The following is a 72,089-nucleotide window of genomic DNA, read 5'->3' on the forward strand; positions in this document are numbered from 1 at the left end:
TCGGAGAGAGGGCTGTTATACTCTGAAAATGATGCTGAGTTCCTACTATAATGGTGTGTTCTTGTGCTGAAGATTCAGACTTGACAGCCACACTTCCTGGGTCTAAAGTGCCTGGATGGGTGTGACATTTTTTGGCAGTATGGAAGCATTTTGGTGCCAATATGGCAAGCCAAACATGCCTAAATCTGCATAAGTTTTTCCTCTCACACTACCCCTGCACATTCAGTGCACGTGGGTAGTTCTGATTCGGGGTGGAGCTGCGCTTAGTGACTGACCGTGATTAGTCACAGCGCTGGCCCTCGGTCAGACGATGTCCACACTGGTGGTCCAGAAGCGCCTCAAAACCAGCCCACTCGGAGTTCGTTTCCCCCCAGCAAAAGGAAGGGAAACGACCCTGAGAGGAGAGACCCAGAGTATGTGACGTCTGCTCTTCGGGAGTGCGTGTCATCACCACTCCTTCCCCCGGGGGAGGGCCGGGTGGAGAATTTCGTTTCTGTTCCGCCGCTGGTCATCCAGTCAGCGGCACCCAAAGTTTGAGCAGTCCACTTCCTCTGAGTCACTCACGGGCCCCAGCGCTCAGATGACAGTGAGGGCTACGGCCTTGTCACTCTCGTCTCTCGCTGCAGCGGTCTGCAGCTGGGCCCGGAGGCGCAGAGACCAGGACACGAGGAGTCAGGGCCTCGTTCCTCGTCTCTCCCCCTCCCCTCGCCACCGGGCAGCCCGCAGCAGAATGCCCACAGGCCTTCTCTGCCGTCTGCCCACAGGTGGAAGCAGGTTGGTGTTCAAGTTCCACGCCCAGACCCCGCTCTCGGTCGCTACAACGCCACCAGAGCCGGGTCCCTGCCTTCCACCTCGCTGCCCCTCCGCGGGTACGTTGGTGGTTCGGGTAGGCTCGTTGGGACAGTCTCTAGAAGCCTGGCTAGCGCTTCCGAGTCCGTCCCGATGGCTCATCCGCACCATCCGGTTCGGCTATGCAATTCAGTTTGCACGCCAGCCTCCCAAGTTCAGAGGCATCCACTTCACCTGTGTGCGGTCAGTGGATGCCCCTGTCTTGCGGAAAGAGATTGATGTCCTTCTGGCGAAGGACGCGATCGAGCCAGTCCCTCCTGCCGAGATGAGGTCCGGGTTTTACAGCCCCTACTTCATTGTACCAAAGAAAGGCGGTGGGTTACGGCCAATCCTGGACCTGCGAGTTTTGAATCGGGCCCTGCACAAACTCCCGTTCAAAATGCTCACGCAGAAGCGCATTTTCGAATGCATCCGTCCCCAGGATTGGTTTGCAGCGATCGACCTGAAGGACGCGTACTTTCACGTCTCGATTTTTCCTCGACACAGACCGTTTCTACGGTTTGCGTTTCTAGGGTCGAGCGTATCAGTACAAAGTCCTTCCCTTCGGGCTGGCCCTGTCGGCCCGGCCCTGTCGGCCCGGCCCTGTCGGCCCGTGTCTTCACGAAAGTCGCGGAGGCGGCCATTGTTCCCATGAGAGAACAAGGCGTTCGCATTCTCAACTATCTCGACGATTGGCTCATTCTAGCTCACTCGCAAGATGTTGTGCGATCACAGGGACATGGTGCTTCGGCACCTCAGCCGGTTGGGGCTTCAGGGGATCCCATGCAGAGAATCTCTTATCTCGGTATGGAACTGGACTCGGTCGCCCGGACTGCGCGCCTCACGGAGGAACGCGTCCAGTCAGTGCTCACCTGCCTCAGGTCCTTTCGAGGCAGGACAGCGGTTCCACTGAAACAATTTCAGAGGGTCCTGGGGCATATGGCAGCCGCATCAACGCCGCTCGGCCTGTTACATATGAGACCGCTTCAGCGCTGGCTTCACGATCGAGTCCCGAGGTGGGCGTGGCAGAGCGGCACGTCAAAGTAACCCCGCACTGTCGCCAAACCTTCTCCCCATGGCCGGATCCTGCGTTTCTTCGGCCCAAAGTGCCCTTAGTCCAGGTTTCCAGGCATGCTGTGGTTTTCACAGATGCCTCTGCCATGGGGTGGGGGGCCACGTACAAAGGGCATGCAGTCTCGGGTCTGTGGACGGGGCCCCAGCTGCATTGGCACATCAACTGCCTAGAGTTGCAAGCAGTACGCCTAGCCTTGTGTCGCCTCAAGGGGTTTCTCAGACACAAGCACGTACTGATCCGTACGGACAGCACTGCGACCGTTGCGTACATCAACCATCAAAGTGGTCTACGCTCCTGTCGTATGTCGCGACTCGCCTCCCACCTCCTCCTATGGAGTCAGAAGCATCTGAGGTCGCTTCGTGCCATTCATGTTCCAGGGGAGCTCAACCGTGTGGCAGACGAGCTTTCACGGCTGCCTCCCCTGCCAGGAGAATGGCGACTCCATCCCCAGATGGTCCAGCTGATTTGGAGTGTCTTCGGACGACACATCGGAGTTCCCAGGACGAAAGGGAACGTCTCGGTTACGTATGTAACCCTCGTTCCCTGAGTTCAGGGAACGGAGACGTGTCGTCCCTTCGCCATGTTGCTGTACCTTCGCGGAGGACTGGACACCGTTCGGCTCCTCAGCGAAAAGCACTATGCATGCGTTGCTTCCGCCTTTTTATACCCGCGCTGGTAGGCGGGCTGCGGAATGCAAATCCTGCATGCCAATTTTCATTGGCTCGTTTTAATTCACTCGTAGGCAATTGGTCTCCCTAGCGAGATCCCAATTCGTCAGGGAACTCCCCCGATGACACGTTTTCTTTTGTGGCTCGCGCAGACCGCACCGTCTTTACTCGGACGCGCGCTTCAATACATTGCTGAGAATCTCTATTCGTTCTGGTGAAACCAAAATATAATGCACACAAACGTGCCCCTGCTTGATATACAACCACTGATGAGCATAATCGGTTAAAAAAAATAAAAAAAAACTGTACGAATGCGGATTAGAACCCAAAACCTCTGACACGCTTGACGAAAGTTCAAGCTCAGCTGCCAGTGTCGTGGTGGACATGGTAAGTCTAGTATTTTAATGCCAACTGCAAATCTTGCATATCAAGTATGAAGTATATGAAGTATATTTATATGAGGCTATACTATGTGTGTTAAATATTTCTGCTCAGTGTCAGATATTTCTCTGTTTTAAAGTAAAATTCATAATATGAGAAGACAAATTTTTTATCTTAACTTAGCCTAAGTGTTTTAGGCTACATCAGTAGTCTATTAAACGGCGCAATTTTTCATTTAATCAGAAATCAGAAAATCTTTAAAGATTTAAGTTAATAATATTGTGGCCAGTTTGGACAAGGACACAGACACGGACACACACACACACACACACACACACACACACACAGGTATTATTTTTTTGATAAAGTGTGTGCGGTTTCGTTTTCTTAAGTACCGGTTCAAGAACCGTTTAAGAACCGGAACCGTATAAAAAATTTCGTTTCATTCATTTCCTCGCCACGGCCAAACCGTTCGAGATATCAAAAATCCGTCCTCAATTTAGCATCCTCAATGTCTTGACTTCATGCTGACCGAGTTTAGTCGCGATCGGATTAATTCTCTAGGAGGAGTATTTCAAATTCCAGAGGATGCGTTTTTCAAACAACCCATAATAGCTGACTTCCTGTTAGGCGGAGCTAATAACATAGAGTGCGGAAGTTGTTCGGCCCGATGAGATCTATATGTGTACAGAGTTTCATATAATTTCATGCAAGCGTGTTTGATATATGGACCAAGTTTTCGGACCCCATTCAAGGGGGTGCTGTTGAGCCCCCCTGACACTCCCGGGTACCAGCTTCAGCCCGGCTCTGATGGCTGCGGGTTCTGACCTGTGTGCAAAGTTTCAAGAGTTTGAGCATATTAAGGGCCCCAAAAGTGCCCGAAAGTCCAAAAAAAAAAAAAAAAAAAAATCCTTACGAAAACAATAGGGCCTTCACCCTTTCAGGGCTTGGGCCCTAATAATAATAATCCTACCGAAAACTAGTATATTTTTATATAGATTCAATAGACCTACCTGATTTTGAACACAAGAGGGCAGTATAGCCCTATGTATGACTTGACTTTTATGGGACTAAATAGTACTATTACTATTTTTAAACTTATTAATAATTCTTGAATAAAAAAAATAAAAAGAATGAAATGGGTTTAGTTGTGATATTTGTATACTTTTATATAGAAATAAATGGTGTATAATTACGTTTTTAGAAGATATGAGGCTTTTAGTGTTTCCTTTTTGGACATTACTTTAATCCCTCACTATAGCAAAACTGTTTGACATAATTAATATCCGTTCACAATTTAGCATATTTAATGTATTTTCATAGTGTTGAAAAAATTTGGTGGGAATAAAATTAACCATTTAGGAGGAGTAGCTAAAAACTCAGAGTCTGAAATATCCAAAAAATCCACATTCAAACCAAAATATCTGACTTCCTGTTGGTTGGAGCTAATGACTGTAAATTAGAAAGTTGTCCGGCTCGATGAGAACAATATACTTACTGAGTTTTGTAACTGTAGGTAAAATTAACCCCCCCACTTTTGTCAAAAGCATTTTGAAAGTGACAGTTGGTGGCGCTATAACTTTGACTCACAATAGTTGCATCCATCTGATCGGCCTCTTACCACGAACACACTGCTGAAGTTTCATCAAGATCAGTTAATGTATGCAGAAGCTTATAACACTTTGTGTTTCTCTTTTCTTGCCATAAATTCGTTTCCTCGCCACGGCCAAACCGTTCAAGATATCAAAAATCCATCCGCAATATAGCATCCTCAATGTCTTGACTTCATGCACACCGAGTTTGGTGGGGATTGGATGAAGTCTATAGGAGGAGTATTTCAAATTACACAGCAAGCGTTTTCCAAACAACCCATAATAGCCGACTTCCTGTTGGGCTGGCGTAAAACTTGGCCGAGGGTAAGTTGTTCGGCCCGATGAGATCTATATGTGTTCCGAGTTTCATATTAATTCATGCAAGCGTGTTTGATATATGGACCAAATTTTCAGACCCCGTTCAAGGGGGCGCTGTTGAGCCTCCCTGCCACGCCCGGGTACCAGCTTCAGCCCGGCCCTGATGGCCATGGGTTCTGACCTGTGTGCAAAGTTTCAAGAGTTTTGAGCACGATAAGGGCCCCAAAAGCCCCTGAAACCTTGAAAAACAAACATTAAATGGAATAGACAAATCCCCCAGATCAGTCAATCTATGCAGAAGTTATAACACACTTCCTGTTTCTCTTTTCTCGCCATAAATTCGTTTCCTCACCACGGCCAAAACGTTCGAGATATCAAAAATCTGTCCACAATTTATCATCCTCAATGTCTTGACTTCATGCTGACCGAGTTTGGTGGTGATCGGATGAATTCTCTAGGAGGAGTATTTCAAATTCCAGAGGATGCGTTTTTTAAACAACCCATAATAGCTTACTTCCTGTTGGGCGGAGCTAATACCATAGAGTGCGGAATTTGTTCAGGGCTTGGGCCCTAATAATCGTACCGAAAACAATAGGGCCTTTGCCCTTTCAGGGCTTGGGCCCTAATAATAATAATAATAACAAGCAGCCATTATCGGGGCCAAGCAGGAAAAGAAAATAAGACATGCCTACATGGCTGAAAGTGTCAGACCAACTGCAACAATGAGCAATTAAAGGCATTTAAAGAGGACTTTGGCAAAATGGCTGAAAAATCATATAAACTATAATAAAAAATATGATTTAATTGATTATCACTTTTGACCAATAGGTGGTGCAGTCACAAAACTGATGTGATGTGGTGTGTGACAATGACACATACAAAGTTTGATGTCAATATGTCAAGGCATTGCAGAGATAAAGCCTGAATAGTCCTTTTGGCATCATGCCTCAAATTTGCTGCTGCGCTATATGAAAACGGTTTCGTCTATCGACACGAAATTCATAACTTTTAGTCGGCACCGTCTGGAGATGATACGATTCTATTTTGGTGAAAATTGGATGAACGGTGTAGGAGGAGTTCGAAAAAGTAGGTTTTGAATGAAAATCAAGATGGCGGACAGGAAGTTCGGCCAAATAAGGAAAATTTGGTATCTATGTTCTCGGCTTCACCCAAGGAATCTATTAAGACCAAAGACATTACAATAGGCCAATTTATTCAAAAGTTATTAGCAGTTTTGAAAATTTTGTTATAACTTTTGACCAACATGTGGCGCTGTCTCGAACTATTTTGGGTACCTTCAGGGGATGGTGCTGATGGCACATTCTGAGTTGCGTATTATTACACCAATGCATTTGTTAAGTATAGCATTTTATTTAAAAAACTATTGAAGTCAATGGGAATTTCATGTTTTGTTCTATTATAGCGCCACCAAGAGGCTCAGTCCCACCATTTTTTTTATGTTTCCTGAGAATGAGCCCATACATATGTGTGTCGATTTTGGTGAAAATATCTCAATTTGCTTCGGAGTTATAGACATTTATATGAAAAAACATGTAAAAAATTACTGACACATGACTTTGATTGGATTTTACTACCCCTTACTATCAATATTTTCGCATTTGGGCATTGGCGTATAGCTATTGACCAATGTTTCCAAACTTCTGACGGTGGTTTCGTCTCGATCGGACTAGCGGTTTCGAAGATATCGGCAAATGTTTTTTAAGCGCTGTGTTGAGTGCTGCACAGACTCAGTAATTCACACGTTCAATCTTTCTCTCACACACAATCACTCACACTCTTTCTTTGGCTCCAATAACTGGATATTAATGGCCTCCGTTTGGTCTTAAATTATGCTTTGGAATGTAGTTCTACACACTTTTAGATGGGTAAAAGAGATACACACAAGCAATAAATATATTTGTCAGTGAAGTTTTTCATTTAAATAAAAGATTATATAAACTACCATCTGCTGCTCTTCCAATGAAAAGACCCAATTTTAGCACTAAAACTGCCAGATTAACATTTCAGGTAGGCCTACCACATGTCATTCATGCAAGTAACAGCTCTGTTTTACACATATTACAACAATTCAGATACCACCATAAAAAGCAGTGTGAAATTTGTAAGAAAATACCCTAAACTATTATTTAATGTAACTAGCAACATGAAAACCTACAACATACAGAACATAGTGACTGACTCAAACTCGTGGACCACATACGTTCTACAGAGCTACTTTGTACATGGTCAAATTGTTATGACTTTGTCCACATATATAGCATTGAAAAAGAACAGTTAAATTAAATCAGTTTATTTGTTAAACTTTCCCAACATATGCTGCTTTGTATTTTGTTCAGGCTTACACATGATTATATAACATTTTGGTGCAAATATGCAGAATAGTAAACCAAAGCTTGAAGCTAAAATGGCAAATATCTCCACGGCTACAGTAAATTTTCCAGGAGAACTGACATAAGATGGGATAAATGTAATCCATACAGCACAGAATATAAGCATACTGAATGTGATGAATTTGGCTTCATTGAATTTATCAGGCAGCTTCCGAGCCAAAAAAGCCATCATGAAGCACAAGACAGCCAGTAGACCAATATAACCCAGAGCAGCTGAGAAACCTATAGTAGAACCCAGACTGCACTCAAGAATGATCTTTTCTTTGTAATATTTCATATTTTTGTTGGGAAATGGAGGAGATACTGTTAGCCATAGCACAGAGATAAGAACCTGTATAAGTGTAAAGGCAAGAACACTGAGTAGTTGTTGTGCAGGCCCAAACCATTTCATGACATTACTTCCTGGAAGTGTAGCCCTGAAAGCCATTAACACCACCATTGTTTTCCCCAGAACACAGGAGATACAGAGGACAAAGGTGATCCCAAACGCTGTGTGTCGCAACATACAGGACCACTCCGTGGGCCGACCAATGAAAGTAAGTGAACAGAGAAAACACAGAATCAATGAGAAGAGCAGGAGGAAGCTTAGCTCTGAGTTGTTGGCTTTTACTATGGGGGTGTCCTTCTTGCTGTAAAACAGGATGGCCACCAGTATAGTCAATCCAACTCCAAATAGTGAGAAAAAGACTAGCGCTATACCCATAACTTCTGTGAATGACAGAAATTCAACAGCCTTTAACACACATTTATTTTTCTCAGCGTTAGACCAATATTCCCCTGGACACTGCTTGCAGTTATTTGAATCTGGAAAGAAAATTGTGATGTTACAAACAAAAGGAGAATAATTTTATTTATGAACTCTTTGCTAATACTTCTCTTGCAGTACTGCATGCCAATACTGCAAGAGAAGGGAAAAACAAAGAAACTGGTCTGTGTACCTTCAAATAATTTGTTTTCGTATTCTTTTTCGTATAACCGTTTATTTATCACATATCTGACCCTTCTCGTTTTTTCATATTTTTATTTTCATCACACTTTGTTCTAATCCGCCAAATGGAAAAACACTAAAGCCAAAATGGATAAACAGCTTGAATATTCGATCTCTACATGGTTCCGCTGATTGGTCAACCAAAGATCAAGCCGTGTTGTCATAAGTTCTTATCTCCGCACAACAGAATAATTGTTACACTTACTGTTCAGAGACAAGAAGGTTGAGGATCCAAATACAGTATTTAATTAAAGTGTTTTCCACAATCGTAATCCAAATCCAGACAAGGGTCATACACAAACAAACAATAACAGTTAAAGATAGTGATGGTAATTTCGAAACACTGCTTCATGAAGCTTTGAAACCTTTACAAATCTTTTGTTCCAAATCAATGGTTCGGAGCGTGTATCAAACGCCTCGGTTACGACTGTAACCTCGGTTCCCTGAAGAGGGAACGAGCGTTGCGTCGAGAATGACGCTATGGGGAACGCTTTGCGTGATGACGTCTTGAAGCACATGTAAAATCAGTCCAATGGTGTGGCGGAACGTCAGAGGCGGGTGACGTCACGTACCAGGAAGCTATAAAAGCCGGCCCGAAACAGAAAACGAAAGCTTCGTAAAAGTCTGAAGTCGAGCTGACAGGCATGAAGGAGATATGGCAAGGCGACGCAACGCTCGTTCCCTCTTCAGGGAACCGAGGTTACAGTCGTAACCGAGGCGTTCCCTTTCAAGGGAACTCCCGTTGCGTCGAGAATGACGCTATGGGGAACGTCTATACCAACGCCTCCATAGCTACGAATGTCTGTCCTGTGTGTAATCTGGAGAGCAGCACTAGGAAGACAAAACATGAGACCCTGGAGCAGAGTCTAGATCCAGAGAGTAAAACCTGACGAAAATGTGCGGTGAGGACCAGCCTGCCGCATCACAGACGTCCTGTAAAGAAACTCCTGAAATAAGGGCCTTAGAGGCCGCCATACTCCTCGTCGAGTGCGACCGGACAGCCAAAGGAGAAGGCTGCCCAGCCGCCTCATAAGCAAGTGAGATAGCCTCGACCACCCACTTGCTCATCCTTTGCTTAGACACTGGACCTCCTTTGTTAGGGGACCCAAAGCACACAAATAATTGATCACTTTTTCGCCACAGGGCAGCTCTGTGGACATATGCGTCTAACGCCCGCACAGGGCAAAGCAAATTATTAGCCTCCTGGTCCGCATTTTGAAAGGGAGGAGGACAGAAGGCCTGCAGAACAATAGGTCTGACCACATTAGTGGGGACCTTGGGGATATAGCCCGGTCTCGGATGAAGAAATGCTTTGATCATACCCGGAGCAAACTCCAAGCATGACGGAGCAACCGACAACGCTTGGAGATCCCCTATTCTCTTGAGAGAGGAAATAGCAAGAAGGAAAAGAGCTTTCAGCGTTAAAAACTTCTCAGGAACCTCCTCAATTGGCTCAAAGGGGGCCAGGGACAAGCCTTGTAACGCAATGGACAAGTCCCATGGTGGCACCCTAGAGCGAACTGCAGGCCTCAGCCTCCAAGTGCCACGAAGGAAACGAGATATCAAAGGGTCTTTCCCCACAGACATTCCACCCAAAGGAATGTGGTAAGCACCTATGGCCGCCACATAAACCTTTAAAGTGGACGGGGTTAGACCTGCTGTGAACCGGTCCTGCAGGAACTCCAGCACTGTACCAACTGGGCAGTTAACTGGGTCCAACCGACGGTCACTACACCAAGAAGTGAAGACTGTCCACTTCAGGGCATAAAGTTTCCTCGTGGAGGGAGCTCTGGACTGTAGAATGGTCTCAACAACCTCAGTTGAGAGACCTGACTCTATGAGCTGGGCCCCTTCAGAGGCCAAGCCCACAGGTTCCACAGTTCTGGGCGGGGGTGAAATATTGAGCCCCCTGCCTGGGACAGAAGGTCTCTCCTGACGGGTAACTCCAGAGGATGCCCGTCGAGGAGGGAGACCAGATCGGGAAACCATACTCTGCCCGGCCAACGCGGGACTATAAGAAGCAGGCAAACCCGGTCCCTGCGAACTCTCTCCAGAACTCCCGGGAGCAGAGCAACTGGGGGAAAGGCGTACAGACGTAGCCTCGGCCACGTCTGAACCATAGCATCCAGTCCAAGAGGAGCTGGATGCGTGAGGGAGAACCAAAGTGGACAGTGAGACGTCTCTCGAGACGCAAACAGATCCACTTGTGCTTGGCCGAACTCCCTCCATATAAGCTCCACCACCTCGGGGTGGAGCCTCCATTCCCCGGGCCTCGGCCCCTGCCTCGACAGAGTGTCTGCTCCTATATTCTGGACCCCGGGGATGTAAGCTGCCCTGAGTGACAGTAACTTCCCCTGGGACCACAAGAGGATATGGCGTGCCAAGTTGGATAACGGGCGCGAGCGCAAACCCCCTTGGTGGTTGATATAGGCGACTACCGACGTGTTGTCCGTATGTACTAGCACATGGTGTCCCCTGAGATCTGTGATAAAGCTCCTCAGAGCCCGGAAGACAGCTAACATCTCTAGGCGATTGATATGCCAGGAACGATGATGGTCTTCCCACAGACCTTGAGCTGAGCGACCCTCCAGGATCGCTCCCCAACCCGTGAGGGAAGCATCCGTCGTTAGCAGTTTGCGACGACAAGGAGCTCCCAACACTGGGCCCTGGGACAGGAACCAAGGTTTCTTCCACATAACCAGGGCACGTAAGCATCGCCGCGTGACCCTGATTGTGCGAAATGGGTTGCCCCTCGGGGAAAACCCCCTGGTCCTGAGCCACCACTGCAGGGGCCTCATGTGCAGCAGTCCAAAAGGTATCACGTTGGAAGCTGCTGCCATGAGACCCAACAGTCTCTGGAACTGTTTGACAGTGAGTAGCTGGCCTAGCTTTACACTTTTCACAGCTGCAAGGATGGACTCTATACGTGGCGGTGACAGGCGCGCCTGCATCGACACTGAATCCCAAACCACGCCTAAGAAAGTGGTCCTCTGGAGTGGAGAAAGCACACTCTTCTTGGCGTTCAGCCGTAACCCCAACTCTTTCATATGGGCGAGAACAACATCTCGATGTTGAACCGCCATCTGATGCGACTGAGCTAAAATCAACCAATCGTCGATGTAGTTCAGGATGCGAATACCCTGGAGGCGCAGCGGCGCCAGAGCTGCATCCATGCATTTGGTGAAAGTGCGGGGTGATAAAGCTAGGCCGAATGGAAGAACTCGATATTGGTATGCTTTGCCCCCGAAAGCAAACCTCAGGAACTTCCAATGACACGGACGGATGGAAATATGGAAATACGCGTCCTTGAGATCTATCGTGACAAACCAGTCCTCGGATCTGATCTGTGGCACGATTTGTCTCAATGTTAACATTTTGAACTTGAGCTGCATGACTGTATCGTTCAGAACTCGAAGATCTAAAATGGGACGCAATCCTCCGTCCTTTTTTGGAACAATGAAATACCGACTGTAAAACCCGGTTTCCCTGTTGGAGGGAGGTACATATTCTATGGCCCCTTTCTCTAACAGAGTGTTTACTTCCTGTTCCATAACCAGAACCTGCTCGGGGGCCACCACTGTGGGTAGGACCCCCATAAACCGCGGTGGGCGTTTCTTGAATTGTATCTGATACCCTTTTTCCACGGTCTGCAGGACCCAACGAGAAACATTCGACAGTAGCTTCCACGCTGTCAAAGATTCTACTAGAGGTACCAGCCTCTCGAGACTGGTTTCTGGATTTTGTTGTTGTTGAGTAGTCAATTCGTCGCCCTGTAACGGCGCACCGGCAGGGAACGACCGAACAGACTGCTCTAACACCCTCCTCAGAGGGGGCGGGCATCCCAAGGCCACTACGTTTCCGGGTGGTCCTTGAGATATGTGCTCGCCGGAGACCGCTGCGCCCTGTAACACCGGAGGCGGCAGGGTTGGCAGAACGGTCCCCTGAGGGTACCGAAGAGAGGCGGGCACCGTAGAAAGAGGTGTTGACCGCTCTGCTTCGGGGGGGACTACCCTCATTTGTCCTGAGCCCTCGGACATCAGGACTTTTTCCCAGCAGCCTTCTTGGCGGTAATAACGGTCCGCAGATCCGTTCTACCCCTCGAGGGCTGCTGGGTTTGAGAGCGCCCTCCGTGTCCCCGAGATTTTTGTGGGGGAGCACGAGAGGACACACTCTGTTTTTGAGTGGCACGATGGCTAGCGCTCTTTTTAGAGGAGTGAGGCTGCTCCCGCTCAGCAGCCTCATAGAATGAACGGCGGGGGAGAAGTTTTTGGAGTGCAACTGCCTGTTTAGAGGCCTCTTGTGATTTAGCTATCGCACTGTTCACAACATCACCAAATAGACCATCAGTGGAGACCGGAGCATCTAAGAGAACATGTTTTTCTTTTTCTTTTATGTCGCTCAGATTGAGCCACAGATGCCTCTCAGTGGCCACCAGGGCTGCCATAGACCGCCCGATTGATTTAGCGGTCTCCTTGGTGGCCCTGAGAGACAGATCCGTGGCTCTGCGTAGTTCAGCCACTGTGTCTGGACCAATACCCCCGCCCTCCTCTAAATCCCCCAATAATTCAGCCTGATAGGCCTGCATAATAGACATCGTATGCAGACACGCTGCAGCTTGACCAGCGGCTGCATATGATTTATGAACCAGCGATGAAGTAAATTTTACTGGTTTAGAGGGAAGAGAGGGAGCCTTCAAGGAAGATGCCGTCGCTGGAGAGAGATAACTCGCGAGCGTCTCTTCCACCTTCGGCATCTCCCCATAACCATAATCTTTATAATTGTGAATGGAAGAGTAGTGAGAAGTTTGTGTTGTGTAAACTCTGTAAGACATAGGTTTCCCCCACGATCTCGACACCTCGGTGTGGAGATCGGGGAAAAACGGAAGGCTTCTTCTCTGAGGCTGTGCACGAGATGGCAGGAAGCGTTCGTCGAGCTTACTTTTCGAGCGAACGTCCTGCCTATCCTCTGGCCACTCAATAGATAGTCTGTGAACTGCTCTCGTGACAACATCGAGCAATTCCTCAAAAGCGTGAGACTGAGGTGGCGAATCCTCAGACTCAGCTTCAACACTAACAACGTCCAACTCCTCAGAGCTGGACAATTGCAGTATTGGTGCGTCCATCGGGGGGGAAGAAACCGCAGCGCGTGCTTCCACACCCTGATGAGAGGCACTGGATCTATCAGAAGGTTGCTGAGATAAGGCAGAGCCCGTCTCAACATCCACTGATAGATCCATTTGCGAACCCCAGGTCTGAGATCGACGCTGTGCCTCGGCAGCAGCGGGACCAGAGCCCTGGGGAAAGTGATCGGGATTGAACCGTGCCAACCGGGATCGGAGCGTACGCAATGGAAGCGCACAGCAATGCACACAGTCACCACCCTCGAGTGCTGACTGGGCATGCTCCTCTCCCAAACAAACAACACAAAGAGTGTGTGTGTCACCTCCCGTTATATAACGCGGGCAGGGATGGACACACACTCTAAACTGCTGCTTGCTCGCCATACTGAATAATAACAGACAACACCAAATAACACGGACAGATCATAACAGAGCGCGACTGAAGACTCAGAAAGCTTTCGTTTTCTGTTTCGGGCCGGCTTTTATAGCTTCCTGGTACGTGACGTCACCCGCCTCTGACGTTCCGCCACACCATTGGACTGATTTTACATGTGCTTCAAGACGTCATCACGCAAAGCGTTCCCCATAGCGTCATTCTCGACGCAACGGGAGTTCCCTTGAAAGGGAACTGCCAGAGTCACGTGATTTCAATAAACGAGGCTTCATTACGTCAAAACTGTTTCGAAACACTTAAAAATTTCAATGGTTCACAGCTGGGGGCGATGTTCTCTGTCTTCTCATTTTTGTTGCATTTACACTGTTCTGACAACTAGGGGTCACCGTAGAGACGGGTGTCGAATTGTTTCGAAGCCTCGACACAATACGACACATTTGCTTCAACTGTTTCAGTGTTCCACGAAGCCTCGATATGCCCACCACTAGTTAAAGGCTGAGGCAAAGAGAGAAATCCCAGGGAAAAACAGGGAAAAACACACTCAGAAATGCATTAAGACACATACAAGACTTCACACAGAGACTAATAGAATGAACCAGGCTTTTATAGGGTGAGCTTAACAGGATAATGAGACACAGCTGAAAAACAATGACAAATATAGCTGCGAGCAGCGATTACGGGCCCAAGCCGGTGGCACCGCAACCCCGGTGCCTTTAGTTACCTAAAGGCACCGGGGTGGCGGTGCAGCCGGCTTTGGCCCTTCATCGCTGCTCGCAGCTATATTCATATATATATATATATATATATATATATATATATATAAAAAGACAGAAAATATTACTTGTCTAACCTTATTCTGATTTTATGATACACTCAAAATATTCCACAACATTGATTAACGTTTATTAACCTGTTGATTAACCAGTGGTAAAATATTCTCACCGTCACATACCTAGTACATTTTTATATAGATACAATAGGCCTACCTGATTTTGAACACAAGAGGGCAGTATAGCACTATGAATGACATGATGTATTTATAAAAAAAAATTTAAAAAAATGCTGGCTGTTTTTAAACAAACAATTATTAAATTGAAAAAAAAAAGAATAAAATGGGTTTAGTTCTGATATTTGTATAATTTTATATAGAAATAAATGGTGTATGGCTTCCGGTTATGGCGTCTTAGTGAGTGGATGCACGTGCGTGAGGCTCGCTGTTAAATCCTTTCAAACTATCCTTAACTTGGACCAATAAACATATTTCTTTTTATTCTCGACCCAAGCGCGTCTACTGAACAATATGCCACCAAAAAATGCTAAAACTGGCCAACAACCGGGTAAAACGGCTTCACACGGCAAAGGGGCTAATGTGGACACGGCGAATGCTAGCAAAACAGAAGATGATGTAACCTCTCTTCAAGGCAAAGTTAAGATACTGGAGAAAACTGTGGAGACTCTTTGCGACAAAATTACAGAGCAAGAAGACCGGAGCAGACGCTCCAACTTGAGACTGGTTGGACTACCCGAAAAATCGGAGGGCTCAGATATGTGTGGTTTTCTGGAGAAGTGGCTCCGAGATACACTAGGTGAAGGTTTCACCGTGTCCCCTATCATAGAGAGAGCACACAGGATCGGGCCTTTTAATCCTAAATCTACTTTGCCACGGGTGGTAATAATGAAGTTTCTGAATTACCGGGACCGGGAAATAACCCTGAGAGCAGCCAGGAAGATGACGGAGGTACGCTATGAGAATCAACGAGTCGCCTTTTTTCCGGACCTCTCCACGGAGACACGCAAACTGCAGCAGCGCTTCAACGGTGTGAAAACCCAGCTTCGTGCACTGAATATTCGGTATGGCATGCTGTATCCAGCCCATCTGATCATCACTCACAATGACAGACGCAGGATTTTTAAATCGGTTGCTGAGGCGGAAGAATACGTTAAGGAAATAAGCTCGCAGGCTGGTGGTGACTCCGAAACTTAAGCTAAGCTTTTTAAGAATACTCACCGCTCCTTTCTTTTCTCCTGCAAGGTCTCTGACGAGCAATGGTCATGAAAATTGACAAAATTCAACAGATAATTTATTTTATTATGGTCCAAATACTTCTGTTACAGCTAGCCCACGTGTGGCTATGTTATGTGTCCAGATTTACACGTTACCCACTATGTGGATAAAACGTTCTATATAACCCAAGTTCCTAGACTTGAAGGGTTTAGCATCACATTTCGTTTGGGGAAAAGGGGCTCACTCCATTTTGTTGTTGTGTGTTTTTACATGGCCTGAAATTGAGATTAAGAAGAATATATGTTTGATACCTCAGTTATAAATGTGTCTAGTTGGAATGTAAGAGGTCTGAACAAAATTGTAAAGCTTAAACAGGTGCTGGGCAGAATTAAACAAATGAAGAGTACAGTGTGTTTCTTACAAGAGACACACTTGATAGATGAAGATGTGAAAAAGGTTAGATCTAGGTGGCCTGGTCAGGTATTCTCCTCTAATTTTATGACTCATGCAAGAAGGGTCATAATATTGATTCATAAATCCGTTCCATTTGAACTAAAATATAAATATTTGGATCCATCTGGGAGATTTATTATACTTAGTGGAACTATAATCTCTACATTAGTCAACTTGGTATGTTTATACGCCCCCAATGGGGATGATCCTGCCTTTTACCAACATTTTTTTTTAACTATGTCAACTTATAGGGGCCAGTATATCATCGGAGGAGATTTTAATTGTGTGATGCATCCTGCAGTAGATCGTTCAAATAGCTCCGACACTTCCCACCAACAAGCCAGGAAAACAATTGGAAAGTTTATGAAAGATCTTAATTTAGTGGAGATTTGGAGACAACTTTATCTGAGTAAGACTGAGTACTCATGTTTTTCTGCTACCTACAAAACGTATTCTCGGATAGATTTCTTTTTGATTTCCTCTGGTCTAATATCTATGATTCAGAATTGCTGGTATGAGACTATAGTACTCTCGGACCACGCCCCAATTATATTATCAATTAAGTTTCCCAATTACTATTCATCTCCACTTCCATTTAGGTTTCAAGCTAAATGATTGAAGTCCGTAGAATTTGAGAAATTTCTTGAAGAAAAAATAACGGAGTATTTTAATTTTAATAAAGACCAGACAAGTGCATCAATAAAATGGGAAGCATTTAAAGCCTATATAAGGGGGGAAATAATGAGCTACACGCGGCATAAATCAAAAATACATTTAAATAAATTGAAAGATATTGACAAGCAAATAAAGGATCTGCAAGACCAGCTGTATTACTGTGATGACAACGAAAAATATAAAAAGCTTCTCATATTATAATCGGAATATAATGAACTCACTACAAATAAAATAGCAACTAGTTTACTATGGTTGAAACAGTCATATTATGATCAGGGTGAGAAGGCAGGAAAACTCCTGGCTTGGAGGCTTAAAAAAATACAGTCAAGTAGGGCTATTAACTCAATTGTACTTGAAAATGGAGATAATTTAGTGGATCCAAAATGTATAAATGACGCTTTTGCAGAATATTATGAAAATTTATATAAATCCCAATATCCAGATAATATGGATAAACAAGATCAGTTTTTGGACCAACTTCAATTCCCAATCTTGTCAGAGAAAAAAAAAAAAATGATTTAGATGGAAAACTCAAGAACTTAAAGAGGCACTCACCCATATGAATACAGGCAAAGCTCCTGGCCCTGATGGCCTGCCTATCGAGCTTTATAAGAGATTTTCAGATAAATTATTACCTCATCTACTTGAAATGTATAATGAGTCCTATGAGAATGGTATTCTACCCCCATCCTTAAGACTGGCAGCCATTTCAGTTCTGTTAAAACTAGGCAAAGCCCCGACAGATATGGGCTCATACAGGCCGATATCCTTGATGTCATGTGACACCAAAATACTATGCAAGGCTCTGGCTCGGAGGATTGAATGACATATTCCTAACTTAATTTCGAACGACCAAAATGGATTTGTTCTTGGCCGCCAAGCTTTTCACAATTCACGTCGATTATTGAATATATTACACGAAAAACAATTTGCCATGGATCACGCCTTTCTGTCATTAGATGCCGAAAAAGCGTTTGACAGGATCGAATGGTGTTATCTTTTTGGGACACTTAAAAGATTTGGCTTGGGAGAAAAATATTTGAAATGGATTCAATTACTATATTCAGAGCCCATAGCCAAAGTTATAACAAACAGTCAGTTATCGAGACCTTTTAGCCTAGGTAGATCGACACGACAAGGATGCCCATTATCTCCTCTTCTTTTTTTGTGTGCTATCGAGCCACTCGCTATGGCGATACGCAAGTCCCCTGATATTACTGGTATTCAAATCGGAGAAACAGAACATCGCTTGTCTCTTTTTGCAGATGACGTGGTTTTGTTTTTAACTGATTTAGAAAGGTCTGTCCAGGCTGTTGGCCAAATTCTGAAGATGTTTGGTGAATTTTCAGGATATAAAGTTAATCAAAAGAAAAGCTCCCTGTTAATGCTGAACAAAAATAACCCTACAATACAAACACAATTTACTTGTACTTATAAAGGCTTCACTTACCTAGGAATTCAAATAAATCCTGATATAAAGAACATTGTATCTATTAATTATGATCCCTTAGTAAAAAAGGTAATGGACTCCTTAGAAAGATGGGGTGGAATGCCAATTTCTATGATAGGTCGCATTAATATTATTAAAATGTCCATTCTCCCAAAATTCTTATATTTTTTCCAGTCCATCCCCTTGCACATTTCAGCCTCCTTTTTTTCCTCTTTGAATAAAACCTTTACCAAATTTATATGGAATTGTAAACGCCCCAGGCTGCGGCTCTCCCTTCTATATCTGCCCTATGACAGAGGGGGGCTTAGATTGCCTAATGTCAAGTTGTACAATTGGGCAGCTCAACTTTGTGCTGCTACTTATTATTTTTCTATCACTGATACTCCATCTTGGGTACACATTGAGAACAATTCATTGAAGCTATCTTTGACATCTTATCTTTATGCAGCTGAAATTAAACAATTATTAAAAAACACGAAAAATCCTTTTCTCAAAAACACTATATCAATCTGGCACCAATCTGATGCTGCCTTGTCGGAGGTATCTAAGCTCTCATGTTTGTCGCCAATATGGGGAAATGATAAATTCAAACCAGGAAGAGCAGACATGGGGTTTAGAATTTGGCTGAATAATGGCTTGAGTACAATTGGGAGCCTCTATAGTGAAGGAGTATTGATGTCTTTTGAGCAATTGGTAAATAAATATGATTTACCCAAAAAACACTTTTTTAAGTACTTACAGGTCAGAAGTTTCATCACCAGCCAACTAAAGTCAACTGTGAAGCCCCCACTCTCTACGATAGAGAACATAGCTGTTAACCATCATCAGAGTAAAGGCCTGCTTTCCAAATTTTATAACATTTTACTACTTTCCTCAAAAGATAGTAGTCTTTCATATTTACAAGCATGGAAAAGAGATTTACAAATAGAAATTTCAGATGACGAGTGGAACAATTCTTGCCTGTTGGCACCAGGGCTCTGAACCGGTTCAAGGAACGAAAACGAAAACCGGAAACGAACGAAATTTGAACAGGAACAAAAACGAAACCGAAAACAAAATCAATTTTAATCGTTCTGAACAGAAACGTTTATTTAAAATGACTATAAACCGGTTAATAACGTTATTTTATCGTTCTCTTTAATATTTTAATTTGCCATTGACCAATCATAAATTTAGTAGTTCAGAATTGTGACGTTGACGATTTGTACAAACTTGCAATTGCACTACCGGTAACGCAAGTCAGCGTAGAGCGCGCATTTTCATGCCTCAAGTACATTCTTTCCCCACTGAGGTCTTCAATGAATGCACAGGTATTGGAGGACATTCTTTTCGTACGTTTAAACAAGCAGTACGGACTTTAAGCTCAAAAAGTTTATGGATTTCGTATAAGTGCTAGCAACTATCGCACATTTTTTTCTATAGTCTTTCAGGTAGCCAAAAACAGGACAGGTAAATGTTTTCTTTATAGACTTTTAATGCTTTGTATTAAAAATAGTAGAAAATTTGTTGTAGTTTTACAATGTTATTGCATTAAGTGATCGTGCTTCGCAGAATGAAATTGTTTATGTGATGCAGTGTTGCGCAGTGTTTGCTTTGAAATTAGCAGTTGACGGTGCATTAAAAGAGCAATGATTGTCCAGTTTATATAATTTTTATATCATGTAATTTCTAAAACAATTCGTGTTGCAAAAAAAATAAAAAAAATAATAATAATAGGTACAAATAATTGTATCACTCTTCAGAAAAGAATTAGCCATAAGAGTGCCAATTTCGATTGTCTAACGGTCCAGTAAAACAGGTCAATATTTTTCCAGCTGTTTATGCTTTGTAATTAATACAGGTATTTCTGTTGTGGTTTTAACAATGTTATGAAATAAATGTTCAAGTTTAATTATCATGTGTTATCTTATTTTTGAGTGAAAATTAGTCTTATTTATACATATTTGTTTAAAGTATAGGCTAAATTAAAATAACGTTATTAACCGGTATTTTATCTAATCAAACCGGTTTCGGAACGGTAATGTTTAACGAGGAACGCAAAAACGGAAACGTTAAAATATCGATTCTGCTCGGAGTGAACCGATTGATTTTTTTTTTCGTTTTTAAGCCCTGGTTGGCACAGACGCAAACTATCAACACCAGGTTTAGATTGCTGCAGTACAAATGGTTATTTAGAACCTATATTACTCCTGTAAAACTTCACCTTTTTAATTCTAATATTCCTGATGTATATGTAAAATGTGGTGTGGACAAGGGCACTCTTCTTCACTGTATGTGGCAATGTCCAGAACTTCAGATTTTTTGGAAAGAGGTTACTACATTTATTTCCTCTTTAATAGAATGTAACATGCCTATGGACGGTAAACTCTGTCTATTACACATTTTTCCAAATGGTTTTGAACGGACAACCAAAAAGAGGAAGCTTGTTAGTTTTTGTTTATTGCAGGCTAAACATGTAATCGCTCTGAACTGGAAGGACACTGAAAGACCAAAGATAAACCAGTGGATCAAACTAATGTCTAACAACCTGGCACTGGAGAAACTGACCTACATTGTGAGAGGAAAACTTGAAGATTTTAAAAACATGTGGCTGCCCTTTTTGCGCCTTGTGAAAGTATGAGACATGTAAACTATACTTTTTGTTGGAGTGAGCATGGTTTTTTTTTGTTGTTGTTTTTTTTTTCTTTTAGGGTGGGGGGAGTTTTTTTTTTTTTTTTTTGAATGTTTGGAAAAAGTTGAAAATTCAATAAAGATATTTGTGAAATAAATGGTGTATAATTACATTTTTAGAAGATATGAGGCTTTAAGTGTTTCCATTTTTGACATTCCTTTAATCCCTCGCCATAGCAAAACCGTTTGAGATATGTATTATGCGTTCACAATTTAGCATCGTTAATGTATTTTCATCATGTTGAAAAAGTTTGGTGGGAATAAAATAAACCACGTAAGAGGAGCGGGTAAAAATTCAGAGGCTGATTTTGCAAAGAAATCCACATTCAAACCAAAATATCTGACTTCCTGTTGGTCGGAGCTAATGACTGTAAATTAGAAAGTTGTCCGGCTCGATGAGACCAATATACATACCGATTTTTTTTAACTGTGGGTAAAACTACCCCCCCACTTTTGTCAAAAGCATTTTGAAAGTGACAAACTTCCTGCTGCCAGTTGGTGGCGCTATAACTTTGACTCACAATAGTCACATCCATGTGATCAGCCTCTTACAACGAACACACTGCGGAAGTTTCATCAAGATCAGTTAATTTATGCTGAAGTTATAATACACTTCCTGTGTCCCTTATTCGCCATCAATTCGTTTCCTCGCCACAGCCAAACCGTTCGAGATATCAAAACTCCATCCGCAATTTAGCATCCTCAGTGTCTTGACTTCATGCACACCGAGTTTGGAGGCGATTGAATGAATTCTCTAGGAGGAGTACATCAAATTCCACAGCATGCGTTTCCAGACAACCCATAATAGCCGACTTCCTGTTGGGCTGGCGTAAAACTTAGAGCATGAAAGTTGTTTGGCCCGATGAGATCTATATGTGTACCAAGTTTCATATTATTACATGCAAGTGTGTTTGATTTATGGACAAGTGTTCGGATCCCGTTCCAGGGGGCGCTGTCGAGCCCCCCTGCCACGCCCGGGTACCAGCTTCAGCCCGGCCCTGATGGCCGCAGGTTCTGACCCGTGTGCAAAGTTTCAAAGGCACCGGGTGGCGGTGTCACCGGCTTGGGCCCGCAATCGCTGCTCGCAGCTATATTTATTATTATTATATAAAGCTATATAAAGTTATTACATGCAAGCGTGTTTGATTTATGGACCAAGTTTTCGGACCCCATTCCAGGGGGCGCTGTCGAGCCCCCCTGCCACGCCCGGGTACCAGCTTCAGTCCGGCCCTGATGGCCGCAGATTCTGACGTGTGTGCAAAATTGCAAGAGTTTTTGAGCATATTAAGGGCCCCAAAAGTGGCAAAAAGGCAAAAAAATATATATATATAGCTGCGAGCAGCGATTACGGGCCCACGCCGGTGGCACCGCAACCCCGTGTGCCTTTAGTTACCTAAAGGCACCGGGGTGGCGGTGCAGCCGGCTTTGGCCCTTCATCGCTGCTCGCAGCTATATTTATATATATATATATATATATATAAAAGACAGAAACCTCATTACCTTATTCTGATTTTATGATACACTCAAAATATTCCACAACAAATCCTTTAAATTTTATGTAAAAATAAAAAAGAAAGTAAGCAGTGTTGGGCTCACGTAACCCTCTCATTAGAATCAAAATGTTTCAACATTTGCGATGCATTTGGATGCTAAACTATTCTTTATTATAGGCTTTGTACTTCACTTGTGTTCCAATATTGATGGGAAAAAATCATCCTCTTCACACGCTCAAAAATGTGCTTGGAAACATCCCAGTGGAGCAGTGCTTACCGTGAATGGTACAAATTGTACTACTGGCTATTTAAACAGAGCAGTGTAATTTTTATATGTTAGGTTGACTATTTTATTATTTTATTTTATTAGGGCTATAATGAACAGGCTGCGATGTCAAGATTGCAATGCTGGAATGTGTGTGTGTGTGTGTGGCATTTTGTTCATACAGGACATCATTCAAACAACAAAGTGTTAACTTATATTTGTGTACAGTCGCAATAAAACACAACATTGTGCTTTTGTAAAATAAATTCAAGCAATCCGCCCCCGAAATGGCGCTAATTTTAAAATTAAACTAAAATGCTCACGGCTGCATGGGCATTCATTGCGGTGCGCGTCCACAGCGAGGAACGAGCAGAGAAGAGCGAACGTTTTTTAGTTCATTTCTACTTCCATAGGAATTCATTGAAAACGCTTGCTCTGCTTTATCAAAGTTTATCAAAGTTTATCACCATTATCCTTGTCAGTGCGGACGAACATATTTTACTTTCGTTTTTAAGTTAGCGATTCAAAAGTCCCCAGCGGTGTCACACGTCGATTAACCCGGTGGTAAAATATTCTCACTGTCACATACCTAGTATATTTTTATATATATACAATAGGCCTACCTGATTTTGAACACAAGAGGGCAGTATAGCTCTATGTATGACTTGATTTTTTTTTTTTTTTTTACTAATACTGCTTTTAAACTTAGAATAAAATTAGAATTAGAATAAAATTATTTTTGAAAAATAAAATAAAATGGGTTTATTTGTGATATTTGTATACTTTTATATAGAAATAAATGGCGTACAATTACATTTTTAGAAGGTATGAGGCTTTTAGTGTTTCTTTTTTTGAAATTCCTTTAATCCCTCGCCATAGCAAAACCGTTTGAGATATTTAATATCCATTCTCAATTTAGCATCTTTAATGTATTTTCATTATGTTGAAAAAGTTTGGTGTGAATAAAATAAACCACTTAGGAGGAGTGGGTAAAAACTCAGAGTCTGAAATATCGAAAAAATCTACATTCAAACCAAAATATCTGACTTCCTGTTGCTCGGAGCTAATGACTGTAAATTAGAAAGTTGTCCGGCTCGATGAGACCAATATGCGTACTGATTTTTGTAACTGTGGGTAAAAGTAACCCCCCCACTTTTGTCAAAAGCATTTTGAAAGTGACACACTTCCTGCTACCAGTTGGTGGCGCTATAACTTTGACTCACAATAGTTACATCCATCTGACCGGCCTCTTACCATGAACACACTGCTGAAGTTTCATCAAGATCAGTTAATGTATGCAGAAGTTATAACACTTCGTGTTTCTCTTTTCTCGCCATAAATTCGTTTCCTCGCCACGGCCAAACCGTTCGAGATATCAAAAATCCATCCGCAATTTAGAATCCTCAATGTCTTGACTTCATGCTGACCGAGTTTGGAGGCGAGTGGATGAATTCTCTAGGAGGAGTACATCAAATTCCACAGCATGCGTTTTATAAAACAACCCATAATAGCAGACTTCCTGTTGGGCGGAGCTAATAATTTAGAGTGCGGAAGTTGTTCGGCCCGATGAGATCTATATGTGTACCGAGTTTCATATTAATTCATGCAAGAGCTTTTGATATATGGACCAAGTTTTCAGACCGTGTTCAAGGGGGTGCTGTTGAGCCCCCCTGCCACGCCCGGGTACCAGCTTCAGCCCGGCCCTGATGACCGTGGGCTCTGACCTGTGTGCAAAGTTTCAAGAGTTTTTGAGCATGTTAAGGGCCCCAAAAGCCCCTGAAACCTTGAAAAACAAAGATTAAATGGAATAGACAAACCCCCCCCACCCCCTCCACACACACACACAGAGACAGAGAGAGAGAGAGAAAATTCTCCAGAAAATCCACATTCAAACCAAAATATCTGACTTTCTGATGGTCTGAGCTAATAACTGTAAATTAGAAAGTTGTCCGGTTTGATGAGAACAATATACATACCAAGTTTTGTAATTCTATGAAAAACTAAGCCCCCATTTTTGACTAAAGGTGGCGCTACTGAGCCATTCCACCACGCCCGTTTCTGAAACTTTGCACATGTCTACTGGATAATAAATGTGATGTGTCTGTCGAGTTTCATGCATTTTCAAGCATGTGAAGAGTCTCAAAAGCATCTGAAAATAATATTAAAGTTTGATGCGTTGCCACGACAACAGTATCTAAGATATCAATAATCCTTTCACAGGTCTACATCTGCCGTGTGTCTACATTATACACATAAAGTTCGAAGCAAATCGGGTAAATATAAGAGGGGGATTTCAAAGAATTTTGAAAGTGACACACTTCCTGCTGCCAGTTGGTGGCGCTATAACTTTGACTCACAATTGTCACATCCATGTGATCGGCCTTTTACCATGAACACACTGCTGAAGTTTTATCAAGATCAGTCAATGTATGCTGAAGTTATAACACCCTTCCTGTTTCTCTTTTCTCGCCATAAATTTGTTTCCTCGCCACGGCCAAACCATTTGAGATATCAAAAATCCGTCCGCAATTTAGCATCCTCAATGTCTTGTCTTCATGCACACCGAGTTTGGTTGCGATTGGACGAATTTTCTAGGAGGAGTATTTCAAATTCCAGAGGATGCGTTTTTCAAACAACCCTTTTCGCCCTTTCAGGGCTTGGGCCCTAATAATAAATAATCCTACCGAAAACAATAGGGCCTTCGCCCTTTCAGGGCTTGGGCCCTAAATATAGCTGCGAGCAGTGATTACGGGCCCAAGCCGGTGGCACCGCAACCCCGATGCCTTTAGTTACCTGAAGGCACCGGGGTGGCGGTGCCGCCGGCGTTGGCCCTTCATCGCTGCTCGCAGCTATATTTATATATACATATATATATACATACATATACAGTGAGGAAAATAAGTATTTGAACACCCTGCTATTTTGCAAGTTCTCCCACTTAGAAATCATGGAGGGGTCTGAAATTGCCATCGTAGGTGCATGTCCACTGTGAGAGACATAATCTAAAAAAAAAAAATCCAGAAATCACAATGTATGATTTTTTAACTATTTATTTGTATGATACAGCTGCAAATAAGTATTTGAACACCTGAGAAAATCAATGTTAATATTTGGTACAGTAGCCTTTGTTTGCAATTACAGAGGTCAAACATTTCCTGTAGTTTTTGACCAGGTTTGCACACACTGCAGGAGGGATTTTGGCCCACTCCTCCACACAGATCTTCTCTAGATCAGTCAGGTTTCTGGGCTGTCGCTGAGATACACGGAGTTTGAGCTCCCTCCAAAGATTCTCTATTGGGTTTAGGTCTGGAGACTGGCTAGGCCACGCCAGAGCCTTGATATGCTTCTTACAGAGCCACTCCTTGGTTATCCTGGCTGTGTGCTTCGGGTCATTGTCATGTTGGAAGACCCAGCCTCGACCCATCTTCAATGCTCTAACTGAGGGAAGGAGGTTGTTCCCCAAAATCTCACAATACATGGCCCCGGTCATCCTCTCCTTAATACAGTGCAGTCGCCCTGTCCCATGTGCAGAAAAACACCCCCAAAGCATGATGCTACCACCCCCATGCTTCACAGTAGGGATGGTGTTCTTGGGATGGTACTCATCATTCTTCTTCCTCCAAACACATTTAGTGGAATTATGACCAAAAAGTTCTATTTTGGTCTCATCTGACCACATGACTTTCTCCCATGACTCCTCTGGATCATCCAAATGGTCATTGGCAAACTTAAGACGGGCCTTGACATGTGCTGGTTTAAGCAGGGGAACCTTCAAACCATGACGTCTTAGTGTATTACCAACAGTAACCTTGGAGACGGTGGTCCCAGCTCTTTTCAGGTCATTGACCAGCTCCTCCCGTGTAGTTCTGGGCTGATTTCTCACCTTTCTTAGGATCATTGAGACCCCACGAGGTGAGATCTTGCATGGAGCCCCAGTCCGAGGGAGATTGACAGTCATGTTTAGCTTCTTCCATTTTCTAATGATTGCTCCAACAGTGGACCTTTTTTCACCAAGCTGCTTGGCAATTTCCCCGTAGCCCTTTCCAGCCTTGTGGAGGTGTACAATTTTGTCTCTAGTGCCTTTGGACAGCTCTTTGGTCTTGGCAATGTTAGTAGTTGGATTCTTACTGATTCTATGGGGTGGACAGGTGTCTTTATGCAGCTAACGACCTCAAACAGGTGCATCTAATTTAGGATAATAAATGGAGTGGAGGTGGACATTTTAAAGGCAGACTAACAGGTCTTTGAGGGTCAGAATTCTAGCTGATAGACAGGTGTTCAAATACTTATTTGCAGCTGTATCATACAAATAAATATTTAAAAAATCATATATTGTGATTTCTGGATTTTTTTTTTTTAGATTATGTCTCTCACAGTGGACATGCACCTACGATGACAATTTCAGACCCCTCCATGATTTCCAAGTAGGAGAACTTGCAAAATAGCAGGGTGTTCAAATACTTATTTTCCTCACTGTATATACATATATATATATATATATATATATATATAAAGACAGAAAATATTACTTGTCTTACCTTATTCTGATTTTATGATACACTCAAAATATTCCACAACATTGATTAACGTTAATTAACCCGTTGATTAACCGGTCATAAAATATTCTCACCGTCACATACCTAGTATATTTTTATATAGATACAATAGGCCTACCTGATTTTGAAAACAAGAGGGCAGTATAGCACTATGAATGACATGATTTATTTATTTTTTGGACTAAAAAAACATTCTAGCTGTTTTTAAACTTAAACAATTATTAAATTGAAAAAAAAAAAGAATAAAATTGGTTTAGTTCTGATATTTGTATAATTTTATATAGAAATAAATGGTGTATAATTACATTTTTAGAAGATATGAGGCTTTTAGTGTTTCCATTTTTGACATTACTTTAATCCCTCGCCATAGCAAAACCGTTTGAGATATGTATTATCCGTTCACAATTTAGCATTTTTAATGAATTTTCATCATGTTGAAAAAGTTTGGTGGGAATAAAATAAACCACTTAAGAGGAGTGGGTAAAAATTCAGAGGCTGATTTTGCAAAGAAATCCACATTCAAACCGAAATATCTGACTTCCTAATGCTCGGAGCTAATGACTGTAAATTAGAAAGTTGTCCGGCTCGATGAGACCAATATAGGTACTGATTTTTGTAACTGTTGGTAAAACTAACCCCCCCACTTTTGTCAAAAGCATTTTGAAAGTGACACACTTCCTGCTGCCAGTTGGTGGCGCTATAACTTTAACTCACAATAGTCACATCCATGTGATCGGCCTCTTACAACGAACACACTGCGGAAGTTTCAGCAAGATCAGTTAATGTATGCTGAAGTTATAATACCACTTCCTGTGTCCCTTATTCGCCATATATTCGCTTCCTCGCCAAGGCCAAACCGTTCGAGATATAAAAAATCCGTCCGCAATTTAGCATCCTCAATGTCTTGACTTCATGCTGACCGAGTTTGGAGGTGATTGGATGAATTCTGTAGGAGGAGTACATCAAATTCCACAGCATGCGTTTCCAAACAACCCATAATAGCCGACTTCCTGTTGGGCTGGCGTAAAAAGTAAAAGTACGAAAGTTGTTTGGCCCGATGAGATATATATTTTTACTGAGTTTCATATTATTACATGCAAGCGTGTCTGATTTATGGACCAAGTTTTCGGACGTCGTTCAAGGGGGCGCTGTTGAGCCCCCCTGCCACGCCCGGGTACCAGCTTCAGCCCGGCCCTGATGGCCGCGGGTTCTGACCCGTGTGCAAAGTTTCAAGAGTTTTTGAGCACGTTAAGGGCCCCAAAAGTGCCCGAAAGGTTGACAGAAAAATAAGAATAAGAATAAATATAGCTGCGAGCAGCGATTACGGGCCCAAGCCGGTGGCACCGCAACCCCGGTGCCTTTAGTTACGTAAAGGCACCGGGGTGGCGGTACCGCCGGCTTTGGCCCGTAATCGCTGCTCGCAGCTATATTTATATATATATATATACATACATACATACATACATACATACACATACATATATATGTATATATATATATATATATATATATATTATTGTTCAAAAGTTTGGGGTCAGTAAGATTTTTAATGTTTTTAGGAGAAGTCTCTTCTGCTCACCAAGGCTGCATTTATTGATTAAAAATACAAACAAAAACAGTAATATTGTGAAATATTATTCCAATTTAAAACAGCTGTTTTCAATTTTAAAATATTTTACATAGTAATTCATTTCTGTGATCAAAGTTGAGTTTTCAGCATCATTACTCAAGTCTTCAGTGTCACATGATCCTTCAGAAATCATACTAATATGATGATTGATGCTCAATAAATATTCATTATTATTTTCAATGTTGAAAACAGTTGTGTACAGATTTTTTTTTTTTCAAAATGCTTTGATGAATGTAAAGTTCAAAAGAACAGCATATATTTCAAATATATATATTTTTAACATTATAAATGTCTTTACTGTAACTGTTGATCAGTTTAACTCATCCTTCATAAATAAAAGTACTGATTTATTTTATTTCTTTCCCCCAAAAATAAAATTTTAATTATTACTAACCACAAACTTTTGAGCGGTAGTGTTTAACGTTACAAAAGCTTTAGATTTCAGATAAATGCTGTTCTTTTGAACTTTCTATTCATCAAAGACTGTACACAACTGTTTTCGACATTTAAAATAATAATGAATGTTTCTTGAGTATCAATCATCATATAAGAATAATTTCTGAAGGATCATGTGACAGTGACGACTGGAGTAATGATGCTGAAAACTCAGCTTTGATCACAGGAATAAATAACAGTTTAAAATATATTAAAATAGAAAGCAGCTGTTTTAAATTGGAATACTATTTTACAATATTACTGTTTTTGTTTGTATTTTTAATCAAATAAATGCAGCCTTGGTGAGCAGAAGAAACTTCTCTGTTATGTGCGCGCCACAGACTGCACGCACGTCCGCTTAGAGTTCCGCCTTTTGCCTTCCGTCAATATTACGTTATTAGAAAAATATTTTTTTAGAGAATCGATTTTTTGACATTTGTGAATCGATTCAGAATCGTCCACGTCCGCATCGCGATGCATCTAAGAATCAATTTTTTCTCCCACCCCTAGATTTCATACAACAGGTTAATAAACAGTTACAATTAAGTCACTTACATTTTAGATGCAATGTTGACTGTTTTTGTTCTGTTTCAGCAGCGAAAATAGTTAAACAAAGATCACGGCAGAACCATCACGCATCACGTGTTTTCTCATAACTGAACGATTCAGCATTTTTAACGAATCGGTTGACTCAAAGATTGAATGATCAATCCATAAACATCTGTCTTAATCATGATCGACTCATTCGAACGAATTGTTTGAACGAATGAATCAATGACTCGCTTATTAAGATGGATGCCTGGCGACACCTAATGGCGGTTTAGTGTTGTTTAAAAGCATCATTCTTTCCCACATGTGTGTGATTTGTGTGTGCAACATTATCATTATTTTTCTTTCACTATTATATTAGCGATTTAAAAGCACCCACTCGTGTCACACGTCGATTAACCGGTGGGAAAATATCCTCAGACACATACCTAATAAATGTATATTTAAATACAATATTGGCCTACCTGGTAAAAAGTTTTATATACTATTTTGATGTCCTTTTGGACACAAGAGGGCAGTATAGCCCTATGTTTGCTTTTTTGTTGAACCAAATAGCACTAAATAGCCTGTTTTTAACCTTTTCATTCTTCTTGAATTGCAAAAACAGAATAAAATGGGTTTAGTTGTGATATTTGTATACTTTTATATAGAAATAAATGGTATATAATTACATTTTTAGAAGATTTTTACTTTAAATATGCTAAATTGTGAATGGATAATAAATATCTCAAACGGTTTTGCTATGGCGAGGGATTAATGTAGTTTCATCATGTTGAAAAAGTTTGGTACGAATAAAATAAATAGTTTAAGAGGAGTGGCTAAAAATTCAGAGGCTGATTTTGCAAAAAAATTCACATTCAGACCAAAATATCTGACTTCCTGATGGCCAGAGCTATTGAATGTAAATTAGAAAGTTGTCCGGCTTGATGAGAACAATATAGAAACTATTTTTTCTTTACTGTAGTTAAAAGTAACCCCCCCACTTTTGTCAAAAGCATGTTGAAAGTGACACACTTCCTGCTGCCAGTTGGTGGCGCTATAACTTTGACTCACAATAGCTACATCCATCTGATCGGCCTCTTACCACGAACACACTGCTGAAGTTTCATCAAGATCAGTTAATGTATGCAGAAGTTATTCCACTTCCGTGTTTCTCTTTTCTCGCCATAAATTCGATTCCTCGCCACAGCCAAACCGTTCGAGATATCAAAAATCCGTCCGCAATTTAGCATCCTCAAAGTCTTGACTACATGCCCACCGAGTTTGAAGGGGACACGGTGAATTTTCTAGGAGGAGTATTTCACATTCCACAGCAAGCGTTTTCCAAACAACCCATAATAGCCGACTTCCTGTTGGGCTGGCGTAAAACTTGACCGGGGTAAAGTTGTTCGGCCCGATGAGATCTATATGTGTACCGAGTTTCATATTAATTCATGCGAGCGTGTTTGATATATGGATCAAGTTTTAGAACCCCGTTCAAGGGGGCGCTGTTGAGCCCCCCAGCCACGCCCGGGTACCAGCTTCAGCCCGGCCCTGATGGCCGTGGGTTCTGACCTGTGTGCAAAGTTTCAAGAGTTTTTGAGCACGTTAAGGACCCCAAAAGCCCCTGAAACCTTGATTAACAATATAAAAGCAATAGTCAAATCCCCCCCTCCACTCACACACACACAGACACAGAGAGAGGGAGAGAAAATTCTTCAGAAAATCCACATTCAAACCAAAATATCTCTCTTCCTGTTGGTCGGAGATGGTTCATGTAAATTAGAAAGTTGTCCGTCTTGATGAGAACAATACACATACAAAGTTTTGTGATTCTAGGAAAAACTAAACCCCCATTTTTGACTAAAGGTGGCGCTACTGAGCCATTCCACCACCCCCGTTTCTGAAACTTTGCACATGTCTACTGGCTAATAAATGTGATGTGTCTGTTGAGTTTCATGCAATTTCAAGTATGTTAAGAGTCTCAAAAGCATCAAAAAAGAATATTAAAGTTTGATGCGTTGCCACGGCAACAGTATCTAAGATATCAATAATCCTTTCACAGGTTTACATCTGCCGTGTGTCTACATTGTACACATAAAGTTTGAAGCAAATCGGGTAAAAATAAGACACTGATTTCAAAGCATTTTGAAAGTGATGTACTTCCTGCTGCCTGTTGGTGGCGCTATAACTTTGACTCACAATAGTCACATCTGTGCGATCGGCCTCTTACAACGAACACACTGCTGAAGTTTCATCAAGATCAGTTAATGTATGCAGAAGTTATAACACACTTCCTGTTTCATTTTTTCGCCATAAATTTGTTTCCTCGCCACGGCCAAACCGTTCGAGATATCAAAAATCCGTCCGCAATTTAGCATCCTCAATGTCTTGACTTCATGCACACCGAGTTTGGAGGCGAATCGATGAATTCCCTAGGAGGAGTACATTAAATTCCACAGCATGCGTTTCCAAACAACGCTAAATAGCCAACTTCCTGTTTGGCTGGCGTAAAACTTAGAGCACGAAAGTTGTTCGGCCGGATGAGATCTATATGTGTACCGAGTTTCATATTATTACATGCAAGCGTGTTTGATTTATGGACACGTGTTCGGATCCCGTTCCAGGGGGCGCTGTCGAGCCCCCCTGCCACGCCCGGGTACCAGCTTCAGTCCGGCCCTGATGGCCGCGGGTTCTGACGTGTGTGCAACATTTCAAGAGTTTTCGAGCATGTTAAGAGCCCCAAAAGTGCCCGAAAGGTTGACAAAATAATAATAATAATAATAAATATAGCTGCGAGCAGCGATTACGGGCCCAAGCCGGTGGCACCGCAACCCCGGTGCCTTTAGTTACCTAAAGGCACCGGGGTGGCGGTACCGCCGGCTTTGGCCCTCCATCGCTGCTCGCTGCTATATTTATATATATATATATATATATATATATATTATACAAACATATATATATATATACCGTTCAAAAGTTTGGGGTAAGGAAGATTTTTAATGTTTTTAGGAGAAGTCTCTTCTGCTCACCAAGGCTGCATTTATTTGATTAAAAATACAAACAAAAACAGTAATATTGTGAAATATTATTCCAATTTAAAACAGCTGTTTTCTATTTTAAAATATTTTACACTGTAATTAATTTATGTGATCAAAGCTGAGTTTTCAGCATCATTACTCCCGTCTTCAGTGTCACATGATCCTTCAGAAACCATTCTAATATGATGATTGATGGTCAATAAATATTAATTATTATTTTCAATGTTGAAAACAGTTGTGTACAGATTTTTTTTCAAAATGCGTTGATGAATGTAAAGTTCAAAAGAACAGCATTTATTTCAAATATAATTTTTTTTAACATTATAAATGTCTGTACTGTAACTTTTTATCAGTTTAACTCATTCTCGATGAATAAAAGTATTGATTTATTTATTTATTTCCCCCAAAAATAAAATTAAAATTATTACTGACCCCAAACTTCTGAACGGTAGTGTTTAATGTTACAAAAGCTTTAGATTTCAGATAAATGCTGTTCTTTTGAACTTTCTATTCATCAAAGACTGTACATAACTGTTTTCGACATTTAAAATAATAATGAATGTTTCTTGAGCATCAATCATCATATTAGAATAATTTCTGAAGGATCATGTGACAGTGACGACTGGAATAATGATGCTGAAAACTCAGCTTTGATCACAGGAATAAATAACAGTTTAAAATATATTAAAATAGAAAGCAGCTGTTTTAAATTGGAATACTATTTTACAATATTACTGTTTTTGTTTGTATTTTTAATCAAATAAATGCAGCCTTGGTGAGCAGAAGAAACTTAGCTTAAAAATCTTACTGACGCCAAATTTTTGAACAGTAGTGTATTACATATTTATATAATTATATAAAAATGTAAGGGATAAGACAGATCATTTTACTTGCCTGACCTGATTAGAACAATGAAAAAAACTTAAATGAAAAAATAACTTGGGAATCACTAAAACGAGGGCGCGATTGAACAGTGGACACATAAAAACATACTCTGTCATTTTGTTCAGAACATCATTCAAACTGCAAAGTGTTAACTTATATTTTTGTACAGTAGCAATAAAACACAACATTGTGCATTTTTAAAATACATTCAAGCAATCCGCCCCGAAAATGAAACTAAAATGCTCACGGCTGCACAGGCATTCATAATGGTGCGCGTCCTCAGCGAGGAACGAGCAGAACAGAGTCAACGTTTTTTAGGTCATTGCTCCTTCCATAGGAATTTATTGAAAAAGCTCGCTCTGCTCCGCACCATTATCAATGTCCGTGCGGACGAACATATTTTACTTTCGTTTTTAAGTTAGCGATTAAAAAGCCCCCAGCGGTGTCACACGTCAGTTAACCGGTGGTAAAATATTCTCACTGTCACATACCTAGTATATTTTTATATAGATATAATAGGCCTACCTGATTTTGAACACAAGAGGGCAGTATAGCACTATGTTTGACTTTATTTATTTATTGTTTAGACTAAACAACCATTCTGGCAGTTTTTAAACTTAAACTTCATTCTTAAATTGAAAAAAAAGAATAAAATGAGTTAAGTTCTGATATTTGTATACTTTTATATAGTAATAAATGGTGTATAATTACATTTTTAGAATATATGAGCCTTTTACTGTTTACTTTTTAGACAATACTTTAATCCCTCGCCATAGCAAAACCGTTTGAGATATTTATTATCCGTTCACAATTTAGCATCATTAATATATTTTTATCATGTTGAAAAAGTTTGGTGGGAATAAAATAAACCACTTCGATAAAGGTGGCTAAAAATTCAGAGGCTGATTTTGCAAAAAAATCCACATTCAGACCAAAATATCTGACTTCCTGATGGTCAGAGCTAATGACTTTAAATTAGAAAGTTGTCCGGGTCGATGAGATCAATATATGAACTGAGTTTTTTTTACTGTAGTTAAAACTAACCCCCCCACTTTTGTCAAAAGCATGTTGAAAGTGACACACTTCCTGCTGCCAGTTGGTGACGCTATGACTTTGAATCACAATAGCCACATCCATCTGATCGACCTCTTACCACGAACACACTGGTGAAGTTTCATCAAGATCAGTTAATGTATGCAGCAGTTATTCCACTTCGTGTTTCTCTTTTCTCGCCATAAATTCGATTCCTCGCCACGGCCAAACCGTTCGAGATATCAAAAATCCGTCCGCAATTTAGCATCCTCAAAATCTTGACTACATGCACACCGAGTTTGGAAGGGACACGGTGAATTTTCTAGGAGGAGTATTTCACATTCCACAGCAAGCGTTTTCCAAACAACCCATAATAGCCGACTTCCTGTTGGGCTGGCGTAAAACTTGACCAGGGGAAAGTTGTTCGGCACGATGAGATCTATATGTGTACCGAGTTTCATATTAATTCATGCAAGCGTGTTTGATATATGGACCAAGTTTTAGAACCCCGTTCAAGGGGGCGCTGTTGAGCCCCCCTGCCACGCCCGGGTACCAGCTTCAGCCCGGCCCTGATGGCCGTGGGTTCTGACCTGTGTGCAAAGTTTCAAGAGTTTTTGAGCACGTTAAGGACCCCAAAAGCCCCTGAAACCTTGATTAACAATATAAAAGCAATAGTCAAATCCCCCCCCTCCCCTCACACACACACAGACACAGAGAGAGGGAGAGAAAATTCTTCAGAAAATCCACATTCAAACCAAAATATCTCTCTTCCTGTTGGTCGGAGATGGTTAATGTCAATTAGAAAGTTGTCCGTCTTGATGAGAACAATACACATACCAAGTTTTGTTGCTGTTGATAAAACTAACCGCCCCATTTATAACTAAAGGTGGCGCTACTGAGCCCCTCACCACGCCCGTTTCTGAAACTTTGCACATGTCTACCGGCTAATAAATGTGATGTGTCTGTCGAGTTTCATCCAATTTCAAGTATGTTAAGAGTCTCAAAAGCATCTGAAAAGAATATTAAAGTTTGATGCGTTGCCACGGCAACAGTATTTAAGATATCAATAAACCTTTCACAGGTCTACATCTGCCGTGTGTCTACATTATACACATAAAGTTTGAAGCAAATCGGGTAAAAATAAGAGGGTGATTTCAAAGCATTTTGAAAGTGACACACTTCCTGCTGCCAGTTGGTGGCGCTATAACTTTGACTCACAATAGTCACATCCATGTGATCGGCCTCTTACAACGAACACACTGCGGAAGTTTCATCAAGATCAGTTAATGTATGCAGAAGTTATAACACACTTCCTGTTTATCTTTTCTCGCTATAAATTCGTTTCATCGCCACGGCCAAACCGTTCGAGATATCAAAAATCCGTCCGCAATTTAGCATCCTCAATGTCTTGACTTCATGCTGACCGAGTTTGGTGTGGATCGGATCAATTCCCTAGGAGGAGTACATTAAATTCCACAGCATGCGTTTTTCAAACAACCCATAATAGCTGACTTCCTGTTGGGCAGAGCTAATAACTTAGAGTGCGAAAGTTGTTCGGCCCGATGAGATCAATATGTGTACCGAGTTTCATACTAATACGTTCTTGTATGTGTCCAAGATTTAAGATTGTGTTCTAGGGGGCGCTGTTGAGCCCCCCTGCCACGCCCGGGTACCAGCTTCTGCCCGGCCCTAATGGCCGCGGGTTCTGACCTGCGTGCAAAGTTTCATGAGTTTTTGAGCACGTTAAAGGCCCCAAAAGCCCCCGAACCCTTGAAGAACAATAATAATAATAAATATAGCTGCGAGCAGCGATTGCGGGCCCAAGCCGGTGGCACCGCCACCCCGGTGCCTTTAGTTACCTAAAGGCACCGGGGATGGCGGTGCCGCCGGCTTTGGCCCTCCATCGCTGCTCGCAGCTATATTTATATATATATATATATATATATACACACACACACACACACACACACACATATATATATATATATATACTTATATATATATATATATATATATATATATATATATATATATATATATATATATATATATATAAGACAGAAAATTTTACTTGTCTTACCTTATTCTGATTTTATGATACACCCAAAATATTCCACAACAAATCCTTTAAATTTAATGTAAAAATAAAAACGAAAGTAAGCAGTGTTGGTCTCACGTAACCCTCTCATTAGAATCAAAATGTTTCAATATTTGCGATGTATTTGGATGCTAAACTATTCTTTATTATAGGCTTTGTACTTCACTCGTGTTCCAATATCGATGGAAAAAATCATCCTCTTCACACGCGCAAAAATGTTCTTGGAAACATCACAGTGGAGCTCTGCTTACTGTGAATGGTACAGATTGTACTACTGACTATTTAAACAGAGCAGTGTAATTCGTTTATGTTAGGTTGACTATTTTTATTATTATATTGTATTAGGGCTATAATGAACAGGCTGCGATGTCAAGATTGCAATTCTGGAATGTGTGTGTGTGTGTGTGACGCGGTTGCGGTTGAACAGTGGACACAAAAACATAAATAAAATGTTTTAGTTAATTCCTACATCCATAGGAATAAATTGAAAATGCTCGCTCTACTCCGCACCATTATCAATGTCTGTGCGGACGTCTGTATTTTACTAGTATATAGTATACTATAGTTAGCGATTTAAAAGCGCTCAGTGGTGTCACACGTCGATTAACCGGTGGGAAAATGTTATCACAGTCACATCCCTAATATATTTATATATAAATACAATAGGCCTACCTGAAAGAGAATTTTACTTGCCCGACCAGAGTATAGCCTGATTAGAACGTCAATAACAAAAAAATAACTTGGGAATCACTAAAACGAGAGATTATTCTAATTTCATTACATTCATTTTAAGTTGCAATCAGCAGTTAATAATAAATGTATTACTGATCAATGGTAACAAGGTTGCACTGCTGAGGCTCATGCTGCTTCTCCAGGAGAATTGTAAACAAATGAGCGCAGCACACAAAAAAGCAACCCAGTTAACAACATACTGACTATAAAAATTACAAATATGGAGTTTTTATATATTTTATAACATATGATAGAGTTAAGCAACCTCACTTGACAAGTAGGCAACTATTTCCTGAATACAATCACGATTGAAACTGTGACATTGATTTCATACAACAGGTTAATAAACAGTTACAATTAAGTCACTTACATTTTAGATGCAATATTGACTGTTTTTGTTCTGTTTCAGCAGCAAAAATAGTTAAACAAAGATCACAGCAACTTGTTTTCTCATTACTGAATGATTCAGCATTTTGAAACGAATCGCTTGACTCAAAGATTCAATGGTCAATCCATAAACATCTGTCTCAATCATGAATGACTCAGTCATTGGAACGAATCATTTGAACGAATGAATCAATGACTCGCTCATTAAGATGGTCGCCTGGCGACACCTAATGGCGGTTTAGTGTTATGTTTAAAAGTATCATTCTTTCCAACGTGCACCATTATCAAAGTCCGTGCGGACGTCCGTTTTTTTACTTTCACTTTTAAATTAGCGATTTAAAAGCACCCACTCGTGTCACACGTCGATTAACCGGTGGGAAAATATCCTCAGACACATACCTAATAAATGTATATTTAAATACAATATTGGCCTACCTGGTAAAAAGTTTTATATACTATTTTGATGTCCTTTTGGACACAAGAGGGCAGTATAGCCCTATGTTTGCTTTTTTGTTGAACCAAATAGCACTAAATAGCCTGTTTTTAACTTTTTCATTCTTCTTGAATTGCAAAAACAGAATAAAATGGGTTTAGTTGTGATATTTGTATACTTTTATATAGAAATAAATGGTATATAATTACATTTTTAGAAGATTTTTAGTGTTTCCTTTTTGGACATTAATCCCTCGCCATAGCAAAACCGTTTGAGATATTTATTATCCATTCACAACTTAGCATATATAATGTAGTTTCATCATGTTGAAAAAGTTTGGTACGAATAAAATAAATAGTTTAAGAGGAGTGGCTAAAAATTCAGAGGCTGATTTTGCAAAAAAATTCACATTCAGACCAAAATATCTGACTTCCTGATGGCCAGAGCTATTGAATGTAAATTAGAAAGTTGTCCGGCTTGATGAGAACAATATAAAAACTATTTTTTCTTTACTGTAGTTAAAACTAACCCCCCCACTTTTGTCTAAAGCATGTTGAAAGTGACACACTTCCTGCTGCCAGTTGGTGGCGCTATAACTTTGACTCACAATAGCTACATCCATCTGATCGGCCTCTTACCACGAACACACTGCTGAAGTTTCATCAAGATCAGTTAATGTATGCAGAAGTTATTCCACTTCCGTGTTTCTCTTTTCTCGCCATAAATTCGATTCCTCGCCACAGCCAAACCGTTCGAGATATCAAAAATCCGTCCGCAATTTAGCATCCTCAAAGTCTTGACTACATGCACACCGAGTTTGAAGGGGACACGGTGAATTTTCTAGGAGGAGTATTTCACATTCCACAGCAAGCGTTTTCCAAACAACCCATAATAGCCGACTTCCTGTTGGGCTGGCGTAAAACTTGACCGGGGTAAAGTTGTTCGGCCCGATGAGATCTATATGTGTACCGAGTTTCATATTAATTCATGCGAGCGTGTTTGATATATGGATCAAGTTTTAGAACCCCGTTCAAGGGGGCGCTGTTGAGCCCCCCAGCCACGCCCGGGTACCAGCTTCAGCCCGGCCCTGATGGCCGTGGGTTTTGACCTGTGTGCAAAGTTTCAAGAGTTTTTGAGCACGTTAAGGACCCCAAAAGCCCCTGAAACCTTGATTAACAATATAAAAGCAAGAGTCAAATCCCCCCCCTCCCCTCACACACACACAGACACAGAGAGAGGGAGAGAAAATTCTTCAGAAAATCCACATTCAAACCAAAATATCTCTCTTCCTGTTGGTCGGAGATGGTTCATGTAAATTAGAAAGTTGTCCGTCTTGATGAGAACAATACACATACCAAGTTTTGTGATTCTAGGAAAAACTAAGCCCCCATTTTTGACTAAAGGTGGCGCTACTGAGCCATTCCACCACGCCCGTTTCTGAAACTTTGCACATGTCTACTGGCTAATAAATGTGATGTGTCTGTTGAGTTTCATGCAATTTCAAGTATGTTAAGAGTCTCAAAAGCATCAAAAAAGAATATTAAAGTTTGATGCGTTGCCACGGTAACAGTATCTAAGATATCAATAATCCTTTCACAGGTTTACATCTGCCATGTGTCTACATTGTACACATAAAGTTTGAAGCAAATCGGGTAAAAATAAGACACTGATTTCAAAGCATTTTGAAAGTGACATATTCCTGCTGCCAGTTGGTGGCGCTATAACTTTGACTCACAATAGTCACATCCATGTGATCGGCCTCTTACCACGAACACACTGCTGAAGTTTCATCAAGATCAGTTAATGTATGCAGAAGTTATAACACACTTCCTGTTTCATTTTTTCGCCATAAATTTGTTTCCTCGCCACGGCCAAACCGTTCGAGATATCAAAAATCCGTCCGCAATTTAGCATCCTCAATGTCTTGACTTCATGCACACCGAGTTTGGAGGCGAATCGATGAATTCCCTAGGAGGAGTACATTAAATTCCACAGCATGCGTTTCCAAACAACGCTAAATAGCCAACTTCCTGTTTGGCTGGCGTAAAACTTAGAGCACGAAAGTTGTTCGGCCCGATGAGATCTATATGTGTACCGAGTTTCATATTATTACATGCAAGCGTGTTTGATTTATGGACACGTGTTCGGATCCCGTTCCAGGGGGCGCTGTCGAGCCCCCCTGCCACGCCCGGGTACCAGCTTCAGTCCGGACCTGATGGCCGCGGGTTCTGACGTGTGTGCAAAATTTCAAGAGTTTTCGAGCATGTTAAGAGCCCCAAAAGTGCCCGAAAGGTTGACAAAATAATAATAATAAATATAGCTGCGAGCAGCGATTGCGGGCCCAAGCCGGTGGCACCGCCACCCTGGTGCCTTTAGTTACACTAAAGCCACCGGGGTGGCGGTGTCACCGGTTTGGGCCCTCCATCGCTGCTCGCAGCTATATTTATTTATTTATATATTTATAAAATTTTGTGTCTATTTTAACCTATAAAATACTAGGTTAATTTATTGAAAACGTACAGTTAGTTACCATATAACATTATGGTATGCATACAGAACATTAACAACAAATAAATATAATATAAATAATATTTTTTGTGAAAAGCAATGACTCATTTTGAAACAGTATTTGTTCCAGCAGTAGTAACGTTAGCTCCACAACAGCACGCATCTGTGCATTCATTGATTTCATTCATTCATTCACACACTAGAAACGCGTGTCTTTTTGCGTGTAACTTACAGACACTATTGCGATTAGAACAAAGCAAATAGAACTGACCTATTTCTCAGCTGGATCCGTTGCTCCTCGAAATAATACTATCTATATATATATATATAAATATAAATATCTATCTATCTATCTATCTATCTATCTATATATCTATATATATATATATATATATATATGTATATAAATATCTATCTATCAATCTATATCTATCTATCTATCTATCTATCTATCTATCTATCTATCTATCTATCTATCTATCTACCGTAAATCCTCTAATAAAGGCCCGGGCCTTTATTTTACTCAAGCGCATCGCGGCCCAGGCCTTTATTGGAAGGAGGCCATAATTAGAGACAGGCCTTTATTTGTATTTGAGCAAAACGGACTACCAGTAGAATGAATAAAAACGAGATTTTGTGTCTATTTTAACCTATAAAATACTAGGTTAATTTATTGAAAACGTACAGTTAGTTACCATATAACATTATGGTATGCATACAGAACATTAACAACAAATAAATATAATATAAATAATATTTTTTGTGAAAAGCAATGACTCATTTTGAAACAGTATTTGTTCCAGCAGTAGTAACGTTAGCTCCACAACAGCACGCATCTGTGCATTCATTGATTTCATTCATTCATTCACACACTAGAAACGGGTGTCTTTTTGCGTGTAACTTACAGACACTATTGCGATTAGAACAAAGCAAATAGAACTGACCTATTTCTCAGCTGGATCCGTTGCTCCTCGAAATAATACTTCCAAGCACTTCTGAGGTAAATTTTCCAGGATTATTATTACTTAGATAGATGTGTGTTATCCAGCTGATTGTGGGTGTTCAGGTTTGCGTGGATCGCCTTAGATTATTTGCGTTTGAATAACGTGCGCTCTCCGTAATTAAGAGATCAAAGTCAACAGAGTATTTTGAAACTCGTTTGCACTTAAGAAAAAAAGCGAGCCTATCGCGCCAGTGCGATTGTCGATCCCAGGGGGTTAAAAAAATAGATTTTCGCCAAAAATCCTCTTTGGCTCCGCAGCTGCCATGGTAAACAACATTAGCCTACCGGTGACTGAATTCTCACGTGCGAGTCAAGAGCGAAGTGATTGACATAACCAGGCTACCATAGCTATGGCTTGGATTCATTAGCAAACATTGCCCCCCTGTGGTATTTGCATGTTACTATCACAAGCATAATGTTGTGGCCTGCCCAGAAAAACGTTGTATCCAATAATAGCCCCGGCCACTATTAGAGACCGGCCTTTATTTACCTCCGCCAACAGCGAGACCGGCCAATGTTAGAGACCCGGCCACTAATGGAATACAGGCCACTATTAGAGGATTTACGGTATCTATCTATCTATCTATCTATCTATCTATCTATCTATCTATCTATCTATCTATCTATCTATCTATATATGTATACACACACACACACACACACACACATATACATATACATATATATATATATATACACACGTGTATATATATATATATATATATATATATATATAAGACAGAAAATATTACTTGTCTTACCTTATTCTGATTTTATGATACACTCAAAATATTCCACAACAAATCCTTTAAATTTAATGTAAAAATAAAAACGAAAGTAAGCAGTGTTGGTCTCACGTAACCCTCTCATTAGAATCAAAATGTTTCAATATTTGCGATGTATTTGGATGCTAAACTATTCTTTATTATAGGCTTTGTACTTCACTCGTGTTCCAATATCGATGGAAAAAATCATCCTCTTCACGCGCGCAAAAATGTGCTTGGAAACATCACAGTGGAGCTCTGCTTACTGTAAATGGTACAAATTGTACTACTGACTATTTAAACAGAGCAGTGTAATTCGTTTATGTTAGGTTGACTATTTTTATTATTATATTGTATTAGGGCTATAATGAACAGGCTGCGATGTCAAGATTGCAATTCTGGAATGTGTGTGTGTGTGTGACGCGGTTGCGGTTGAAAAGTGGACACAAAAACATAAATAAAATGTTTTAGTTAATTCCTACATCCATAGGAATAAATTGAAAATGCTCGCTCTACTCCGCACCATTATCAATGTCTGTGCGGACGTCTGTATTTTACTAGTATATAGTATACTATAGTTAGCGATTTAAAAGCGCTCAGCGGTGTCACACGTCGATTAACCGGTGGGAAAATTTTATCACAGTCACATCCCTAATATATTTATATATAAATACAATAGGCCTACCTGAAAGAGAATTTTACTTGCCCGACCAGAGTATAGCCTGATTAGAACGTCAATAACAAAAAAAATAACTTGGGAATCACTAAAACGAGAGATTATTCTAATTTCATTACATTCATTTTAAGTTGCAATCAGCAGTTAATAATAAATGTATTACTGATCAATGGTAACAAGGTTGCACTGCTGAGGCTCATGCTGCTTCTCCAGGAGAATTGTAAACAAATGAGCGCAGCACACAAAAAAGCAACCCAGTTAACAACATACTGACTATAAAAATTACAAATATGGAGTTTTTATATATTTTATAACATATGATAGAGTTAAGCAACCTCACTTGACGAGTAGGCAACTATTTCCTGAATACAATCACGATTGAAACTGTGACATTGATTTCATACAACAGGTTAATAAACAGTTACAATTAAGTCACTTACATTTTAGATGCAATATTGACTGTTTTTGTTCTGTTTCAGCAGCAAAAATAGTTAAACAAAGATCACAGCAACTTGTTTTCTCATTATTGAATGATTCAGCATTTTGAAACGAATCGCTTGACTCAAAGATTCAATGGTCAATCCATAAACATCTGTCTCAATCATGAATGACTCAGTCATTGGAATGAATCGTTTGAACGAATGAATCAATGACTCGCTCATTAAGATGGTCGCCTGGCGACACCTAATGGCGGTTTAGTGTTATGTTTAAAAGTATCATTCTTTCCAACGTGCACCATTATCAATGTCCGTGCGGACGTCCGTTTTTTTACTTTCACTTTTATATTAGCGATTTAAAAGCACCCGCTCGTGTCACACGTCGCTTAACCGATGGGAAAATATCCTCACAGTCATATACCTAATAAATTTATATTTAAATACAATAGGCCTACCTAGTAAAACGTTTTATATACTATTTTGATATCCTTTTGGACACAAGAGGGCAGTATAGCCCTATGTTTGCTTTTTTGTTGAAACAAATAGCACTAAATAGCCTGTTTTTAACTTTTTCATACTTTTTGAATTGCAAAAACAGAATAAAATAGGTTTAGTTCTAATATTTGTATAATTTTATATAAAAATAAATGGTGTATAATTAAATTTTAAGAATATATGAGATGTTTTCTGATTCCTTTTTTGACATTATTTTAATCCCTCGCCATGTCAAAACCGTTTGAAATATTTAATATCCGTTCACAATTTAGCATGTTTAATGTATTTTCATCGTGTTAAAAAAGTTTGGTGTGAATAAAAAAAAAAAACACTTAGCAGGAGTGGGTAAAAAGCAGAGGCTGAATTTGCAAATAAATCCACATTCAAACCAAAATATCTGACTTCCTATTGGTCGAAGCTAATAACTGTATATTAGAAAGTTGTCCGGCTCGATGAGACCAATGTACGTACTGATTTTTAAAACTGTGGGTAAAACTAACCCCCCCACTTTTGTCAAAAGCATTTTGAAAGTGACACACTTCCTGCTGCCAGTTGGTGGCGCTATAACTTTGACTCACAATAGTTACATCCATCTGATCGGCCTCTTACCACGAACACACTGGTGAAGTTTCATCAAGATCCGTTAATGTATGCAGAAGTTATACCACTTCGTGTTTCTCTTTTCTCGCCATAAATTCGTTTCCTCGCCACGGCCAAACCGTTCGAGATATCAAAAATCTGTCCGCAATTTAGAATCCTCAATGTCTTGACTTCATGCACACCGAGTTTGGTGGGGATTGGATGAATTCTCTAGGAGGAGTACTTCGCATTCCACAGCAAGCGTTCTCCAAACAACCCATAATTGCCGACTTCCTGTTGGGCTGGCGTAAAACTTAGAGCACGAAAGTTGTTCAGCCCGATGTGATCTATATGTGTACCGAGTTTCATATCATTACATGCAAGTGTGTTTGATTTATGGACAAGTGTTCGGATCCCATTCCAGGGGGCGCTGTTGAGCCCCCCTGCCACACCCGGGTACCAGCTTCAGCCCAGCCCTGATGGCCGAGGGTTCTGACCTGTGTGCAAAGTTTCAAGAGTTTTCGAGCACGTTAAAGGCCCCAAAAGCCCCTGAAACCTTGAAAAACAGGAATTTTAAACAAATCTCACTCAAAAGACAAATCCCCCCACCCCTCACACACACAGAGACGCAGAGGCAGAGAGAGAGAGGGAGAGAATTCTACAAAAAATCACATTCAAACCAAAATATCTCACTTCCTGTTGGTCACAGCTTATGACTATAAATTAGAAAGTTGTCCGGCTTGATGAGAACAATATACATAACGATTTTTGTGACTCTACTTAAAACTAAGCCCCCATTTTTGACTAAAGGTGGCGCTACTGAGCCCCTCACCACGCCCGTTTCTGAAACTTTGCACATGTCTACCGGCTAATAAATGTGATGTGTCTGTCGAGTTTCATCCAATTTCAAGTATGTTAAGAGTCTCAAAAGCATCTGAAAAGAATATTAAAGTTTGATGCGTTGCCACGGCAACAGTATTTAAGATATCAATAAACCTTTCACAGGTCTACATCTGCCGTGTGTCTACATTATACACATAAAGTTTGAAGCAAATCGGGTAAAAATAAGAGGGTGATTTCAAAGCATTTTGAAAGTGACACACTTCCTGCTGCCAGTTGGTGGCGCTATAACTTTGACTCACAATAGTTACATCCATCTGATCGGCCTCTTACCACGAACACACTGGTGAAGTTTCATCAAGATCAGTTAATGTATGCAGAAGTTATTCCACTTCGTGTTTCTCTTTTCTCGCCATAAATTCGTTTCCTCGCCACGGCCAAACCGTTCGAGATATCAAAAATCCGTCCGCAATTTAGAATCCTCAATGTCTTGACTTCATGCACACCGAGTTTGTTGGGGATTGGATGAATTCTCTAGGAGGAGTACTTCGCATTCCACAGCAAGCGTTTTCCAAACAACCCATAATAGCCGACTTCCTGTTGGGCTGGCGTAAAACTTGACCGGGGAAAAGTTGTTCGGCCCGATGAGATCTATATGTGTACCGAGTTTCATATTAATTAATGCAAGCGTGTTTGATCTATGGACCAAGTTTTGGGACCCCGTTCAAGGGGGCGCTGTTGAGCCCCCCTGCCATGCCCGGGTACCAGCTTCAGCCCGTCCCTGATGGCAGGGGGTTCTGACTTGTGTGCAAAGTTTCAAGAGTTTTTGAGCACGTTAAGGACCCCAAAAGCCCCTGAAACCTTGATTAACAATATAAAAGCAATAGTCAAATCCCCCCCTCCCCTCACACACACAGAGACACAGAGAGAGGGAGAGAAAATTCTTCAGAAAATCCACATTCAAACCAAAATATCTCTCTTCCTGTTGGTCGGAGATAGTTCATGTAAATTAGAAAGTTGTCCGTCTTGATGAGAACAATACACATACCAAGTTTTGTTGCTGTTGATAAAACTAACCCCCCCACTTATGACTAAAGGTGGCGCTACTGAGCCCCTCACCACGCCCGTTTCTGAAACTTTGCACATGTCTACGGGCTAATAAATGTGATGTGTCTGTCGAGTTTCATCCAATTTCAAGTATGTTAAGAGTCTCAAAAGCATATAAGCAAAAGCAAAAAATAAGCAAAAGCAATATTAAAGTTTGAAGCGTTGCCATGGCAACAGTATTAAAGATATCAAAAATCCTTTCACAGGTCTACATCTGCCGTGTGTTTACATTATACACATAAAGTTTGAAGCAAATCGGGTAAAAATAAGAGGGTGATTTCAAAGCATTTTGAAAGGGACACACTTCCTGCTGCCAGTTGGTGGCGCTATAACTTTGACTCACAATAGTCACATCCATGTGATCGGCCTCTTACAACGAACACACTGCTGAAGTTTAATCAAGATCAGTTAATGTATGCAGAAGTTATAACACACTTCCTGTTTCCATTATTCGCCATAAATTCGTGTCCTCGCCACAGCCAAACCGTTCGAGATATAAAAAATCCGTCTGCAATTTAGCATCCTCAATGTCTTGACTTCATGCTGACTGAGTTTGGAGGCGAATGGATGAATTCCCTAGGAGGAGTACATTAAATTCCACAGCATGTGTTTCCAAACAACCCATAATAGCCGACTTCCTGTTGGGCTGGCGTAAAAAGTAAAAGTACGAAAGTTGTTTGGCCCGATGAGATCTATATGTGTACCGAGTTTCATATTATTACATGCAAGCCCTTTCAGGGCTTGGGCCCTAATAATAATCCTACCGAAAACAATAGGGCCTTCGCCCTTTCAGGGCTTGGGCCCTAATAAATAATCTTACCGAAAACAATAGGGCCTTCGCCCTTTCAGGGCTTGGGCCCTAATAAATAATCCTACCGAAAACAATAGGGCCTTCGCCCTTTCAGGGCTTGGGCCCTAATAATCCTACCGAAAACAATAGGGCCTTCGCCCTTTGGGCTTGGGCCCTAATAAATAATCCTACCGAAAACAATAGGGCCTTCGCCCTTTCAGGGCTTGGGCCCTAATTATGGGAATTGTAGTTTGAGAGGGAATGACAATAGTCTGATGTGGAGTGCCCTCTGGGGGCTCTCAAGGGCACTCCAGTTGGTGACCGTAACAATAATAGTCATCTGATACAGTTGTTTGGATTATTACAGAGTTTATTGCAACTACATTTAATCTCTTTCTCATCAAACAGCCAGACTAGTAAATGGCTTGACACAAACCATACCAGGGCAGAGCCTAGACAGTGCTTTCTTATGTGTAGGCTATTCACAAATTTGCGTGCCGTGAAATACTAATTTATTGTATTAAATAATAATAATTTCCGTGGCATCTGCTCTCACAACTACCCCTAGTCGTTGTTGGCACACTGCCTGTTTTATTTAGCTGACCAACTCTCAGAGTCTGTGTCCCTGGACAGCACAGAGAGAATGCATAAATTACAGTGAAGCACAGAGCAGAATCAATTCAATGGTAGTCTATGAAATAACACTTTGAATAATAAAAAATTGTTTGGCTCTTCCAAGCTTTACAATGGCAGTGAAAGGCCGTTTCTGTTTTGAAGTCCATAAAAGTGCATCTATCCATCATTAAAGTGCTCCACACTGCTAATAAAGGCCTTCTGAAGCGAAGCGATGCGTTTGTGTAAGAAAAATATCCATATTTAAAACTTTATAAAGTAAAATAATTCCACTAAAATCTAAAGCGCAACTTATGTGATTAATGCAACGTACTGCTGATATTTACGCTATGACATGACGCACTACACTACTTCCGACGTCATAAGTTGCGCGTCCGTATGTTCTTTTGGCCGGAAGCTAGTTATTTTACTTCATAATGTTTTAAATATGGATATTTTTCTTACACAAACGCATTGCTTCGCTTCAGAAGGCCTTTATTAGCAGTGTGGAGCACTTTAATGATGGATAGATGCACTTTTATGGACTTCAAAACAGAAACGGCCATTCACTGCCATTGTAAAGCTTGAAAGAGCCAAACAATTTTTTAATACAAAACTCCGATTGTATTTGTCTGAAAGAAGAATGTCATTTACACCTAGGATGACTTGAGCATGAGTAAATCATGGTCTAATTTTCATTTTTGGGTGAACTATCCCTTTAATACTCAGTGTTAATGAAATACACTCAGTCTATTGCTCAAAACAACAGTCAGGACTGCTGCTCTGCACTTCTCTACAGTGTAAATATGCTACATTCTCTCCGCACTGTCCAGTGCGTCGCACAGTTTTGGCATACATATTTCAAGTGTTGGTTAGCTAAATAAAACAGGCAGTGTGCCAAATAGGTAGGCTACGGGTAGTTGTGACAGCAGATATGACGTAAATTAATATTTAATATGATAAACTAATTTCACGGCACGCAAATTTATGTGTAGGCAGAAGAACGCATTGTGAAACTTATTTAAAGGGGCCGCAAAGCAAACAAGCATGTTGATTGGTATTTGTGCAGACTGACAATATAAGTCAGTAACTTATATAGTAACCTATATAGTAGGGTATAAGTTAACCTCATGAAATCTTTTAAATGTGAAAGTAAGAAATTGATCAATGGAAAGAACTTAACATTTATAGTTAAATGTTTGCTAACAAAATAAACCAATTAAAAGCCATTTGTGTGGTAAGGCTTTTATGTTCTTTTGTGTCGTCAGAGCTCGCATTGAAAATTAATGACTTCTGGTCACTTTGACGCTCTTGCCGGCGGTGGTCTGAACGCACAGACACAGATTTTAAGATTTGGTCAGCTAAACAAAACAGGCGGTGTGCCAAATACGTAGACTAGGGGTAGTTGTGACAGCAAATGCCAAGTAAACTATTATTTAATATGATAAATTAGTATTTCACGGCACGCAAATTTATGTGTAGCCTACACAGAAGAAAGCTCTGTCTAGGCTCTACCCTGGTATGGTTTGTGTCGAGCCATTTATTAGTCTGGATGTTTGATGACAAAGAGATTAAATGTAGTTGCAATAAAACTCTGTAATAATCCGAACAACTGTATCAGATGACTTGTTATTCTGTTGCTTGGACCTGAGTAAGAGCTGATGACACAGCTTGATCTATCTATGGTTGACCAATCAGTGGAAAGGGGCGTTTTATTCCCGCCCATGTAGAGATAGAATATTCAAGCTGTTTATCCATTTTAGTTTTATTGTTATTCCAGTTGGCAGATTAGAACAAAGTGTGATGAAAATCTGATCCGAGATTTGTTTATTTATGTTCATGAGAAGGGTCGAATATGTGATAAATTAATGGTTTCTTTGTTTTTCTGTTTAGAAAACAAAAACGAGAAAACAAATTATCCGAAGGTACATGGACCGAAACTGAGAAATGGGCTGAAAATTACCTGTCTCATTACTGATTTCTCCTTCAGCACATGGAATACAGTCATAACAGCAGACAGGTCTTCCTTTCTGTGCAGCCTTCCTAGTTCCTGGAGGACAGCTCTCACTGCACACAGACCTTGGCTTCTACATAGAAAAATACACTGTACACAATTACCTAATTTTACTTTGCAAAATAAAAATATTTGTCATTTTTTTGTTAATTTGTCAATTTCTGAGAACAGTATTTCATACATGCAATGTTAATTGATGCCATGATACATGCTCATGGTCAGTGAAAATGTTTTTGGAATGAAATTCATTTCAAAGTGCTGTTACAGTAATTCAAAACCATTACAACTGTAGTGATGCCATTTTGTTCAAAACTTGTTCAGTAATGCCCTCTGCTGTTGCTTTTGTACATTTGATCAAACATCATTATCCACTTGACCTTTTTGCTCTGAATTTCCAGTGTCAGTAAACAATATAAATGCACTGTATACAATTTAGACCACAACTATTTTCCTTGTACACCAACAATTAATGCAATTTTCGTTTTCTAATATTCAGTTGATTGTTGGTAATGTAAATCATATTATCTTCTTTGAAACCAATGTGATTGAAGTAAAATAAATACAAATGTATTTGAAACAAAAAAGCTTGTTGAATTGTACTAATAAAAAAAAAAAAAAAAAAATGCATTGCATTAACATTGCTTGTAGGCAATGTTTTTGTAGGCAACAGGCAATTTTTAAGTCCATTTTATGGTCTAGTTTCCATAAATTCAGTGGTCCATAAATTCATTATTGGATAATGAATAAATCATTACACATTGGGAACTGCAGGAATAGCAGTAGAGTATTGGTGCATAATCTCCATCTGCTGCTAGTCGGCCTCACCAGCTGGTGGTGCAAGCGGGTGTTGATGTATACCAGAAAGAGACATTCATCCACAAAAGTGGATTTGCAGAAATTAAGCAAGCAGTAAGTATATGTAATAATTATCAGGGCCAGTATATGTGCGGAAAAGCTGATTAAGACACAAAATCTGCATTTACATTTAAGTCTTCATGGTTACTTTCTCCGTGTACATGTAAGCAACTTTCTCTGCCATGAACAAGATTATAACGTTATTCTCCCGATGCTGATGTACAGATCAAACATTACATCTGAGTCTCTCGGTTGTTAAGTTTCCTTAACTCTATATTGCGGCACCATGCTGCAGTATTAGGGTTTCCCTCATACGGCAAACTCAGGGATTCTCCAGCCGATGGGACAAATAACACACTTAACATAGCTTAATGGAAAAATGCAGTAACATTAAAAGACCAAACTTAGTATAAACCTTATTGATAAGATTCAAACTATATACAGGCAAGAAGATTAGCCCACAATATGAACGCAAGTTATGCAACGTAAAAAACTAAGCATTTATAAAGAAACCGCTTAACGTGGCTTATTAGACTAATACAGTATTAAAAGATCATCTCAGTGTGCACCTTATTAATGAGGCACACTATATACATTTGAACCACTGAATTTATGGAAGCGAATTTGTAATGTGAAATAAAATGGTCCGAAAATTTCCTGTCGAATATGATGCGTTGTATTTTTAAACAGACTGAAATCTGGAATGTGAATAAGTAATATTGAATTTTTAATAATGAAAATGTGTGTGAAATGTTTTTAATTGAAACATTCACAGCTTAAATATAATGTTGAATTTCAGACCATAAAAATGCAAGTCATAAAAATACAATGCATTGAAATGCAAGCAGTGCATTTTTATTTTTCAATTAGTGAAATTCAACAATCTTTTTTGTTTCAAATACATTTGTCATTATTTTGCTTTCATGAATGTGGAATCATACAGCATACATCTGTAAACGGTTTTGTGTGGGGGAAACCAAAATTTCTGTTCTGAATTTGAATTGGTGCAAAGCCTTGAGCAAAGGTCGAGGGCACTGTTAAAAATACCGGTTTCACTTTATTTTGATGGTCCCTTTAACACGTTCTGTTGACTATAAGTAACGCTGCACCTACATGTCTACTAACTCTCATTAGAGTGTTAGTTAAGTATTAATAGACTGGTAGGGTTAGGGTTAGATTAAGTTGACATGTAGTTGCAAAATTACTTATAGTCAGTAGAGTGTCTGTTGGAGGACCATCACAATAAAGTGTTTGCAGATATTAAGCAGACAGTCTACTTATACTCCAATGAAAGTTAGTTGACATATAGTTGCAAAGTTACTTTTAGTCAACTGCACGTTCAAAAGGGACCATCAAAATAAAGTGTTACCAAAATACCTTTCTAATGTGATATCCTTCAAGCTATTTTTATTGACCAGTTCAAATGTTTTGACATTTTGTTTCCAAACTTTAAACAAACCCTGTATGATAAGCATGTTACAGCCATTTACCTCCAGCTGTCCTCCGGCCCAGATTATGTTGTCAGTGTTGAGCACAAATCGTTGGTCAGGGGTCAGTGAGGCATCATAGTATCCTACTGGTTTAAACTTGATTGATCCATTAGAGTCCTGCTGCCAGTTCACGACTTCATATTGGGCTACAACTGCACCAGTGCTGTCAAACCACACATGATCTCCCATCTTTATGGTGAAATTGACCTTTTTCAGAGCCTTAACCACCTATTGAGAAAAAGTCATTTGCAGGCACAAATTGGTGAATCCTCTTGTTCATTGCCTTTCAGTCTATCACTTTGTCTATCTTTTTTATTACCTGCTGTGGTTGTATTTTCAGGTCTGTTTCACAACCCTCCTTTTCTTTGCACTTCAGTAGATTGTGAAGTGAATGAGCCACGGCATAAACTGATTTGTATACATTGCTTGCATATCTTTGTTCAGGCACATCTTCATTGTTGCTCTTCAACACCAGGAGATCTTGATATGCGTTGCAAATTAATTGATATTGAGAAGAATTCCCCTCAGTCTGTGAGCATGGAAAAGCTGTGTCCCAGAATGCTTTTATAACATAATCTGCAAAACCTTCAATATTGTTTTTTTTCACAGCAAACCCCAATGATCCTCCCAGCACATGAAAACTGTTTGGAGTGACCATACTGTTTGCTGTTATCCATGCCTCCACACCAATTACTTGGAGGCCTGTAATGTTCTGAATAATTAAATAATCAAGTAGATTGTTCATTTCAAAATTGGTAAGAAATGCAACAATGACTTTTGCAGTGCCTTTTTTTATTGTGTCTACCACATTTTTTAGTTTTTCAGGCTCTGTTCTCTGGAATTTTACAGAGTACTCCACACAAATCCCCTCCTTCTCGGCTGTATTCAGAAATATTGCCATTCCATAGTTTCCATAATCGTTGTCACTGTTCACTGCTCCCACCCAAGACCAGCCAAAGTATTTGATTATGTATGCTAGTGCTCTGCTCTGGTGGTAATCACTAGCGATAGTTCTGAAGAAATGGGGGTAATCTTTTCTATTACTGAGACATTCACATGAGGCTGAGGGACTTATCTGAAATAAGGCATAAGAAAACAGTGAAACAGTCATCAGTATTTATGTCAAACATTAAGTGTTTTTGCTCCTTACCACTGGAATTTTAAAAGGTCCTGTAGTTCTGGACAGAATCACTGTGTTGGATGACTCTGTTTCTCCGATGATAGCATGAATAGGAGACTGTCCATTACATCTGTCCCCTGATGCAAATAGTTTACCATTCATCAATGCCATATTTGCACCCATAGAAGATAGTTCTGAACCACAGGTATCATAAATTCGGAAGCCAATAGAAACATTTGGGAGCAAATTTTCACTTTTGTTAATCTCCTCTATGGCAAAGATCATGATTTGAGCCATTCGGAAATCTCTCAGACTCACACTGTACAAAAAATGAAACCAGAAGGTTAAACAAACTGCATTATTTGCACGATCTGCTATAATGACCAAAATAGATTTTGAAGTAAAAAACCTTGAGCATGATAAAAGCTGAGGTTTTTGCTTAAACTTAAATGAAGGTAATGTCTCTATGCTGTGGATTGGAAAAAGTGCTCCAATAGTTACGTCTCCATCCTTGGATAGCAACGGGTATTTTGGATCCCCCATCATTCGGCAAAAAGGCTTTTCTGCCTTTGCATGAAGTTGAAAGTTAAGCAAGAGTATGCAAATAAAGACAGACATCCAAAAGTCTGAGTTCAACAGAGGCCAAATGCAACTGGCTTAATTCAATATTTGCACTTTTATATGCACAATTAATATGGATGATTGATTGTCAATGCAGCCAGTGACCTCATTGGGTAAGGACATGGGTCAAGTCAAGTAGAGGCAGAATAGAGTCACGCTATTATGATAGAGTCTGATTTAATCAAGCCATTAAAAGGTATTAAATTGTTAAACTGTGAATATTTAAATAATCAGTCATTGCTGTGAAATCATACTGTGATACCTATCTAACACATTATGCCTCTTTTTGCTCCAAACAGACATTTGTCAGAGATTACTTTCAACTATTCATTCCAATAAATTAGCATAACTAACCCTTAGGGTCCAATGTGTTTTTGTCCTTGAGATGTTCTGACATACTCTGACATTTGTGCTTTTTTCAGTTGCTTATAAACATATTAATGGCAAAGCTGTCATTACACTCTATTCAGCACAAACAGGGCTACCATAATATGAGAGCAACATATATGTACATGTTTGTATTTTTGAGAGAATAATGTGTATGCATGGTTATTGAAAAAAATAAAAATGAAAGTTTCTGAAATAAAGCCACAAAACACATACTAAATATGTGTCCACGAGACTTCTGACTTATGGATGTTGTCGCCTAGAGTTTTTGCTTCAAAATGATGTGAAAATCATCCTGCCTACTCATTCACATAAAACAATACATTTATTTAAATTTTGTAAGACACTTTTTGTTTAGAAAGGCAATATGCGCGGCGGTGTGAATGATCATGAATATTGATGTAATTCAAACCTGAGAAGACAATGACCCACATATAGAGACTTTCAGTCGGGTATGTCACTAAGATTGAACTTTGAGGAAGAATGTGAGGACCAAAGATAGATACATATATATGAAGACTTCAGATGCAAAAGCCTCTAAGTCCATCTAAAGTTTTTGTTTAATATTAAATTTATTATCAGGCTCCTATGTATAAGTTTCTATCCAATACCGGCATTTCTGAATGGGCTAAAGCTGGGATTTTTTGAGTTTGAAGTGAAAGTATGTGATGAACGTACACTATGTGCAGAGAGCATTCACTCAATATTATTATTTCATTTTTGACAGAGGTGGCTTTTAGAGGCTCTTTCATCGGAGGTCTTCATATATACAGGTGAAACTCGAAAAATTAGAATATCGTGCAAAAGTTCATTTATTTCAGTAATTCAACTTAAAAGGTGAAACTAATATATTATATAGACTCATTACATGCAAAGTGAGATATTGCAAGCCTTTATTTGTTATAATTTTGATGATTATGGCTTACAGCTTATGAAAACCCCAAATTCAAAATCTCAGAAAATTTTAATATTACATGAAATCAATAAAAAAAAGGATTTTACATACAGAAATGTAAGCCCTCTGAAAAGTATAATCATGCATATGTACTCAGTACTTGGTTTGGGCCCCTTTTGCATGAATTACTGCCTCATTGCGGTGAGACATGTATGCTATCAGCCTGTGGCACTACTGAGGTGTTATGGAAGACCAGGATGCTTCAATAGCGGCCTTCAGGTCTTCTGCATTGTTCTGTCTCATGTCTCTCATCATTCTCTTGGAAATGCCCCATAGATTCTCTATGGTGTTAAGGTCAGGCGAGTTTGCTGGCCAATCAAGCACAGTAATCCCATGGTCATTGAACCAGGTTTTGGTTATTTTGGCAGTGTGGGCAGGTGCCAAGTCCTGCTGGAAAATTAAGTCAGCATCTCCATAAAACTTGTCTGCTGAAGGAAGCATGAAGTGCTCTATAATGTCCTGGTAGACGGCTGCGTTGACTCTGGACTTAATAAACAGTACTGAGTACACATGCATGATTATACTTTTCAGAGAGCCGACATTTCTGTATTTAAAATCCTTTTTATTATTGATTTCATGTAATATTCAAATTTTCTGAGATTTTGAATTTGGGGTTTTCATAAGCTGTAAGCCATAATCATCAAAATTATAACAAATAAAGGCTTGAAATATCTCACTTTGCATGAAATGAGTCTATATAATATATTAGTTTCACCTTTTAAGTTGAATTACTGAAATAAATGAACTTTTGCACGATATTCTAATTTTTCGAGTTTCACCTATATATATATATATTAGGGGTGTAACGATACGTATTCTTATTGAACCGTTCGGTACGAGGCTTTCGGTTCGGTTTTCGAACCGTGAATGAACTATCCAGTGTCCACAGATCAGCAACATTCGCATGTTACTGTAGTAACACTAACTACAACCATGGAAGTTTGGCAGGAATAGTAGGCTATAATGCCTTCAAGTAACATTAGGTCAGTTTTATTTTGACATTATGAATACAATTGCTGCCCTCAAATGTTAATCTGAACTAAAATAAACCTTTGTTTATAACTACTACAATATTACATTTCATTTTTTCCAAGGAGCTGTTTTGTTTTATATGCTACTAAGAAGAGTCAATTATAGCTCTAGAATTGCTCAAAGTAAAAAAAAAATATCATACTTTATGATGTTAGTTTTAATAAAAAAAAAAAAGAATAAAATAAATTAAATCAAGGAAATTTCTCTGGCATTTCTTTCTTTTTGCTATATCAAAAACGTACCGAACCGTACCGAAACGAACCGTGACACAAGTGTATCGTATCGAACCGAACCGAACCGTGAATTTTGTGAACTTTTCACAAAAAGTTATTTTCTGATCTTTTAATTTATTTAGAATATAGTTTTTAATTTATTTAGAATATAGTTAACAATATAATCTAAATATAAATGAAAGTCAAAAGCACATTTTGAGTTCACAGTCATACCTGGAATCAAATCCTTTTCAAATAGCAGAAATTGGCGAACAAAAGCTTAATTGATGTGGCAATAGTCTATTTTACAGTAAAAACTTTATAATCTATCCAAAACTAGTCAACAAAATCTTGTTTAAACATTCATATTTCATCTGTAACATATAGTTTTTATGATATATTACAGTTTTTCTCAATTGCTAAAACACAATTTCTGAATTTTCCTTGCTCCTTTTTCTGAAAACATTAAACACAAAACCTCATCTTCAAGCACTATTTACAAAACCTCTGACTCCTCTTGCAAAATGAAACTTTCGCCTCAAAACAGTTTTTACCTGTGTTCAAAATCAAACACTGCTCTCAAATCATAGACAAAGTGATCAAAATGATATACACTATCAAGCAGTCAGTAAACAATACACCAAAAAATAGAAAACACATTGTTCAAAACATATAGTTCTCGAAAGATATGTATGGATTGCTATTCCGTTTGTAGACTTACCCGTGACACCTTACGTACATTTTTAATCTCAAAACAAATTTCATATTTTTCCGTCAGTGTCTTTTGATGAACGAAAACGTTTCCGGTTACTTGACTGTAACCTTGTTCCCTGAGAAAGCGGAACGAGATGCTGCGCTGCTTAGCGCATTGGGAACGTCTTTAAACGTGACCAGCTGTGAATATAGTGTGTAAACACGTCAATAGAATTGACCCGGAGGTAATATAGCCTCGGTCGGTGACGTCATCGGCGCGCACCCGCGACACGAGGCTATAAATAGATGAGCCACAGGTGCATCGTCAGATATTTTGTTTGAAGAGCAGTCCTGGGACATCATCAGCACGGCAATGCAGCGCAGCATCTCGTTCCGCTTTCTCAGGGAACAAGGTTACAGTCAAGTAACCGGAAACGTTCCCTTTCGAAAGCTACAGTCGATGCTGCGCTGCTTAGCGCATTGGGAACGAGAATGCCCACGCCGCCGTGCTTGAAGGTGTCTGGACTCCTTACGGTTGTGTAGGTGTGCTCACAAGAACGCAAGAAAGCCCTAGACATTAGCCTGCGATGTCGACTCAAGGACATGAAAGCCCGGAGTGGCATGAACATCCAAACTATAAAATCTTATGAATGTGTGCGGAGAGGACCAGCCTGCCGCATCACAAACAAACTGCAAGGGGGCACCTCTTGCCAAGGCAGCAGAGGAGGCGACCCCTCTGGTGGAGTGAGCCCTTAGACCCGTTGGCAAAGTTTGGCCGCGCGCCTCATAGGCAAGAGCAATAGCATCCCTGACCCAATGTGACATGGTCTGCTTAGTTGCAGCAGCCCCTCGGTTGCGAGCCGTTGAGGAGAGATATTATCTCGGAGAACCAAACTCTGGCTAGAACTCCTGGGAGCAGAGAAACTGGAGGAGATGCATACAGGCACATTCAGGGCCATGTGTGCGACATTGCGTCCAGACCCAGGGGCTGGGTGACTCAGAAAGAAGTAGAGGGGACATTGCGCTTTCTGATAAGAGGCGAAGAGGTCCACCACCACTTCGTAAAATCTGGTCCAAATCTGTTTGACTACTTCTGGGTGGAGTTTCCATTCCCCTATCGGTAGTTTCTGTCTGGACAGTAAATCCGCTCCCACATTCAGGTGCCCTGAGATGTACACTGCCCTGAGTGACAGGACTTTTCCTGGGCCCAGAGAAAGATCTGCCTCGCTATTCTGTTCAGATTGCGTGAGCACAAACCTCCCTGGTGATTTATGTAAGAGACTGCCGCTGTGCCGCACTAGGACATGCCAGTCTCTCAACTGAGGGAGAAAGTATTTCAGGGCCAGAAATACAGTCATCAGCTTGAGGTACTTGATGTGCCAATTGAGCTGATGACCCTCCCATTCCCCTTGAGCTGGACGACCACTTAAGACCGCTCCCCAGCCCATCAGGGAGGCGTCTGCCGTTAGCATTCTGCGACAGCAAGACGCACCTAAAGTGGGACCCAAAGCAAGGAACCGGGGTCTGAACCACATAAAAAGGGAACGAAGCCGTAGCGCGTAACCCTTACCATAAACATGGATTTTAGAAAGTGCACGAAGCGTTCAGCACGTGACTTACCATAAACATGGATTTTCAGAAAGGACACGAAGCACTCAGCGAGTGCTCTTGCCTTTATTTGCCCTTGGGGATGTTGAAATCCCCCGTTTTGAGCCACAACTGGTCTCATGCGCAAAAGGCCCAGAGGAATCACTGTGGACGCAGCTGCCATGAGACCTATGTAATGTCATGACCTAGCCAGATGTTGCTTAGGGTGTTAAAATTGGTCTTGACACGAGCGGGAGACAATTGTGCCCCAGATGGTGACAGAGTCCCATTTAACCCCAAGCATGTTACCCTCAGGGTGGGAGAGAGTACGCTCTTCTTGGCGTTGCATCTCAGCCGCCTAGAGAGAAAATGAGCATAGATCGATCTCAATGTCGAAGCGCAAGCTCTTAAGACTAGGCCAGTATCAGCCAATCGTCTATGTAACATGGCTAAGTCGAATGGAGGGACCCGATATTGGTAAGCTTCGCCCCCAAAAGCAAACCTTGGGAACCTCCTGTATTGTGGCAATATTTCTATATGAAAGTATACGTCCTTCAGAACAATCATGACGAATCAAACGTGATGTTGAATTTGCGACACGATCGTCTTTACAGATAACATCTTGAACTTGAGCGCTTTAACTGTACGTTTTAAGCCTCGAAGATCGAAGATTGGACGCAACCCCCCATCCTTCTTGGGGACCAGGAAGTATCTGCTGTAATAGCCGGACTCTCTCTCTGGAAGAGGAACATGTTCTATGGCCTCTTTGCTCAGCAGTGATTGTAGCTCTTGTGACAGTACATGCGCCAGTTCCGGTCTCACGGAAGTGGATACCACGCCGTTGAAACGCGGAGGACGATTAATAAATTGGATTCTGTATCCTATTTGTACTGTACTTAATACCCACGCAGAAAAACCTGGCAGAAGTGCTCTCTGCTCTCTGCGCTGCCAGACTCTCTGAGAGTGGTATCAATTTAACACTTCCTTTTGAGGGGATGTTAGATGTCCCGTGTCCTGAAAGACAGCAGGAAGCAACAGAACATCTAACATTTCGCTGGAAACCGCTGCCCCCCGAATCACCAGAGGTGGCGAGGAAGTACAGTGGTTTCGTGAGGGTGTCAGGTAGGAGCTGTTTGATTTACATGCCTCGTCCCATCGGGGCACACCCCCACAGACCTGGGACAAAACAACCCTCAGGATTTTGTCTTAGGTCTATTATGAGTTTGCTGAGTGCAACGAGCAGGTCCCCAGTTTTTACGAGGGGGAGCGCAACTCGCTACACTCTGCTATTGAACCCTCCTAAAATGACAATGAGCAAAAAGAAGAGAAGCAAGCGTCTCTTCGGACTGGCCCATCATTGTATAACCACACACCCCTGCACCCTTGATAGTCTTAATACGTCGAGGGCACAAAGATGCACGAAGAATAAGGTTTTCCCCATGAACGAGTTAACGTCATGGAGATCCTCAAGGAGGGCAGTCTAGCTGTAATCCGGCCATTACACGAGTCACCACCCCGAGAACCTCTCAAACGTTTTATCATAACGAGACAAGTGTTCGGAGGCAGCTTTAATTCCTCAGAATTAAATGTGGCAAAAGAACAGCCAGACAATATTATATTATATATAATACATACATATATAATTATATTATATCAAATATTATATATACATACACACAATACATATCAGTTCCTAACAATAAACACATCCCAATCAGACAAGCAAACACGGTCTGGATGATAGGCTGTGTTTAAATCTTTCATAAGATCAGCCTGGTATGCCTTTAACACAGCCATGGTGTACAACGCAGTACCAGCCTGACCGCTGAAAATGCATCTGATAATATGATTCCAGGGGAGAGATAGACCGCGAGAGTCTCTCCAAACTGAGGCAATATCATATATCGCGTGCCCTCGCACCCGCGATAGTAGAATGGCTCGATGTCGAGGACACAAGACAAATATTTACAATCTTTATTTATTTATTGTGAGTGTTTTATGGGACTCTTTGTTGTGATCAGATTTATCTGGCCAATGCACGAGCGATCGCCCCGAGCAGTTCTCCTTTTATCATCACGGGAGAAACGCTCGGAGGCGGCAAACTCACGAGATTCAATGTCCTCTGCCCGATCCGAAGAAGCGCCGATCGGTAGTCAGGCAAAAGGACATCGCGATCTGGAGAGAGAGCGAGCGATAGGGACGCACCGTCTCTCACTTCTCAGCCAGATCGACACGCGAGCCCCACAATCATTGTGGGCGCCACCCCTTTGAAATAAGCAAAGCGAACGCGAAGCACTTTAACTGTGAACATTCCACTGTGCTCGCAATCACCATGCTCAAATGCAAGGGCAGCATGTTTTTTCCCCAAACAAACAAAGCAGTAAGTGTGTGTATCCAGTTATGACATAGGACGAGAACATGAACACTTTTAGACCAGCTGATTTCTTTTAACTTGAACTCTTTTCACTTGTATGTTGAGATGAGAAAGAGAGAAATCTGCACACTGCCAGTTTTGAACACTAACTCCTAACAAAGATCTGAAGTGAGTTTTGTAGAGAGAGATTGCTTGACACACATACACAGAGTGGTCTGAAAACAAAAGACCTGTGGCTCATCTATTTATAGCCTCGTGTCGCGGGTGCACGCCGATGACGTCACCGACCGAGGCTATATTATCTCCGGGTCAATTCTATTGACGTGTTTACACACTATATTCACAGCTGGTCACGTTTAAAGACGTTCCCAATGCGCTAAGCAGCGCAGCATCGACTGTAGCTTTCGAAAGGGAACATGTTCTATCATAGTAGCTCAAAATTGATCAGAAATTACTACTCTGCTTTGCTCTTTGCAATTTTTTTTGTTCTTTCTCCTCCTAGTACCCCTATTTTTACAGTACTGTACTCTGCATCTCACAAACTTGTCCTTTGTGTCTGTGATACAGTAATTCTTGTTCTTTATTGATATGAACATGCAACCAGTCAAAATCTATTGAGCAGTCAGTACTGTTACAGAAATACTGGTACTTGAGACACAATGACCACAACATGTAACTCAATCACCAACCCCCTGAACCAATTCTGCTAAACTACAAGCACAATTCCTGATTTACACTCAAATTGCAGTTCTAAAACACACTTTTTTCAAAACACTACACACAATTCTCTGCTTTTGGCACAATTTTCATGCAGAAAATCTCTTGTTTTCACAAGGAACACACTGCCATTCAAATATGCACTCTGACTCATCACATGGGCAAACACCCGTCACACAGTTTTACAATTAGCAATCAGAGCTTTAGCATAAAAGAGCAACAGGTGAGCTCTTCAATGGTGCAATGGATGCCAACATTGGATTTTTTTTTTTTTACTGTAACTGTATACAGTCAATTCTTCAGTTGTTTTGTATGTAGACCACTGTATGTACAACTTTGTGTTAGTTGGGATGTACACTGTGTACATTGTTCTTGTGGGAAAAATAAAATATATTTGTTACCATGTATTTGTTTGTTCTGAGTATAAAAACATTATTCTCAAATATTTTACAACACACTTATGTATGTACTGTCTGTAGTAAGTGTAACACTGAACAAAAAAAGGCCTAAGTCATTATGATGAATGGAGAAGAAGTGTTCCCTTTCAGTCGCTCACGTTCGACGTAACGTCGACGTGACGACGTAATTGGGATCACTTCAGGGAGCCCTATCTACTTCGAGTGTCTACAGAACGAGCCAATGAACGTTGGCGTGCGTGAATCGCGTCACGCGCCCCCGCCCCGCAGCGCGGGTATAAACAGGAAGCGGGCGCACGCAAACATTGTCTTTCACTTCGGAGCCGAGCTTTTGCTTTCACTTCCGAACTCTACAGGAAAAGACTGCCTTTGAGAACGAGAAGAGGACTCTCCTTGTGTTGGTGTGACGGCGCGATCAGCGGTGGCCGCAAGCATTGCAGCCCACAACTGCTGTTTTCACAGCACTATTGTTCTGTGTCTGTGTGTGTGTGTGTCGGTTCGGTGGGCGTTTCCCTGTGTGTTCATTCACACCGCGGCTACCCCTGGGTGCCTCAGCACTGAGAGAGTTATTTTTCTATTTTTTTTTTTTCACTAAAAGAGCAACACAAGCGTGACCCTGCGTCTTTTTCAAGATGTCATACCGCTTGTGCGTTTCTGGATGCCGTCGTTCCCTGGCGCCAGCAGATGGCCACAGTAGTTGCCTCTCGTGTTTGGGCATTCAACACGCTGAGGCAGCTTTTGTGGATAGTTCATGTTCCCATTTCGGGAATATGACTATCTCAGCGCTTAGATCGAGACTCGCTTACCTCAAGGGAGGTGCAGTCCCCTCGCTTATGCCCCGATCTAGTGTTTATTCTGCCCCGCAGAATAGACCTACTTCGGTGCATGACCAGGGTGATCTGAGGATTACCGTGAGGGCTTCCCCGTCGAGTCAACCTCCGCGGGCCCCTCACGCCTCACAAGCGCTGTTGCCATTGGAGTCCCTTAGCGAACGTCTTGGTCCTTCTCCGGAACGACCAACCGTTTCCTTTGGGGCTCCTCCTGACGACCAGATGTCGATCGCAGCATCGGAGGGGGAGCTTCAGTCCTCTGGAGATGACGACTCGGCTGCGTTGCCCCCCTCGGGGCGTGTAGCGTTGTCCGAGACCGATCCAGAATGGGCGGCTATGCTTTCCCAGGCCGCCGAGAAGGTTGGGCTTGCGTGGAACCCTCCACCACGTCCCGAACCTTCTCGGTTGGACGATTGGTTTCTCGGGGCGGGCCGTGCTGGTTCTCAGTGCGCCGCCCCGGTACCTTTCTTTCCGGAGGTGCATGAGGAGCTTTCTAGGACGTGGAAGGCACCGTATAGTGCCCGAAGCCGTTCTAGTGGCTCCTCCCCCCTCGCCACCCTTGACGGCGGGGCAGCTAAGGGGTATGTGGATATCCCCCCAGTGGAGCGGGCCGTCGCGATGCAACTGTGTCCGGCGTCCGCTTCCTCTTGGCGGGGTAATCCGCGCCTCCCGTCCAAGGCCTGTAAGTTTTCGTCCAGTGTAACGGCGAAGGCTTACAAAGCCTGTGGACAGGCTGCTTCCGCCCTCCATGCCATGGCGCTCTTGCAGGTCCACCAGGCCCAGGCGCTCATGGACATGAACGAGGGTGGTTCTGACCCAGAGCTCCTCCGGGAGCTCCGTGTGGCAACCGACCTCGCCCTCCGGGCGACGAAGGAAACCGCACGTTCAGTCGGTCAGGCGATGTCCACCTTGGTGGTCCAGGAGCGCCACCTTTGGCTCAACCTGGCGGATATGAGGGACACCAATAAATATCGGTTCCTGGATGCCCCTCTTTCCCAGGTTGGGTTGAGAGCTTTGCCCAGCAGTTCTCGGCCGCACAGAAGCAGACGGAGGCCATCTGGCACATCCTGCCCCGGCGGACCGCTGCTGCTCCCACCCGTCCGTCTGCCTTCTGCGGCGTCCTCCGCTCCCGCTAAGCCCCAACAGCAGCAGCAACCATCCAGGCCTCAGCGTGGAGCAAGCCGTAGGAAGCCGACCCCGCCCGTCCAGGCCGCTGCCAAACCAGGAGGCAAGCGACGGTGCAAACGACCCTGAGACGGGCGGCCCAGAGGTGGATCATCTTGCTCTTCAGGAGATGGCGAAGGCGCCACTCCTTCCCCCGGTGGAGGGCCGGGCGGAGAATCTTTTGTTTCCTTTTCTTTCTGTTCCGCCACATTTTCAAAAAAAGAGCAATTTCTGAAACCTCTGGGCCCCAAGAGGGCGCGCTTGGCAGTCGACGACGCCGCCATGCCTTGTCACTCCCGAGCCCCTCTTTCATCGCCAGCGAGCAGCAGTGGCTGTGTTCCGGACGCTCTAACGCCTCCGCACACTCACTCTGCCCTTCGACGGAAGCAGGTATGTGCTGCACCACACACTCAGACCCCACTTCGGGCCGCTGTCCCGTCCGAGTCGGGTCCCTGCATTCCGCCGCGCTGCCCCACCCCGGGTACGTCCATGGTGCCGTTGGTCCCGCTTGCTCGGTCTCTGGGAGCCTGGTTAACGCTTCCCGGCCCGTCTCGCTGGCTCATCCGTACCATCAGACTCGGCTATGCGATTCAGTTCGCCCGGCGTCCCCCTGCCTTCAGGGGCATTCTGTTCACCCGTGTTTTGGCGGACAATGCCCCTGTGCTCAGGGCAGAGATCGTAGTCCTACTGGCGAAGGACGCGATCGAGCCGGTCCCTCCAGCCGATATGAAGACCGGCTTCTACAGCCCGTACTTCATTGTACCCAAGAAAGGTGGTGGGTTACGATCAATCTTGGATCTGCGCGTCTTGAACCGGTCCCTTCACAGGCTACCATTCAAGATGCTTACGCAGAAACGCATTTTCAAATGCATCCATCCCCAAGATTGGTTTGCAGCGATCGACCTGAAGGACGCGTACTTTCATGTCTCGATTCTCCCTCGACACAGACCGTTTCTTCGTTTTGCGTTCGAGAGGCGGGCATATCAGTACAAGGTCTTACCCTTCGGGCTGGCCCTGTCGCCCCGCGTCTTCACGAAAGTCGCAGAGGCGGCCATTGCTCCCATGTGCGAGCGTGGTGTTCTACCTCGACGACTGGCTTATTCTGGCCCAGTCGAGAGATCAGTTGTGCGAACACAGGGACATGGTGCTCAGTCACCTCAGCCACCTAGGGCTTCGGGTCAACTGGGAAAAGAGCAAACTCACCCCCGGGCAGAGGATCTCTGTTCTCGGTATGGAGCTGGACTCGATCAACATGACAGCGTGCCTCACCGAGGCCCGTGTCCAGTCAGTGTTGAACTGCGTGAGCACGCTCAGACGCAGAACATGGAGCCAGTGAAACTGAAACTTTTTCAGAGGCTCCTGGGGCATATTTCATCTGCAGCCGCGGTTACGCCGCTCGGATTGCTTCATATGAGGCCGCTCCAACACTGGCTCCACGATCGAGTCCCGAGATGGGCGTGGCAGAGCGGCTCGTGCCGGGTCCAAGTGACTCCGCACTGTCGCCAAACTCTCAGCTTGTGGTCGGACCCTTCGTTCCTGTGGGCAGGTGTTCCCCTGGAACAAGTGTCCAGGCACTCTGTGGTCTCCACGGATGCCTCTGCCACCGGCTGGGGGGCCACGTACAACGGGCATGCAGCTTCAGGTCTGTGGACGGGGCCTCAACTGCATTGGCACATCAACTGCCTCGAGTTGTTAGCAATACGTCTTGCACTGAGCCGTTTCAAAACACTGCTACTAGGCAAGCACGTACTGGTCCGTACGGACAGCACTGCGACCGTTGCGTACATCAACCGCCAAGGTGGCTTACGCTCCCGTCGCATGTCACAACTCGCCCGCCATCTCCTCCTCTGGAGTCAGAAGCATCTGCGGTCGCTTCGTGCCGTTTACATTCCGGGCCTGCTCAACCGTGCAGCCGACGAGCTCTCACGGCAGCAGGTGCTACCGGGAGAATGGCGACTCCATCCCCAGGTGGTCCAGCTGATTTTCAGGCACTTCGGGACCGCACAGGTAGATCTGTTTGCCGCCCCGGACACGTCTCACTGCCAGTTGTTCTATTCCCTGACCGAGGGGACCCTCGGCACGGATGCTCTGGCACACAGCTGGCCCCGGGGCCTTCGCAAGTATGCATTTCCCCCAGTGAGCCTTCTTGCACAGACCTTGTGCAAAGTCAGGGAGGACGAGGAGCAGGTCTTGTTAGTTGCGCCGTATTGGCCCAACCGGACCTGGTTCCCAGAACTAGTGCTCCTCGCGACAGCCCCTCCCTGGCCCATCCCTCTGAGAGAGGACCTGCTCTCTCAGAGACGGGGCACCCTATGGCACCCGCGTCCAGACCTCTGGAAACTCCATGTCTGGTCCCTGGACGGGACGCGGAGGTTCTAGGTGACCTACCCCCTGTGGTAGTTGACACCATCACTTCCGCTAGAGCCCCCTCTACGAGGCGCCTCTATGCGTTGAAGTGGAACCTGTTCATTGACTGGTGCTCCTATCACGAGGAGAACCCCCGATCTTGCTCGATCAGAGCCGTGCTTTCCTTCCTGCAAGAAGGGTTGGAGCGAAGGCTGTCTCCCTCTACCCTTAAAGTGTATGTTGTCGCCATTGCCGCACATCACGATGCTGTTGATGGTAAGTCTTTGGGAAAGCACGACCTGATCGTCAGGTACCATAAGGCGAGCTATGACTCATTTTGTTGCAATGTTAACCTGTTTACCGTTGCCAGTGCGCCCACGCACTGAAGCGTTATTTATTTATTTAATTAAAAATTACTATCAGATTTAATGTTATACCTTGACAAACTATACATAATTAAAAAGATATAATACTCAAGTTTCAGTATTTGACCACTATTGTATTCTGAGAAACTCATAGTGACAGTTATGTCTTAATTTGTGTCAGGAGTTATGAAATGAAAAAATGAGTCGATACCTTTAATATGAATTATGCGCGTCAGCCGCTTTCATTCATAAAAAACTCTGTGCTGTCGTCATGACAGCGATACACAAAACAACGTCCTTCAGGGCTTTAGCTCAAAAATGTGCAGATTTGGAGAAATATTGATAGATTCTCATAGATTTACATCATATTTCTATAGACAGGAATAATATTTATTGAATTTATACCCAAATGCGTCGATGTAATCTTTATGAGCATTTGGTATTCCGATACTGTGTTTTTTAATTCATACCAATAGCCTGAGGGCGCTACATGCACAATAATAGTCCATATATGGAACATGAAGAAGAGCCATGATCATGTGACATTCCAGGACGTCACTGATACACACAAAGCTAACAAGAGATCGCGCTGTAACATGCAGATAAAGATGTTTTGAAGACAATAAACATGATTGCACTGATATTTGAGTTACCTGTGTTTTTCAAGCCATGCCAGGTATTTTCATAATAATAGATTATATTTATAATGTAATGCTAATCTATATAGACTATCATTGTGCAGAACACTATCCAATAGTATATTTTCTGCCTGATTTTTTTTTATCTGAAGCCAAATTAGATCACAGAAGATTATTTAAAATACTCAATGTGCATTAAAAAGTAAGTTTAGAGCACAAACATGGTTTTAATCTCATAAATTGTCGTGTATTGATGGTGTGCTAAGCTAACATGCTAGCTCGCCCAAGGTGCACCTGCTACCTAGAAGTTATACTTTTATTATTTTTTGAATGCTACCTGAAATGTGTCTTTATTCAAGAAATGCATTTGATACAGTTTAAAATGTGAGGTAAACTTTGAGAAAAGAAATTAGCGACTGAAACCCTATGAATAGCCGGTGAATAGCCAGTCGTTAGTAGCTATAATGCAGACAAAAGAAATGCATATTTCGAGCCATAACCAGGCTGGAGAGGTGTGAATGTGTGCAGGGGGAGACTGAGACTGAATGGGGATTGTCTGCACCACAAAACAATAGAGACAATATACTGGATAGATGGTTAGAAGATGACAATAAACATCAGTAGCATTTTAGCGTCAAATCAAAATAAAGTCATTTGACATGGTCTTGAAAAACATTTAACTAAATACAGAGTTTTGGACTTATTATCTTCAGATTTTAAACATAGAATGTTTAGACATATGGCTTTAGCTGTAGTGCATTTCTAGATTGCTCCAGTGCCAACTTCAATTTTATTTTCATGAGGATGTTTCATAAAAATAAATTTCTAATAATTTTACAAAACTTTGAAGCTATTTATAACAATTTTTCTCATTATGACAATAATTAATTCTACATTTACAATAAACTGCCAGGTGTCAGCTTTCAAATGAGATCATACTTGTGCTTTTAATGCAAAGGGTTCATGAACTGTATCTGTTTCAGTTTGGGTATGTCATTTCTGGGGATTTTTCAAAAGTGGGGTTGCAGCTTAACAGGTTAAGTCTATGGGATTTTTCGGCCGCTTTTTTGCCCCTGGGGCGAACATCGTACCCCCGATCGCTTAGAAAAGCCTCATTTGTGGGTCTCAGACAAAAGCTAGCGTGTCAAACTTTTGGCGGAATAATAAAGAAGAAAATAATAAGTATGAGCAATAACAATAGTGAGTGCCTTGCCTTTGGCAAGCACCCACTAAATAAAATACTAAAGTAAACTAAAGTACAATTAACTTTAACTTAAGGACGAGCCCCCACTTGTCACAGGCCAGCCCATTGCCTGTGGCAAAATTGAGGGGACACGAACAACAGGTATAGGCCATCAAAAAGGTTGTCTTTTTTGTAAATCAAAAACTATTAACTTTAAATAAAGAAAAAGAAATGAGGTGTGAGAATGTCATAATGTAAGGTGTATGTAAAGTGCAGGGATGCTTGAATCTGTGTGTGTGAACATGACTGAGTGGAAACTAAGTAAAACTACAAAGCAACAAACAAAACAGGATCATACCTGGAGGAGCAGAGAGAGAGAGAGGGGAGAGTGGTTAGTGAGGCAGTTTAAATAACCTCAGCCCAGGTGGCTCCAATCACCAATGACCCTCCTCTGCCAGCAGGAGGAACCACCCCTGCAAGGCAGAGGAGAAACCGTAACAATGTAGACAACATTTCTGAATGGTTAGTTGATGAATTATGTAGCTTTTGCGTAATTATCTTCTAGTCATTGATTAGCATATGATGATCTATAAATCATGTTCCAGGGGCAAGATTTATGAACATTTTAGGGTTTGTGATGTCACTAACCCAGGAGGAATATCACGTAGTCCCTACCAGCGTTTGCTGTAGTCCTTAAAAAGCAATTTCTTTAAACGAAAATCTCCCATTGCTTGAACTTTGAGTGTTGTAACTTTGCAGATATTGTTTATCCTTAAACAGCAACATTACACACTAACTCTAGTTAGAAAAGTGAAATCCATTCAACCACCCCGTTAATTACCTCCCGTCCGCAATGGTCTCTACTCTTCGTATTTTCATATTCAGATTGTAGCCGTGTTTTTAACAGCGTTTCGTGGCTCATCCATCCAGGGGAATTTACTTCAGAATATAAACACTCCGATCTTGCCCGTGGTCTTTTTCTGATTTACGTTTCTCACCTAATACATATCAAAATACAGGTGTTGGTTTTCCTGCTGGACATCGCTGCCTGACGCACCTCCTCCGGTGCCTTTTGAACTGGTGTGCCGTGACACCTCACTGAACACATCTGTGAGCCTGAACGGGTCATCAGCTGGGGACCACCACTCATCGACGTTTCGCTCCTTTAACCCCAGTACGTCTCGTGGTGGCGGAGCGATGGCAGGGATCTCTCCCTGCCACCCCCTGCTGATGCCCTAGTTATTTGCCCCCCAACCCTTCTCCTTCCTCCTTAGCCACAGCCAGAAGCTGCCTTTCTCTGCCTCCTCTGCCAGCTCTTTCATGGCTTTCCGATGACTCGCTCCTGTGCATCCCATGTCGCGGAGTAGGCGAGCGGTTGAGAAACCTACGAAGCCCCTACACCCCACTTCCACAGGGCAGATAACGGCTTTCCAGCCTGCCTCCCTGCACTCTGCCGCCAGATCAGAGTACTTGGCTCGCTTCCGCTCATACGCAGCCTCCACACCTCCCTCCCATGGTACAGTGAGTTCCACAAGGAGGACGGTCTTGCAAGCCTCTGACCACATGACGAGGTCTGGCCGCAGGGATGTTTCCACTATCTCCCTGGGGAACTGGAGCTGCTTTCCCAAGTCGACCCTCATGGCCCACTCACTTCCCGGTGAGAGGAGCCTTGCTATATCTCTCTGGCGGGAGGGTCTGACACTCTCTCCAGCCCTCGCAAACTGGATGGAATGTCGTCCTCGAGCGGAAGGTCTGCTGTTTGCCTCCTTTCTGCATGACTCTGACACCTCTGCCAGCTTCTTCAGTACTTGGTCATGTCGCCACCTGTAGCGGCCTTGGCACAATGCTGTCGTGCAGCCCGACAGGATATGCTGGAGGCTTGTGTTGCTGGTGTTACAAAGGGAACAGGTCTCTTCGGCACCAAACCATTGATGGAGGTTTCGGGGACAAGGCAAGGTGTCATAGGTTGTTCTGATCAGGAAGCTGAGCCTAGCTTGGGGGATCTTCCATAGGTCGGACCATGACATGGACCTGTCAGTGAGACCTTCCCATGCCGTCCAACGTCCTTGCTGGCCCTGGGACACCGCTTTGATGTTAAGGCGTTCGTGCTCAGTTTTTGCCACTTCCGCCACCATTTCTTTACTCTCTTACTCTTTAATCTAAGAATGACTCAAGGATCTGGTGTCACATTAACAATTTCTAAAATTAACAATAGTTTCTGTCCCTTCTCATCCATGATTAAATTACTTAAAATTCGTCCTAGAACTTCAGATCACTCCCCCCTATTTATCTTATCTAACAGAGCACCTCTCTCTAAGGCCTGGTTCAGGACTCATTTAGCTACTGTCCTCAAAAGCTGCAAGTCTATCTCCCTCTCTTTATACCGGACAGTCCTTCAGGATCGGGGCAGCCACTACAGCAGCTGAACATGGCGTTCCTACGTCAGCAATCAAGATCCTAGGCAGATGGTCTTCCTCTGCATTCGAATTCTATATAAGACCCGATTCCAAAATCACCCTCGAAGCTCAGCAAGCTCTTTCCAGCAACGACTAAGGTAATCCTCATGCAAATACTGGTGGTGGTGTCATGCTCACACATATTACTCATCTATCCTGTTCGATAGTCTTTAGCTTGCATTACTAGTCTGAGTGGCTAACGTGACATTGTCTCTGTGTGGCTTAGTGGCCGTTGTCTCTGTGTGACCTTGTCTCTGTGTGGCCTATAGTGGCCTTTTGGC

General features: G+C 41.9%; 1 protein-coding gene across 1 annotated transcript; it reads right to left on the minus strand.

Annotated features, from left to right (window-relative positions):
• Nucleotides 1–7,172: 7,172 nt before the first annotated feature.
• Nucleotides 7,173–54,450, minus strand: LOC311291095 (extracellular calcium-sensing receptor-like; the record flags this gene model as incomplete). Its single annotated transcript, XM_084409967.1, has 6 exons — nt 7,173–8,077; nt 50,317–50,440; nt 52,713–52,940; nt 53,032–53,787; nt 53,863–54,151; nt 54,242–54,450. The coding sequence occupies 6 exons, from the start codon at nt 54,448–54,450 to the stop codon at nt 7,173–7,175; spliced, it is 2,511 nt and encodes an 836-aa protein (XP_084266093.1).
• Between the last annotated feature and the right edge of the window lie 17,639 nt (nt 54,451–72,089).

This window comes from Rutilus rutilus (genome assembly GCF_951802725.1).
Source record: "Rutilus rutilus genome assembly, chromosome: 5".
Taxonomy (NCBI): domain Eukaryota; kingdom Metazoa; phylum Chordata; class Actinopteri; order Cypriniformes; family Leuciscidae; genus Rutilus; species Rutilus rutilus.